The sequence below is a fragment of the Silurus meridionalis genome, chromosome 3 (assembly GCF_014805685.1).
Source record: "Silurus meridionalis isolate SWU-2019-XX chromosome 3, ASM1480568v1, whole genome shotgun sequence".
NCBI lineage: Eukaryota > Metazoa > Chordata > Actinopteri > Siluriformes > Siluridae > Silurus > Silurus meridionalis.
In genome coordinates, this window is record NC_060886.1 from 10,441,467 (window position 1) to 10,499,359 (window position 57,893).

A 57,893-nucleotide genomic window follows, 5' to 3' on the forward strand; every position below is an offset into this window, starting at 1 on the left:
TATTGTAAAGTTTCATAATAATCCAGTGATATTTTCATTTTGGTTATTTCAAGTTCTGGATAGATTTTAGACAATAAGCGACAAACCAATACATACTATCATACAACAGACTTCTGAAGCTGTGATGACAATTGACACTGTTCTCCTTAAATAATGTTCTCAGGCACCTGCTTCTAAATACTCCAGTTGTCAGGGCATTGTAGTAAAATGACAACGTTGTCAAAAGGGAGTGGTCACATAGAGAAACTTGAAAAAACACCCTCACTTTAATAAGAAAATAAACCAAGCGTAGTCACCGACTACCCAGTGGGTTGCCTTAATGAAATAAACTGAAATAATATTGGACTGCATTCAGAACCACCTCATTTCTTCATGTTAGAAACATTTCTTTCAGAGTCAGGTCCATGTTCACGTGCTTGCATTAGCCAGAAAAATGTGCATTTGCACTTCAATGCTTGCACATCTCCTGTTCGACCACATCTTGAAGGTGTTTACTGGATTCTAAACCCATGACTGGGAAGGCCACTGAAGAACACTGAACTCATTGTCATGTTCATGAAATCAGACACAAATTTGTTTTGTGACATGGTGCATCATCCTGCTTAATGCAGCCATTAGAAGAAAAAATGGATTGTTATTAACAGGCCCAAAGTAAGTTGACAGGAAATTGAACCTGATATAGACTTTTGCTGTTGCAGTTTATTTCCTTCAAGGTTCAACATGTGCATTCAGGGTTGCTTTTCTGCTGGAGCTGGAAAGATTCCACATCTCAGACCATGAAGTCCTGCTTATAATTTGCTGCTGTCCTGAAAATCAGATATTCACATACATTTACTTATTGTTCACTGGTACATGTTCTATATTTCTGCATTCATTTTTTTTATAAGATAGAAAATAAATGAGCTTATGACATCACTTCTTTCAAGGGTTGTGCGAAATTCATTTGGTAATGATCTGTGGTTGGTCGGTGGCAGTGCCACACAAATAGCCTTCTCCTGGTATTGGGATCTGTTGCAAAAATTGGACTATGGTACCAGATGAAAATTTAAAGGATTATTAACAACATTGTAGTCACATTGTTGGTTTTAGAATTTTAGAAAATATAGTTTGGGGAGTGTCTATCAAGAAATCGAGTGAAAATGGAGTATTGTTATACAATATTCATTTATAAAATAGAAGTCAATTCTAGACAGTCTGTTATTTTTCTCTGACTATTGATGTTCAACTATTACTATAAAATACCTGAGTTTATATATAGTAAAAAGTTATATACATGCATGCATAATCTGAATCTTCTAAACCAAAAAAACAAAAAATCAACCACTTTTTGGTTCAGATCTCACCAGGATACTGTAGACTTATACCTAAGCATGGCTGCTGTAATCATTAACAACACTGGTTGGTAGAACTTAATGGTTTATGATGGAAACACCATGGTGTTCACTTATTAGTACGCATTGTAGAGAAGTAATTTGCATATAATCACACAATCTGGTGTCACCCAAACGAGAGTAGTTTCTCTTTTGTGTCTGGTTCCTCTCAAGGTTTCCTTCTCATTTCGCCACTATCACCACTGGTTTGTTAATGAGCGATCTAAACGTACATCTGGATTTCTGTAAAGATTTCTGACGTCTGCTAAAATTATTGCATAAATAATTTTCAACTGAACCGAATAGTGAGCGGGTGGGGGCAGGTTGAGCAGTCGATTTTTCAGTTTTTGTTTCGTAGACTTGCCTCATCCACGCTGACTGGTTTAACTAATCAATTTCATCTGAGGTATTGATTAACTATTGACAAATAACAAAGTGATCAACTAACTAACTTTGCTAGTATCTAGTATTCTGAGTACTGAGGGGAAAAATCTGATGCAAATTTATACAAATTTTCCAACTGACTCTGTGGAGAGAAAAAGAGGACAGGAAGTAGTTGCTTTCCCAGAAAGAGAGAAGAAGCATGTAGAGAGGGAGAGGAAGAGCAAGTATTTAGAAGCAAGGCTTCTGTTATCTGTCAGCACTGAAAGGTTTAGTGCAATTTTGGTGTTTTTTCATTTTAAAATATTCCCTATACAATAAAACGGTTGTTGCTGTTATGCACAGATTTCGTTTATATAAAAGACATTCCTCCAGTGTAGGCCTCTGCTTTTGCTCCGTGGGCGACATACAAACAGTAAAGGAAAAAAGACTGTCATATAAGGCATCTCTTTTGCAGTTTGGTGAGGTATCAGAAGTTCTGCTTTATATTCATAAACACTCTCTCTCTTTCTCTCTCTCCGGTTTTCCAGCTGTGCTTAGCTTATTGGGTTAATGGCATGATAAAAAGGAAAGGGTGTTCAAGTTGTCAACTGCAAAGAAACTCCCTCTTATCCCCTCCCCCATTTTTGTAACGGGATCTTATTGGCTCATGAGTTAAAGGATTGAAGGGGTGTAGTGTATGTCAACAAAGGCTTCAGTGTGTGGAGAGCTGGCTTTTGCCTAGAAGGAGTGCTGGGAGGGATATGGGGTATGTCCTTGATTGTTATGGGCCATGTTCGGGACCTTGCTCCTGTTTTTTAGAGCCTCATCACACAATAGAGCTGTCACACTTCAGCACAAACAGCTGATCGCTCCCGAGGGAGTGGAGGACAATGTGATAATAAGAAGCAAATGAGTCCCTACGGAAGCACTTCAATCATCAAGCGGCACTCTGCGTTACCACGGTGATATACGCAAATTATTTGGTTTTTGATTTAACAATAAAGGGATTTAAGTACAGTTCTGTTTAGACTTGGATGGACAGTAAATTCAGTTCAGAAAAACCACCGCAAGACATTTGCTTAAGGCATCGAATAATTGAAAAATAAAAGGGCATTAAAACCCTGAATCGAATCAATAGTTAGATCACATTATTGCATTCAAACAGTGTCAGTACTTTTGAGTACATGGTCAATTTAATCATTCACTGGATACTTACTGGGTATATACTTACAACATGCTCAAAATATCTATTCTTTAATATAACATTTTTAACAACAATTAAAAAAGGCTTTTGTAAAGGACCTAGGGCTAAAAATGACCTACTACTTACAAGGTTAAAAGCTACTTACATGACTGAGTGGCTGCAGTATGTTTCCTTTTATTGTTTCATCATGAATAATTCAATTCTACGTGTTCTCTAGTTTGTCTATTGTTGCATTTTTTTTTTTTTATTTTTTAACAAGGCATTTCATCATTTTCAAAATGCAATCAGACCTGAGAAGGTACATAAAGTATTATTTTTAAATAGCATCTATACAAAAACTCTCAAAGACTCGCCGGACTTAATGTCTCAAATCTTGTAGCGAGTCTCTGCTCTGATAAACTGCCTATTAATATTACTAACTATTTCTAACTAACTATTTTTATGATGGCATGCGATCGCAACTGAGGATCTGTTACCAAAAAAACAAGCTTGTTTCTGGTTAGAAAATTACTGATCGCTGATCACTGTGCATGTCTTTCATATGTTTATCGGACCTTCTGAAAGACTATGCCTGGTCTACTATTGCACATGGATCTACAACCTACAAGCAATTTTTCCATGGACCGGTACATAACTAAACACAATCACATGCATATTGTATTACTATTATACAGATTCATTGTTTATTTTAGTTACTATTTATATAAAAAAAATGTAACTCAGCTTGCCCTGATGGCGGAAGCTAAATGTGTCGACGCTTAGAAAAAACTGCAAGGCAGAAGTGGTCAATTTTGTTGACCAAAAATGATCCATGGCCCAGTGTTTGGGAAATTCTTGCACTATTGGACCTGTTGTCCTTCAGGTGATAACAACTGATACAGAAAAATCTTTAAAACATTGAATGTTTTGAAAAGTCTTTAATAGTGGTGCAAATTGCTTAGGAATAAGGATGTTGTGTATGTGAGAAATATATCAATTATTGATCTATTCAGCCAATTCAATGCTGTCTCGTTGACAAAGAGCGGCTCAATCATTTTTGCCTGCCGACACCATATTTGGGGAAAAGCATTTGATAAATCTGCAGAGAACGGAAGTGATCTCACACACACACACACACACACACACACACACACACACACACACACCAAATGAGCCGTTATCTTCCGTGCAGAAATGAGCTGAATAAAATTTTTTCAACCTTCTACTCATCCACATGTTCATCTTAACACCTGGTATTATTCGAAGGCTGAAAACTGATGTTTACTGGTTAAGCAGTACAAAAGGATGTTGTGTGTAAGTGAATGGCAAAACATGTCTGCAGCGTAGTGTCCTGTTTGAGAACTGATTTTGAGAGAGCGTGAGTGAGAAGGCAACTAAAACCAGAGAAACCTTGGTCATTTACATCCTTTCGAGGGTTGTGTGTGTGAAAGAAGGAGTGGAAGCGAAAGACCGAGTGATGTCAGCGGGTTTGAGAGAACGAGAAAGAGCAACGCAGGCGTATTTGTGACTTTCTTCTCTGTCCAACACAAGGCCGCATTACCGCATTTTCCAAAGCAGGCGTTGGCAGTTTGCCTTGTCGGCTTGAGCGTGTGTGCATTTGAAATCTTTCTCTCTTTTTCTCCTTGTAGCGGAACCGAAAATTCTTTCTGAGCTTCCCCTCTGTCTTTTCTGAGAAGGTGGCAGCATGCAACAGGAAGTGTCTTTCTTTTCTTTCTGGCAGCTAAGAGACACAGACAGGAAGTGAATGTACATGCAGGTTTATTAATGCATTGCTGGAACTGGGCCGTTCAGTTGACTGAATATTTCCCCTTTTTTGTCAGAAGGAAGCACTCGTGTATGATTTTAAGCATGATAAAGCTGTCTTGCCGTCGTTGTAGTTTTAGCTGTGAGATTTTTTCTTTCACGTTTTACCTACAACCTGCAGGTGATGCAGACGCCGGGTGTACTATCATGGGGTCCCGAGTTTGTGTTTTTAGTGAAGATATCAGTTCCCATGAGGCATAGGGATGCAGTTTCACACAGGCTGATGTTTATCACCCTCATGCGGGTGTTCAGGCCGAATCGCAAGACAAATCCACGTCCTTTATGTCAGCAGTCATTTGTGATTTTATAGGGGCATCCAAATCCAACCAATTCTTTCCTACTCACAGGAAAATGCGTACAAGTAATTCCTATTATTAAACCATATAAATGCCTTTCTCACTGAAATGCATTTTGTTTGTCCGCAGCCGGCTCTTGTTCAAGCCATCTTCAATGGAGACCCCGAGGAGATCCGCATGCTCATCTACAAATCGGAGGACGTCAATGCACTGGTATGCAGCACTGCCCCTGCAACTTCATGACCCACATTCAGTTCTTTGTCTCCAACCTCTAGAAAATGAGCTGTAATCTATTTACCCAAGGGCATTCGAGACAGTATTTAGTCTGCTTTCCTTCATCCCGACTCTATTCAGATCGTCTTCGGTTGTTCCACGGTCCGCCCGACATATTTATCTACAACTATTGCTACACTCTGTTACAGGCCTCATCAGTGATAATACTGTAGATGAAAGCTGATGGTCTTATTTGAGCCCTCCTGGGAAATTTGTCATAGTGTGTTAACACAAGCCTGGGGATTATTATGCTTTTCAGCAAAGATTAGAGTTCAGATTGTATGCTAACTCGAAGTGATGTCTCAAACCTGGGGCTTTTTATAACCTCTTTAATAGTAAAGGAAATACATAGACGTCCTCATTACAGATTCAGATATAAAGATGAATAGTTGAAATTGATATTGATTTATTTCGAGATATGCATATAAAGAGTTATTAGGGATTACAATGTAATCTGCCCTCTTCTGCATACACAAACTCATAGACACACAGATCATGCCATCCCTTTCCTCCATTGACACTGGTTCATTTAGCTGTCTAGGGTCTCAGGCTTGGATGGCAGGGGCAGCAATAAAATTAGGGTTCCAAATAACAGCATGAATGTTGAGCCATAGAGCTTTTTAATTAGACTTAGACTTGGATATACTTTATTGATCCAGTGAGGGAAATTATTGCGTTAGAGCAGCAGCAGGTTTCACAAACAGAAGGAAAACAAAAGCGGAATGTAAATAAATAATTGTAACATAAATAATTAAGTAACTAATAATAATAAATTGTGAATAAATACAATATTGCAAGTGAGGTTACATAATAAAACAGCTTTACCAGTTTACCAGCTGCTCAGAGGAAGCGTCGTTTTTATAGTTACAATCGTGATATTTATTTATTTGATAACATATAATAAAACTATAGAATAATAATAATTGAGTTAGAAAATTGAGAATTGGTAGAACACAAGCTCCGCCCCTTTTATAAACACCGATCAGGCATAAAAGTATATTATAACATTATGACTAGTGAAGTGATTAACACTGATTATCTCTTCATCATGACACCTGTTAGTGGAGTAATATTATTAGGCAGCAAGTGAACTTTTTGTCCTCAAAGTTGACATGTTAGAAGCAGGAAAAATGGGCAAGCGTAAGGATTTGAGTGAGTTTGAAAAGGGCCAAATTTTGATGTCTGGACGACTGGGTCAGAGCATCTCCAAAACTGCAGCTCTTGTGGGATGTTCCTGGTCTGCAGTGGTCAGTATCTATCAAAAGTGCTCCAAGGCAGGAACAGTGGTGAACCGACGACAGAGTCATGGGCAGCCGAGGCTCGTTAATGCACGTGGGGAGCGAAGGCTCGACCGCATGGTCCGATCTAACAGACGAGCTCCTGTAGCTTAAATTGCTGATAAAGTTAATGCTGTTAATGCTGACAATTCAGGACAGTTTTGGCAGCAAAAGGGGGACAAACACAATATTAGGCAGGAGGTGGAAGATAGATGGCCAAAGAAGTCTGGTCGGTGTATTTCATGAAAGCCCACTCTGGCCTACTTGTATAACATTTGTGTTTGTACATTGGAAAATACAGATACCGTCTGCCATTTTTGCGCCATGGTTTAATGTAACACACAGGAGCAAAAGTAGAAGTGACGAGTCAAATGAGCTTATTTACACTACACTGAATATAAAGTAGTTCCTATTGCATGCAGAAATGCTGATTTTATATTGGATTCACCTCCAAACAATTGACAAAAACAGAACCAGCAACTAGAGTCAAGTCCTCTGTGGTTTTGTATGTTAGAGTTGAAATCACCTGACAATCAGGATCATTTCAAATCTATTTCCCTCTTTCAGATTAAAGTTGGAAAGCTCTATTTGTACACCTGTCTGGCTCTGGGGAGTGTTTATAAATGGCTTATTATAATGCTTCAAAGTGCATTCATTTTACAGTGGACAGTGATTTAGATAACAGCTGATTAATACAGTTAAGGCTGATTTCCATAATGAATCCTCTTGTTCTCCGATACGTTCTCTCAGGACACAGAGAAGCGTACACCCCTCCATGCAGCAGCGTTCCTCGGTGATGCAGAGATCATTGAGCTCCTCATCCTCTCCGGTAGTCTTCTTCTCTTTTCTTCTTTTCTTCATTGCTCCATCCTTCTTGAAAGCATACAGGATGATTTTAAACATGAGCTGGTCATCTTACTGTCTATTTTTTTCCACACCATTAGTGTTGTTTAAAACTTTCTTTCGGCTTCTCCCATTAGTGTTGTTAATAATAAAATAATAAGATGTAAAAATGCAGCGTTATGTCCTGTTCCTCTCTGTAGAATGGTCTCACTTCTCATTCTCGTTTTCAGGAGCCCGGGTCAATGCCAAAGACAACATGTGGCTCACCCCTCTTCACAGGGCCGTGGCATCACGGAGTGAGGTGGGTTTTCGAGCCGCTGGCAACCCACAAAACTGTGCTGGAAGTAACAGTCTGAAAGTGGGACAACAGGAACTGACTGACAAGAACACTCAGATAGCAAGATTTATTCTTCACCATAGCGACATAAGCAACACATATGAGCAAATAAAACACGAACACTCGCACATATGGGCGGTCATGAAAATGAAGGTCCATATGATATTGTGCATTTTTGATTGACGCTTGTAATCGAATCTGTTTTTAATTTTGGTTGTGTAATATTTTCGAAACGGTTGGTCTTTTTTTCTCTAGTAACACTGCTGATTTGCTACGGTGCTACAAAATCAGGCTTCAGGATCCTCATTTATAATGTATCATGACAAGTATTGCGATATCATGGTATAAAGAAATTGCTGACACGAAAGAAGGAAATTTATGGCAGAGTGTAAATGGTTTTCTTAACCTTGGTTAGAGCAACACGAGTTCCTTCCTGTTTCTCTTTCTTAACCTGCCGCATGATTACAAATATGCATCCCACAAGACAAGATACAAAACGATACAAGCTGAGATACAAAATGTATTTGTGCCTTTTAATTTTTTTTCCTTTTGCTCAAAAGAGATCAAGGCTGTAAAAGTGAAAATGTACTAAAAGCAATAAAACGTATTTAATAAATAAGAGACATTGCAAAAAAGATTAAAAACCCTACCATTCATTACAAACTTATTGCTTTGACTATAAACATGTTATATTGGTTTAATACATATAGTTAGTTTTTTTGACTTTATGAATGAGTGGTCACTGTGAGCATGCTCGACGTGATATAGATTCTGCTGAGTTCATTCTTCACACCGGCTTCTTTTGTTTCTAGGAGGCAGTGCGTGTGCTGATCCGTCACTCAGCCGACGTGAACGCACGTGACAAGAACTGGCAGACGCCTCTTCATGTGGCAGCCGCAAATAAGGCTCTGCGTTGTGCTGAGCTCATCATCCCACTGTTGAGCAGTGTAAATGTGTCAGATCGTGGTGGGAGAACTGCTCTGCACCACGCCGCCCTCAACGGACACACCCAGGTACACGAGATATTCCCTATATGTGTACGTATGATGATGCATTGGCGCAAATGTGTGCAGTAGGCAAGTAAATAGACAAAGCAGTACAATTTAGGAACGATCTCACAATTCCTCAATCCAACAGCCCGACCTCACTAATAGATTTTGTCCATTTTGTCCATACCAAGCACCTCATTAACACACAAGCGTGAGCTGAGACGTATTGGACTGCTTTCAAATCATTTCAAATGCTCCAGTAGTATCTTCCCACATACTCATTTTTATGCTCCCTCCTCAAACTGGCTTTAGGCTTTGGTTTTGGCAGAGCTGTCATCCTAAATGGTATTTAAAAAAGGATGTTATATAAAGTGAGACACACACCAACTGACGCACAACTGACTCACAGGGCTGTAACCCGATGTGACTGGCAGAGTCGTTCCTTTTTTTCCTTGCCATCTTTCCATCTTTCTAAATTTCTTTGTTTCTCATTTGCTGCTTAGATGGTCAATCTGCTGCTGGCCAAGGGGGCCAATATTAATGCCTTCGACAAGAAGGACAGCCGTGCTCTTCACTGGGCAGCTTACATGGGTGAGACAAGAATGCTGAGCAAGCAACTGGCAACATTTTACACACAGATAACACTGTAGTTTGGAAATATAGCAGCTGTTGTCGAAAGAAAGTAAATTTCTGCTGCAGATCAAATCATGACGTCTGATCTGGTGACATGAAAGAATAAAAATGCAGGAAGGAAACACATCGTTGACTAAAGCATGTGGGCGGATGCTCTGTTTTGCCCCCTGCAGGTCACTTGGAGGTGGTGTGTTTACTGGTGGAGCAGGGGGCTGAGGTCAGCTGTAAGGACAAGAGAGGATACACACCTTTTCATGCTGCCGCCTCCAGTGGACAGATTGCTGTGGTTGAACACCTGCTCAGCCTGTCGGTGGAGGTAATTACACTCGTTTGCATCCACTCTTACTGTGTAAGACAATTTCACTGCTCTGACTTGCACGTACATCCACAATGTAGACTACAACAATTTATTTTGGTGGTTCAATGTGGGGAAAAAAGTTTATCGTTTAGAATAAATTTCCCAAATAGTTGAAAAAATTAGTTTCTGCCACAAAATGAGGGTGAGTCAAAACCGTTGCAGTTTCAGGGTGCGGTGGCCTCGTCGTCACACTAGAACAAAGGAAAAAAATCACATTATCAGTCATGAAACTTGTCGTGAAAAATGTTGTAACGCCACATTAGATCCTCCTGGTACTAAAACATCTTAGTAACAGAGTTTTTCAGAAGGTTTTGCACATTTACATTAGATTTAAAACAAAACATATGGACAAATATTTCAAATATATGTTTTTTTTTATTTGGTCCAGATTTAAAGTGTCACAGTGTCAATGTCACTAAAGTGTTCATGTGCTGTATGTGTCAGTTGTGCAATTGTGCAAAAACTGTGCAAATGTAGATGGAGAGAGAGAAGTCCCGGTACTAGACGCTAGATGTTGTAATGATACACACTTATTTAAAAAACATCTTGTGGAATTAAATTATATGTAATATCTGTCATTTAAGTCTCTGTGTATGAGCTGTTACTATAGAATCTAGAATGAAGTAGAACGTTGAAGTGCATTAATCTCAGGTTAAGGAAAAAATGTTTTTGTAGTTCCTCATTCAAAGGCACTTCATTAGAAAATTCAAATAGTGCTGTGAGATGAAAAATAAGGTGCTTTATACCGTAATTTTTGGACTATTAAGCGCACCCAAATATAAACCGCACCCACTGAATTTTACAAAGATTTTTATTTTGAACATGAATAAGCCGCACCTGTCTATAAGCCGTATGTCTACATTGAAATGAATGAACTTTACACAGGCTTTAACGAAAGACAGTGTCTGTTACACGGCTGGTATCTAAACAGTAGCCTACCAAGAAAGTCATTGTTCACTGTCTTCCTCCTTCCTTTCACAACAATTTCTCTCTGGAGTTTTTCTTTTGGCATCTTTTGGCATTAGCCGCTTCATTGTTTAAGCCACGGGGTTCAAAGTGTGGGGAAAAAAGTAGCGGCTTATAGTCCGGAAAATACGGTACTTGTCACATGTACATTGCAGCACAGTAAAATTCTTTCTTTGCATATCTCAGCGATGTTAGGAAGCTGGGTTCAGAGCGCAGGGTCAGACATGATACAGCACCCCTGGAGCACAGATGCTTCGCTTAAGGGCCCGAGAGTGGCAGCTTACAACCCCCGACCATTAAGGAACCATTTCTGCCTGTTTAGATACATCCCTACACTGAAAAACAGATTTAAAGAAGTGGATAACTGAATAATCTTTTTGTCCCTCCTTTACCTCTAACAGATAGATGAAGCGAATGCGTTCGGGAACACGGCTCTGCACGTGGCATGCTTTAATGGTCAGGATGCTGTGGTGAGCGAGCTGATTGACCACGGTGCTAACGTGAGTCAGCCCAATAACAAAGGCTTCACCCCTCTCCACTTTGCTGCTGCGTCCACACACGGCGCCCTCTGCCTCGAGTTCCTGGTCAACAACGGAGCTGACGTGAACGTGCAGGTGAGCTCCTCTCTCTATTTCTATCGCCCGTATCTCGCTGAACCCACGTTTTTCGTCGTACTCTTTCTCAGACGCTTCTCAGACACTGTTCTGTTTCAGAGCCGAGATGGGAAGAGTCCTCTGCATATGATCTCAGTGCACGGTCGCTTTACTCGCTCACAGACTCTCATTCAGAACGGTGAGTGTTCCCAGTGGACCGAAATCCGAGCGTCAAGCAGTCAGCACAAAAAGTCTCTAAGAGTGTCTGTGTGTGTTCGTAATGACAGGCGGAGAGATCGACTGTGTGGATAAGGATGGAAATACTCCGTTACACATTGCCGCTCGTTACGGCCATGAACTCCTCATCAACACCTTGATCACAGGCGGGGCCGACTGCACCAGGTGTGTGAGTGTGTGTGATTTTAAAAGTCAAAAATCTGTACACTGTTTACATCACATAACACCTGAAATCTCTCTCCTTCTCTTTCTCTAGAAGAGGAATTTATGGAATGTTTCCCCTGCACCTCGCAGCTCTGAATGCTCATGCTGACTGCTGCCGGAAACTTGTCTCCTCAGGTACCTCTGCCTTTGGAGACTTAACACAATAAAAAAAAGCTTCACTCAGAGTGACTTTTTTTTTTTTGGGACATATAGAAATTGGCTAGACCAGTGGTCCCCAACCCCCGGGCTGCGGTCCGGCACCAGTATGTGCGTCAATTGGTACGGGGCCGCACAGAAAGAATACATAACTTACATTATTTCCCTTTTATTTATTATCTGATTTTGAACAATGTTTTAATTTGGAAAATTACCGGATTCCCTCCGCCACATCTGTCTATGACTCGCTCTTGATGCATGTCAAGATGCCTCATGTCTTACCTCCATCCGTTACCTTCTTAAAGGGGCTGCTCCCGCCGCTACCACATAATACATTACTGCTAAATTGAAACCCCCAAGCTAGCACAATGAACAAAAAATAACACAATAGATTCATGTTTATTATTATATTTAGAAAATACCAGTTTTTATGCTGGTGGTAACATGTTATTTTGTTGTATTTATCTGCCACTCCTTAATGGCCGGTCTGTGAAAATATTGTCCGACATTAAACACAAAAAAGGTTGGGGACCGCTGGGCTAGAATGTAATTTAAAGCACTCACATGACTAAATGTGGTGTTCTTTACAAAAAGCTTTGGAAACACTTGGATTGTTGATATTACAGTGGCAAAGACCTGCCTAATTTTCCTGCTAATTGTCCTGTTTCAGAATCTGCCCAATTGTTTTTTTTTTTATTTTACGTTTTCTGGACCAGAAATGAGCTCAGCTGCTTTCCTTTAAGTGCAATCCACGAGACTTATGTAGTTCAACCAGGTGTAGAAATGATTGTGGTGGGGTTGTTAGGATTCGAGAGTTAGGTATTAGGTTTGGCACATTTTGCTCTGAAGCAGTACAGAGTGACCAGAATTACAAGCTGTGCCTCAAAGGTACAGACAATATTAATATTCTCTGCACTGTAGGTGTACAATCGGCATAAATTATACCATTGGTTCTTAATTGATCTCCGTTCCTTCATGAAAGCATTTTGATCCACCGGAGCAGATCTGTAGCCCTCAGCAACCACTTAATGCTTATGATTCCCCCAATAAGCAGATGCATGGTTTTCACATGCAGCTTCTTGTGCATTAGCAGTAGTCTCACAGTGTGATCATTTCCTGTTCTGTTTTAAACTGCATGTCCTTGTGATTATGTTTAGCTCATTCTCGAGCTGCTTATCTTGATAGATTCAGGGTTTTGGAGGGTTTAAAGAGATGTGCATGCTTTATTTGCAGGCCAATTGCTCTAGTGGGTGTCTTTAGCAACTGTGTTCCTGTCCCTGCTCTTCGCATGCACTGGGTCTGTGTTTATTCTGCACTAACACTAATTTCTTTCTTTCTTTTTCTCACTTCTTTTCTTTTTATCTCCATCTATCCCTGTTTTCTGTTGCCTCTCCTGTGGCTGTCTGCGTGTTTTGTTGGGGGCTTCCTTTCATCTGTGCCCTTGCTTAGGACAGAGGTATAGCATAATCTGCACCCTCAGTAATGACTCGGTCCTGTGTGCAGGCTTCCAGATCGACACCCCGGACAACCTGGGCAGGACATGTCTTCACGCAGCTGCTGCTGGAGGGTGAGGGTCATTCTGTAGGATGTTTACCCTGAAAGAACATGGCAGTGACCTTCTAAACCAAGAGATAGACATAATATATATATATATATATATATATATATATATATATATATATATATATATATATATATATATATATATATATATATAATATATAATATATATATATATATATATAATATATAATATATAATATATATATATATATATATATATATATAATATATAATATATAATATATAATATATATATATATATATATATATATATATATATATATATATATAAAATATAATTCTGAGCAATTTACATTTATCTCATTCATACAACTGAGCAGCTATGGGAGTTAAGGAATGTGCATTGTGTAACACATCCTTCACTATTGTAATGACTACAAATCACCGGCTGCTCAGTTGACTTGGACATGACTGCAAGTTTGTTTTTTTGGATTGCTCTGTTCCATGTATAATCATACATCATTTACAATTTAAAATAGGATGTGATGTAACATCCCCCGATAATTCAACTCTAATTCTTCAATTCGGCTTCTTTTTCAGCAATGTGGAGTGTGTGAAGCTGTTGCTCAGCAGTGGAGCAGATCACAACCGCACGGACAAACATGGCAGGTCAGCATTCGGATCCATGTTTCTATTTATCAGTTTATCGGCGTGATAATCTCTGAAAGCACATTGAAATATCCCTTTGGCTGTGCTCCATGTGATTAAGTACGGTATATCTCAGGGATGAGTAGCATAGCTGGGTCTATTTGAAGTACTAAGCACAGACCTGTTAGTAACCTGACAGCAACTTAATCATCAGCATATGAGACACTCTATTTTTTTATCCCCCAAATACATATTTATTATTATTTTTTTTTAATAGGACTCCTCTCCACTACGCAGCTGCAAGTCGTCATTTTCAGTGCTTAGAGACTCTGGTGTCCTGTGGTACGTGTATTAATGCCACTGATCAATGGGGACGGTCCGCCCTGCATTACGCTGCTGCCTCAGACCTGGACAGGAGGTATACATTTATATCCTGTAATGTTTTTTTTCAATACTTGTTTCCCCAAACCAGGTCTGGCAAAGATTTTTGTTTGGAATAGTTTGCATTTCTATAGAAGCCCAAGGTTTGTTCAGTAGAGCACAGCAACGACGAACATCTAACTCTTTAAGATAAGTGTCAGAAATGTCAAATGGAGTATAGTCAGCATGCAGGGGGGGAACTACATCTTCCTTCATCACCAAGTGAAAATGTTTGGTACAGGATTTCCACTCTGTTCATTCCTCAGTAAACGACGCAGAGACGCTGTTGTGATGTCAAACCAGAGACGGTTGGAGTTGCAAATTTTTACAGGCTGATACAATATATTTGATATATCATACAATATTATATGGCATAAGATGTGTTTTTCTTGTCCTACTAAATAGTTACATGCTTGGGGTTTGAAGGTTCTGCTCAGTAGACCATGCAAATTAAAGAATAAAAAGCTCAATATGTTTGTGTGTGTTTTTTCTGAAGGCGGCGTGTCGCCCTGGAGCCAGAGAGTCCTGGAGTTCAGGCAGAGAAAGAGAAGGAAGCAGCTATGTGAGTGCACTTTAGTTTTTTTTTATATATACCCTAAAGTAAATATAAAATATTTAAATATAAGCCCTAGAGGCTGTTTTTCAAATTTGAAAGGTTCTGTGCAGCTGCCATTGTTTTCTGCTCACACCTTTTCATCTGCACTCACACACCCTGCTGTGTGTTGTAGCTTGATATATATATATATGTGTGTGTGTGTGTGTGTGTGTGTGTGTGTGTGTGTGTGTGTGTGTGTGTGTGTGTGTGTGTGTGTGTGTGTGTGTGTGTGTGTGTGTGTGTGTGTGTGTGTGTGTGTGTGTAGGTGCCTCGAGTTCTTGTTGAAAAGCAATGCAACTGCCTCACTGAAGGACAAGCAAGGTTATAATGCTGTTCACTACGCTGCTGCCTATGGTCATCGACGCTGCCTGGAGCTGGTAAGATGTGTGCCCACACACACACACACACACACACACACACACACACACACACACACACACACACACACACAAGCATGCATATAGGCACTATGTAATGTCTTGTATTCGCCAGCCTTAGTTGGATAATATGTTGAATGTCATCAACCATCAGTTAGTGATTATACAAACCACTCTATTTCTTTTAACTGTGTTTACTGAACACTGATGGACTAAAGGTTTTTTTGTTGTTGAAGCTCCTGGAGCAAGAGGACCGAAATCAGGATAAAGGAATGAACGGTAACGCCCGGAGTCCACTACATCTAGCCGTAAGTCATTGTATAAATAGCTTGTATGCATTGGGACAATATACACAATGAGTGCAGAGAATTAAATACACAGAACAGAGCAATAACTAGAGAAAACAAGGGTGGTTTAAATTATTTTGCTGCTGGTCTGGATCTTGGAATAATTTGCAAGTTGTAGCTCAGACATGTCATTAGAGAAAGCATAAACCGTGTCATTTTTTTCTTCACATTGAAATTCATACTTGACTTGGGAAACTTTGTGTAAAAAAAAAAAAAAAAAAGGTGCCAGACTAGATTCGGTGTAAAAGTAGCACTATTGCCATGGTCGAGTTGTAAACAGAGTATTTGAATGCATTCGGATTGTACTGTATTGGGGCAGTGGGGGTTCAGTGGGGTTTCAGTGGTTAAGGCTTGGGGTTACTGAAGGTTACATAAGGGTCAGGGTTCAAGCACTAGCACCGTCAAACTGCTGTTGAACCATTGTTCAAAAAACTTAACCCTATTTGCCCCAGGGGCGCTCTGACCCTGGCTTTTTGACTAGCTGGGATATATGAATTGGGAGGTGGTAACTCAATGGGGTACTGATCGAAAGGTCGGGGGTTCAAGCCCCGGTATTCCCAAGCTGCCAATATTGGGCCTGTGAGCATGTCCTTTAACCCTTTGTGCTCTTAGTGTATAATCTTTGTATTTTTGTGTGTATTGCAGGCATACCATGGTCATGCACAAGCTCTGGAGGTGCTTCTGCAGGGTCACTGCGATGTGGATCAGGGCGATGAGGTGGGCCGCACCGCTCTCGCCTTTGCCGCCCTCAGGGGTCACACTGACTGTGCTCTGACGCTACTGAACCACGGGGCTTCAGTGCGCTGCACAGACACGGGTCACAGACGCACGCCCATCCATCTAGCAGGTACTACACCGTGTGTGTGTGTGTGTGTGTGTGTGTGTGTGTGTGTGTGTGTGTGTGTGTGTGTGTGTGTGTGTGTGTGTGAGAAGAGTTGAAAGAGGATTACTGATTAATAATGTGTAACAGAGAATGGCATTTCATGTCCTCTTTGACGTGACTGTGTGTCTCTCAGTTATGAATGGCCATACATCGTGTGTGCGCCTCCTGCTGGAAGACTCGGACAGCGCAGACCTGGTGAATGCAGCTGATTCTCAGGGACAGTAAGTGACTGTTAACACAAACAAAATGATCAGTGACAGTAGAATAATGTTGAACTGATAATAATTAATAATTGTACATTCATATCAGTAGTATATATACACTACATAGATAAAGATTTTTCGATGGCTGACTATAAAATGTCAGGATCTGATGTAGGTGTGGTATGTACTTAGCACAAACATTTCGTGCTTCTCTTACCAGAAAAACACAACCCCTCATCTTTGCTGCACAAAACCTGAAGCAATGCTTGTACACCTAGTCTTATTTAAGCGATTTTTTGAATAAGGCAAAAAAGAAGGTTTTGGGCTCATGATAAATTATTAGATATCAGTGTTGAACTCATTAATAGTCTTGTGATAAAAATGATAATCGGAACATTTAAAGCTATAATAAATGATATTACTTGGATACTTAAGTAGATTTGAAGGCAAATACTTTAGTACTTTACTCAAGTGAAAGTTAACCTGCTGTATCTCTACTTTTACTCGAGTACCTGCTTTGGGTACTTCATCTACCCCTGTTTGTTCAATCATGATTTGAAAAGATATTTAATTTCTGATTTGTGTGTGTGTGTGTTTGTCAGGACCCCTCTGATGCTGGCAGTTCTGGGGGGTCATGTGGATGCGGTGTCTCTGCTGTTAGAGCGAGAGGCCAATGTAGATGCAGCAGATCATCGGGGACTGACTGCTCTTCACTTAGGGGTGAGTGTACTGACACTGAATTACTGCAATGGTACTATAACCTCCCTCCCGACACACACACACACACACACACACACACACACACACACACACACACACACACACACACACACACACACAGTCGCCATGGCTGCTCATCAGGGATAAATGCACACAACTCTGTAAAGCTGCTTTGAGACAATGTCTTTTGTGAAAAGCGCTATAGAAATCAACATGACTTGACACACACACACACACACACACACACACACACACACACACACACACACACATTTACTCCTATTCAGCCTGTGGTTATTTTTTTGTTCCATTTTCATACACCTGCCCAATTTTGCTTAAAGGTGTTGAATTTTTCCTCTCTCTCTCTCTCTCTCTCTCTCTCTCCTCTTTCAGTTGCTGTGTGGTCAGGAAGAGTCTGTACAGTGTCTCTTAGAGCAGGAGGCTTCGGTGTTGGTGGGTGATTACAGAGGGCGTTCAGCACTCCACATAGCTGCAGCTCGAGGTCACGCGTCCTGCCTCAGTGAGCTGCTGACTATGGCCTGTTCTGAGAGCCTGTTCCCTGCTCTGAGAGATCGCCATGGATACACACCCTTACACTGGGCCTGCTACAACGGTCAGTCTATTTTTAGTCTACAACTGAGACTAAAAATATACTTTAAAAAAAAAAAAAAAATATATATATATATATATATATATATATATATATATATATATATATTTTAAGTCTCAGTAAGGGTTAGGGTACCATCAGCCTAAAACCCTGTTGAGAGGAATTCTAGTGCAAATGTTTTCTCATGTAAATACACCAAAGTGTACATATTTTGGACTATCAAATGGTACAGCAGATTCAGGTTAAAGGGAAATATGTTAAATCAAATGTGTATGTGCACTCAATGTGTGTGTGTTTGGCAGGTCATGAGGGCTGTGTGGAGGTGCTGCTGGAACAGAAAGGCTGTCAATGCTTCGATGGGAACCCCTTCACCCCTCTGCACTGTGCTGTGTATGTCTTCAGATCTCGTTTTTTTTACTCCCGGGCTCTGCTCTAGCGCTGCAAAAACTATATCTGAAATATCTCAGATATCACAAATTTACCTAAAATGTTTCACTGAGGGGTTTATACAATCATTAGACCTATTTCTTTTTTATATTTAGAATAGTTCAAAGAAATTTTTAACATAAATTATCGTATTTTATTGTTAGATGATAACAATGTTGTTGGGAAAACAATAAACTTGTACTTGTTTATAATAATTTTCAAATTTAAAAGGATTTTTCACTTACAAAGGTTTTGTTCTTAACAACTGATGTGTGTGTGTGTGTGTGTGTGTGTGTGTGTGTTTTATTTGCGTGTGTGTGTGTGCAGAATAAATGACCAGGAGTCTTGTGCAACTCTTCTCCTGGAAGCATTGGGTAGTGAGATAGTAACCTGCAAGGACTCCAAAGACAGGTGTGTGAGTGTGTGATGTGTGAGTGTGAGTGTGTGAGTGTGTGAGTGTGTGAGTGTGAGTGTGTGAGTGTGTGAGTGTGTGTGTGAGTGTGTGAGTGTGTGAGTGTGTTGTACAGACCCAACAGTCATTTTAAATCAATCAGTGTTATGCACTTATGCTGTCAATCTAATCTACTATCGTTTAGGACTCCTCTTCATGCAGCTGCTTTTGCTGGCCATTTGGATTGTCTTCAGCTGCTGCTTGCCAACGATGCTTCTGTGGATGACGTGGACCAATCAGGGCGCAGTGCGCTCATGATGGCAGCTCAGAGGGGCGCAGTCGGAGCTGTAGGTATGAAGGAGATTTCTCTTTTAACAGCTTTCAGCCTTATCCTTCGCAGTTCTTTTGACATTTATAATGATGTGTTCGAACAGAGGCTCTTCTGACAAGTGGCAACGTAGACCTCACCTTGAAGGACCAAAATGGCAACACTGCCCTGCACCACGCTTGCAGCAGCGTGAGTGTTCACTTTTGACTTTTCTTTAATCGGTTACCAAAACCGGCTTAGATTTTTATTGTGAATACAGTACAACAAATGAGAGAAGGGATGCTGGATGTCTACAGTTGAGCACTGAATGATTACACTGTTTCGCTTAGTAACAGCATTTGTGTAACATAAAATGGCAAAAGAAGTCCCCAGTAAAATAATAAATTACCATCCAGATTATTTCTGGTGTACAACATTTCAGCCCAGAGCTCCTAATCAAGTTTTTTTTTTCTGTTTGGACTTGAGAGCGACACCAAACTGTGCTGAGGAAAACATTGAATCGGAATGGTTCAAGATGCTCGCGTTACTGTTTGCATTATTATCCAGAACACTCGCTTTGAATCATTTTGTCTTAAGAACATTTTCACATTTCCTTCGTGGTGAAACTTTTCCGTTAAAGGTTTACGTGGGACGGCTGAGTTTCAACCCGCTGTTTCCTGTGAATGTACGATTATTGCATCATACACATTTGATATGCTTCATTTTCTCCTCCTCAATTTAGTCAGTTCTCCTTCTCTCATTTGTTCCATTTACACCAACTTTAGAGAATCTCTTTCAATATCCGGAGGTTGCTCCTAATATATTTGAGTTTTTTTTAATGCGCAAAAAAGCTCATTGTCCTACTTTTTTTTCTTTTCGACAGGGCAATGAAGAATGTGCTTTGTTCATTTTGGAGAAACTTCCAGATGCTGCTTTGGTCAACGTCACGAACGGCGCACTCCAGACGTGAGTGTGTTTATCCGAGTACTTGGAAAGCAAAGTTGCACGTTGCAGTTGGACTGCATTTTAATTGTTTTGTTACTGTTTCCCGTCTGTCTCTCAGACCCCTCCACCTTGCAGCTCGCAGTGGGCTGAAGCAGACGGTGCAGAAGCTGATGTCTCTCGGTGCCAACGTGCAGCAGTTAGATGAGAATGGTGCGTCCCCCTGAACCCGTCTCTGTAGTGCATGCAGCCTGCGCGTTAATGAATTCCACAGCTGGCTGTCATTCCGCACTGTGTGTGTGTGTGTGTGTGTGTGTGTGTGTGTGTGTGTGTGTGTGGTCTGACTGCCCTCTATCAGTGCAATGTGTCCCCTCTCCCCAACCCTGTCTGATTGTCCGCCTGGCTGTGTATTAATGAGATGCCGCTCTCTCCTACCCACTTTCCCTGCCACTGTATTATGTCCCATCGCCTCCCTGTCCTTGTCTGTCCTCCTTTCTGGCTGTTTGTTCGTCTCCCTGTTTCTCTCCCTTCTTCAGGTCTCACTCCTGCTCTGGCTTGTGCTCCTAGCAAGGAGGTTGCTGAGTGCCTGGCACTCATTCTGGCTACCATGATGCCTTTTTGCTCCCCTTGCAGCTCCGACGCTCCCTCTCCAGGCACCCTGTTGAGATCTCTTCCTCGCCACGCCAAGGGCCCTCAGGCTCCACGCAGCCCCAACGATCCTTCTGGTCCGTCCAACGAGGGCACGACCACCGAGAACGACTCCGACTCTGAGACCTTTTGACCTCTGCCCCTTTCTGGAGTCCTTTTCCCTTCCACCTCTAGACTTCTTACAGCACTTGCAGACCTCCGAGGATTGTACGAAAAATCCTCCATTTCCATGCACTGAAGGCTGGTCTATGCTTCATGTAGCCACTCGAATTATGAAACGTGACGGAAAACACGTCTTATCCAAAGCTCCATTGATATCCTAGTGCTGACGAGCTCGTTGGCGTGAGAAGCATAAATCAGCCTTCACAAGAACATCGGTACATTTTGATTACACAGAGACTTTTTAAAAGCCGTTTTAGAATTCCTTTTTTTCTTATCTGATCCATGAAAAAAACAGATGGTGTAGATTGTTTTTCTTTTATAAATTTTAATTGTAATTAATGGACAAATCATCTGCCAAATATTGACTCAGCAAAACCACAGTTAGGGTACGCTGTATGTTTGTTTGCAAGCACAAACCCCAGACAAGTACAAAGACATGTTGTGTATGTTGTTACTAAACAGATGTTTACTAATAAGTCCTCGTTAACATCATTTTAGTTCAGATCGAGGACCAAGGACATTGTTTTTAGGCAAACAGGGGATTTGCAAACTACTGCCACAGACTGATTGGGATTTATATATATATTGTGTGTGTGTGTGTGTGTGTGTGTGTGTGTGTGTGTGTGTGTGTGTGTGTTTAAAACTTGGAGAAAGAATACGTTGTACTAGAAATGTGCAAGCACATCCGCACATTATTAGTGGTATAAATGTGTGTAAATGAAATGTTATTAGACCTGATAGATGGCGAAGACCAACCAGTCCTGAAGAGTCTATTACAATACAAAAAGCTTAAGAAGGTCTATATTTAAACCTAATGCTCTGGGAGTGTTTCTCTGCCACTTTTATAATCATTTACACCGACAGTATTAAAATACAATTAATTCCACAGGGCCAAGTGAGCACAGCTGCCACACACTCGTGTCTAAAGAGTGTTTATGCATAAAATGGTACAAATAATTTGTCTTAAATATCTGGACTTAGGCGTTGCTTAGTAGTTGAGCAAAGAACCATAAATCCAATGCTTTCTCTCTCTCTTTTTATTTTTCCCTTTTTTGCGTTTTGTTCTGCTTTTCTACAAATCCACTCAAAAACCAGCTACAAGCGAACAGTGCAGCTGGAGTCAGGTTTTCAGGAGGAACGTTACATTTGTTCCGATTGAATCTTTTTTTGTAGTTGTGGTAATTATTATTATTAATCTAAACCAATTGCTCGTACAGATGGTGCTAAATTTTTGACCTTCAATTGATTTATTGAAATTTGACCAAAAATACTAATTTAGATAAAGAAATAAGATAAATCCCCCCAACATCCTAATCATTTTTGTCCACAATCTGCCAGTTTCTGAAACTTGTCCAGTGCCTTGTTTTGTTTTGGAAAAATGTGAAAAGGGGGATTTTATGGGTTCTTACTGTTCTTAATGTCTTTTCATTATACAGATCTGTGTGTGTGTGTGTGTGTGTGTGTGTGTGTGTGTGTGTGTGTGTGTTACAAATGACGATGTTGGCTACATTCCTAACGCATACTGTATTTTAGCTCATGGGAATCGATACACAGGGCTTGCACACAAATCGTTGTCCATCACAAGCACATGACTAACTGCTTCCTCTCACACGGGCTCGGATCAGTAACGAGCCGAACGATGCACCGAAGTGAAAATCTTATCAGTATTATGCCAGACTGAGACTAAGCTTTGCCAATCATGACAATCCTATTGTGTGCCACATGTTCCTCATGCAGTATGAAATGCTGTTAGTCAGCGAAACATTCTTTTCTATAAATCGTATCCTTATAAAATGCTTGTGTGTTGTGTAATTTTCTTTCCAGCCTCATCTTCAAACAGGTAGCAGAGTAATTATAGATGTTTTATCACACACAGAGAGCTGCATGCATTTACTGACATACACAGACTTATTATTTAAATAGAACCTACAATGCTGGTCCACTGCCTTGCATAAGTATTTACCCCCTTTGTCATCCCTTAACCTTATTGCACATCAGTTATTTCAAAGTCAAAAGTAATGAATTAGTATTACGTATCATTAGTCTATACAGATAATCCAATAATATTGAAGCAGAATTTTTATATAAATCATGTGTGTAGTTCCTCTTGGTTGCTCCTCTGGTTTTGCCCATCTTACATTCCACTTTTTCTGTTTCCTTCTCTAAACAAATGATTCTTTGCTCCATGGCATATTCAAAGTTTTGGGATACCAGACCCTGATAAACACTTCTACAGAACTTTGTTTGGAACTTGTTCTGTTAGATGTTTGTACTTCACAACGCTGTTTGTTTAATTATTCTTTCTACTAAATTCTGAGGACCTTCTGAACTATTATTTAGATAATTTTATTGTACACAATTGGACTCTGGGTTTCACAAGACCTTATGTTTGAAAAATTGGGCAAACTTTAATTGATAGCTTTTGCATTACTACACACCTTATTGAAAAAGATCAGAAGAGAATGACCACCTAGGAAGTCTATAGTAACTCAGATATATATATTTTTATAAAAGCGTTGGGGCACCTGACTTTCCAGAGCATACGTGGTTCTTCTCCAAACTGTTACCATAAAGTTAGACAACTGTAAAGGATGACTTTGGCTAAATTATCTACCAATTCACTTGAACTATGAGACCCAAACCTGTTAAAGCATGACTGTGCCTCTGTGCACTAAGCCAGCTCAGTTAAGATATAGTTTACATGGTTCAGAGTGAAAGATTTTGAATGGCCTGCTAAAGAGCTGACAGCACCCCAGGACTCCTCACTTCACCTACATCAGTACCTGACTTTACTTACACCTTCTTGTTTCAAAATGAGCACAAATCTCCACAACCACACACTTAAATCTAGTGGCACCTTTTCCCCAGAAGAGTTGAGGTTAACAGCAAATGGGGACTAAATGTGGAATAGGATGTTCAAAAAGCACCTACAAACCTCACGGGCAGGTGTCCACAGACTTTTGTCCATAGAGTGTAAGCACAGGCCGGTTAGGAGTACGATAATGTGCATCAGATGCAGCAGCTTTGAATGCTGAATGCTGCTAATTCTATCAAAACACGTTTTCATCACCATCAGTTAAATAATACCAGGTCAGGAACGGACCATCTCCATTGATGTTTTGGGGGTAAAAGGAATAAATATACCTCCAAAATATACTAAGAAACTATATCTTTTTAAAGTTAACATGTTGACTTTGATCTTTCTTTTGAATATTTAAATTCAAACATAAACATAAATATATCTCTGCTTGTAAAATATTATTAAAATAAAGTGTAAGTATATAAAAGTTGTTGTGTTTATATTCTTTAATTACATTATCTCTGTACATTTATGAAAGTTTTACATTATCCATAGGTTTTAATAGATATTAATATACAAAGACATTAACAGCATTACAGGATAGGAGCTTGGTAATTGGTTTCAGTGCGACAGTCCTTGCGGGCCGCTTTTGAAACTCGGTGACCTTTTCTTTATTTCCAGCAAACTGAAATAAGTATTCAGTCATCCTGTGCACATGTATTCAGATGGAAGTCTCCATTCTAACCTACTTTCTAAAGTTCTCCATGTGCCTCCTGCCGTTCACCCAGGTAGAACTAGAAAAGGATTCCAGTCAGTGTGGATTGTCTACTGTAGCATCTAGTGCAGTTTTCAGCAATTCACGCCCAGGCCGGTCCAGTGGTCAGGAACCATAAGGAAGTACTTGTCCATGGCTTCACAGAAGCGGGCCCGATACAGTTCCGGGGAAACAACTGTGGGCATTTTTCCTGTGGGGTAGTAATGAAACACCACAGTAAATGTTAAGAATAGATACAGAGGTTTTTATACAATACGAAAGATAGGTGAGATTGAGACGGTTTGGACATGTGCAAAAGAGAGGGACAAGAGGTATATCGGTAAGAGAATGCTGAGGATGAAGCCACCAGAAAGGAGGAAAAAAGAGGAAGACCAAGAAAGAGGTCTATGAATGTGGTGAAGGAAGACATGCAGGTAGTTGGTTTGAGAGAGGCAGATGTAGAGGACAGAGGGTTATAGCAAGAATGATCCACTGTAGCAACCCCTAATGGAAGCAGCCAAAAGAAGATGATCTTTTGACAATATATACTGCATATAATAATAATAATAATAATAATAATAATAATAATATTAAAAAATGGAAAGATAATGCACTCATCATTACAAGATAATTCTTTATATTTATACTTTATATTATACACACTGATCAGGTATAACATTATGATCACCTGCCTAATATTGTGTTGGTCCCTTTTTTGCTGCTAAATCAGTTCTGACCCATCGAACATTAACATTAACCTCTTCAGCAATTAAAGCTACAAAAGCTCTTCTGTTGGATCGGACCACACAGTCCAGCCTTTGCTCCCCATGTGCATTAATGAGCCTCGGCTGCCCATGACCATGTCGCCGGTTCACCACTGTTCCTTCCTTGGAGCACTTTTGATAGATACTGACCACTGCAGACCAGGAACATCTCACAAGAACTGCAGTTTTGGAGATGCTCTGACTCAGTTGTCTAGCCTTCACAATTTGGATCTTGTCAAACTCACTCAAATCCTTACGCTTGCCCATTTTTCCTGCTTCTAACATCAACTTCTAGCACAAAATGTTCACTTGCTGCCGAATATATCACACCCACTAACAGGTGCCATGATGAAGAGATAATCAGAGTTTTTTACTCACCGGTCATTTACATTTAAATTTTATGATATTCGGCAAATGCCCTTATCCAGAGCGACTTAAACTGATCTTATTCATACATCTAAACTACTGGGTTAAGGGCTTTGCAAAGGAGCCCAGGAGTGGCAGCTTGGTGTGGCTGGGTTTTGAACTCACGACCTTCAGATCCAAAGTCAATGCCTTAACCACTAAACTATCACCTGCCCTGTTATAATTCCATAATGTTATGCCTGGTCGGTGTAATTACTTCATAATTCTTTATGAAAGTCTAATTGATTTTGTTTATTTAAAAAAAAACAACCCAAAAAACAAAAACATACCAAAATAAACCAAAAAGCTCCCAGCATAAAAATTAAAACTTGTCCATGTTATGATGGGTGGAAATGCTAAAATTCTTGAAATATCTGTACAGAGACATTTGGACATAGTGCATAGTGGTGGTCATATAAGTGAAGACGCAATAACTGCTCGTGACAATACTGCACAAACTTATATCCAGGCTGCAACAGTATTATCTGAACAACCCGAAAGAAAAAAAAAAGAAAAGAAATTGCCGGACTGGAATTTTCACAGGGGAAATATAGAAGAAAAAAAAATACCACAGAGAAGGACAAAACAAAAAAAACAACAAAAAAATGGCTTTCTAATATAAAACTAATGCCACTTAGTCAAGAAACATACATACAAGCTTTGCTGATAAATATAATTCAGGGATATTCAAAAAGAATGAACCGATTTCATTATGCAATATTTTAATAAGGAAAAGTAATACAAAACTCCAGCCAAGTCACAAGTATTATACTCACAATCAAATTTTATGTAAATGACTGATTATAAATAAACTCATTCCATGACGATGCTTGAGAACTGAAGCATGGTGTCATGATATCGGTTCGAAATTTTTGAAAAGCCCTGTATATACTAAGCAGCTCATAGAACTCTGACCTTGGCCGCCAAGAATTCCCGTAGACTTGACCACCATCTCGAGCTTTTTATCCCATGTGAATGTCCGGATGTAATCTAAAAAACAGAACGGGACATGGCAGGTATGAGCGTACATGATGAGCTTCTTAAGTTATGGTGTGTCACTCTGATGACGTACCTATGATCCCTACGACGAGCTGGTCAGAGGTGTCGTCACGGCCCACCAGCAGCGAGTAGTCGATGATGAGGTGGCTGGACAGGAAGTAGGCATCGCTGTGGATGGCTGCACGCAGAATAGCCTTGCAGTGCGATCGGATGTAGAGGGGATTATCGTGTACCAGCTTAAGCAGGTTCTCGTCCAGCAGCACCACCTCGCAGCTCTCCTTACCTTGGTCCGTCTTCACGTTTCGGTTCCTCAGAGAGCCTTTTAGGTCAAACACCTAGAAAAGTAGAAATGACAGCAATCTAGAGTCTTTAAAACATTATTTATTATTATTATAAGGTTTAAGCAACAACAATCATAATCAACTTCCACTGTATATGTATTTATTGTGCGTCAACACATTACAATATAACAACAACCCCAATTATGTGTCATTCTGGAGCCAAGCACTTAATCTGCGTACCGGCAGAAACACTCCATGGCCTCACGTACCTGCGCCATTTTGCGTCCATAAAAGAGATTCTCCATTACGAGCAGGTCTAGCTTCTTCTCCGTGTTGTTCTGGGAGTTCTTGTAGCCGATACGGTAAACTCCCAGAATCTTTGCAAGTGCTGTAGGCCGCTGAGAACAGGAAGTGGAAAAAGGGAAGAGGAAATAAGTATCTATTTTTAAGTAACAACAACACTGCAGAGAAACAGAGCTCATTTTAAAGTAAATATATGATTAAAATTGTAGTTTGTTTAAAAAAAAACAAAAAAAACACCCGCAATATTATTTGCCCTTTATAAACTACAGTAGTCTCATAAGATAGTGGTGCAGGGAACCATTTAGATAGTAGCCTTCAAATTTTTTATTGAATTTGAAGCTTGGCTACCTTCTGCTGAACCGCACCAGTGATGTAAGTGAAGTAGTGTGGGGCAAAATCGAGGAAGGACTGTACTTCCAGCCTGGGCATCTGCTTCAAAATAAACCGGTCGTCTGAGGAAAGAAGAAAATAAAATGTGAATTTTCCCAGTATTCCCCAGATAGACCAAGATAAAGTCGTCACCCAATGTGTCTAAGAACCCTGTTTTAGATTACATTTATTTTAGGCATCTGATTTATATTACAAACGATAAAACTGTAGCAACTCAGTGTCATCATCATATTAATCTTTTCGCAATCAGCCAATGAGAAGCTGAAGCCTTCAGCAATCCTTAGACAACTCGCAGCTCATTTTACATTTCTGAGATTCACCTTCAGTGGCATAGAAGACCGCTCCCGATTTGCCTCCTTGAGCCTGCCAGTTGACGCAGTGAGAGAGCGAGCGGACAAAATCTTCATCAGTGCTCTCCATCACCTCCTCTCTCATCTTATGGAACTCCTCGGCATAGTAGATGCGACAGTAGAACTTTGCGCTGGCGTCTGAGAACTCTGTAGAGAGATCAGTTACAGAGTTACAGAGGTCATAATCTGATATGATTCGAAAGGAAAAAAATCCAATAAGGAGAATCTTCGGGACAATGGGTCACAATGTAGACAACATAGAACAATTTCAGGTTTTCAATTCAATTTTTTTATTGTAAACAGTCTGTTCCTTATGAGGTCAAATCTGCAGGTAAAAGTTGGTAATTGTAATGAAAGCACAAATTACTATTTATTATAGTAACTACAGCTATTTATTTACATGAATATTCTCCCCCAATTAATAGGAAATGTGCTTATTGTTAAAGTTGTTCCAGTTGGCCTTTGTTAAATACTCTAAACAGATTGCGAGCATGTAAAATAAACTTGATTATCAAGTTAAGAGCTCAGTGAGATATGCAGGCCAGAGGAAACTAAAAAAGAGGTCAAAGTTGAATGTTAATATACTGTAAATATTTAACTGCATCAAATAATGTGATGGCACTGATGCCAAAGCTGTAGATGACAAAAAGTAATATATAAAATACCACCTAATAATCAGTAAGATTTGGCCTGTAGGACAAATACAGATGTGTATTAACATTAAAAAATATACCTTCATATGATCAAAGTTGAAAAGTACCGATTCCACAATAACCCCCCCAACACACACACACACACACAGACACACAGACACACAGACTTCCTTTATGGCAACCATAAAGGGAACTGAGTTCCTCCTAAATCCTATAATTAAATGACAAATTTGCCAGAAATGAATGAAAGACCATGTTTTGAGAAGCTAAATAAAGCAAAAAATAAAAAATAAGTAAATTGTATAAAATGGTGACAAAAACTGATCAAATTTAATATAAGATCAAATCCAGTTATGTATAACAGCAATCACGATGAAGCTAGTTAACTATAAGCTATGGTTGCTAAGCGACAAGATTTCAAATAGACAGAATGATGATCATGTCATTGTTTTATTGGCTTAAAACCCAATGTGCATCGTATCACAGTCGCGTGTGCTTATAATACAGCCGCTTCTGCCGCTTCTCAGTGGACCAGTCTGAAAATATCCATTTCAGAACATCTTTTAAATCTTTGTTTAATTAATACTTACGCAGTTCAATGTGTGGATTCGCCGTCTGCTTCTTTTGTTTGTCACCACCCTCGAGCTCCTCTGTAAAGCAAAGAAAAAATGAAGTTCTAAATGACGATGCTTCAAAGTGACTGAAAAAGTTGTGTTGCATGTACTCACTGAGTGGGTCCGTGTCTGCGCTGCTGCGGCCAAGCTGAGAGCTGCTGCCTTCAGTGAGCTTGGCAGGGCTGTTTTTTATCTTGTTTTCCCCAGAACTACGTATACCAGAGAAAAATGGATCGTTGCAGAATTAGTCCTCTACTATACGCAGCAACAATCCAACAGTATCATGAAAATTAAAGTTTCATATACATGTATACAAACCTGTTGGCCTGAGAAATCTCCTCTCCAGTAGATTTCAGTGAAGACTTTGAAAGATCTTCAAGAGCAGTTTTGTATTCTTTACAGCTTAAAGGAAAATCATGTAATTAACGCTTAAAGAACGAACCGTAACCATCAACGAGGGACAATTGTACCGGATAAACAGATGGATTACCTCAGAGCGAAGGCAATGATGGAGCTCGGTTCTCTCTCACACACAGCGATGGGGACACGCTCATGATCGTACATGAGGTAGTGTTTATCTGGGTCACTAATGCAAAGACATCAATATACGTAATTACAGAATTTAATAAAAATATACAGGTGAGGAATAAAACACTAGAACTTCATCCTGGTTATGTAACAGAACATCAGGCAGTGTTTATAGTTTAAGTGTTTTATACAACAGCAATTTTTTGAATGACATCATACTGTACTTGTATTTAAAGGTGTGAAGCATCAAGTTCCTGTGATCACTATAAAAGTGATAAGAAGTGCAGAAATATAAACCTTACAGTTTAGTGCTACTCTCCGACTTTCTGACCAATCAGAATCAAGTATTCAACAGGGATGTGGAATATACAATAGAAAACGAAAAATGTTTAGATACTTACAAAGGTAAAGGGATAGGACTATAACTGTTTCCTGGCAACAGGTTAGCCAGAATGGTTTTCATGGTGGTCTTCTCCTTCACCTGACTGTCATTGGAGCCTTGCAGGTGGCTATCAAACACCTCTGAGAAACATAAAGCAAACTAATGTTATGGACTGTTTCATTCTATAATAAATGTCCAACAGTATGTATTTAGAGGATACGATGGAGGTGTTTTAAAAAGAGTAATTGTTCAAATTAAGTCGTGTGAAATGTGGGGAGGAATTTATATATAAAATATGCATGTGGTGAGGAATCTATATGTATATGCATATTGCAATATACGCATTAAAAAGGAATAAACGGAAAAATGACAAAATAATTGTACAATTTTTTCGATTACCATATAATTAAAATAGAAAAGGAATGAAACGATCATGTCCACACTAAAAGCTAATTTTTCTCTCAGTTTTGGCCTTCCCTCAAACACTGAGACAACGATGACCATTTTTTATTCATTGCTGCGACGTTCCAAAGAGCTGGAAAGTAAATAAAAGTCAGGAGGAAAATGACGGATGTTGAAACGTGTGTTTGCTCATGCGCAGTGTAGAGACGGAAGTGTTTTCGAACGCTCATTGTTTCAGTGTGGATGTTCAACTCTTGGGAAAGGCTAAAAAAAAATAATAATAATGAAGAAAAGTGTTGACGTGGAGCGCTTTTAGATGAAAATGTTTTCAAATGTATCCAGATTATTGTAGATGTAGCCTTAGAATTACAATATGCACCACATGTGAATTATAAAATATATGTAACCGTGCGTTAAGTATATCTATTGATAAGTGCGTGTTTAATTGCTTAGATAAATGTAAATTTAATCTGAATTTCTTCTGCACACTATTTCACCAATTCCACTTACATTTCACACAGGCATGATATTTTCTTCAAACTGTTGCTGAATCAGTCATGACTCATTTCTTAGACTATTATTATTATTATCAGTTTGCATGGGTTTTATATATGTAAGCATTTTTTTATATCAGTTCTTGGGACCATGTCTGTAGTTGCACATGTGTTACCTCCTTCAGAGTCCTGATCATGGAAGGATGGCCCAGATGTGGGGATATCTAAGCTCTGCTCTGCTGGCGATGGCAGAGGAAAGGATAAGGATCCTGTGTTTAAGGGCAGGGTGCTGAGGTGACGATCCTCTAACGCTGAAAAATAGAGCTCTGTTATCTGTATATTCAAAATATGCTGAGATATTTTACATGCTATCAGCTAATGAACTTACCTTTCTCACCATTCTGTACAACAGGAGAGGGGTTGCGGGGAGACGACTCCAAGACACTTGTCTGTCAATCAAAAACCAGGACATTATGGTATGTAATGTTTAACAACAATCTCTTTGGACATCAAGTGTTTATATTAATTTATAGCAGGATAAAATATTACAGATTAAATGGCATGACAGGCACTTTTCAGGTCTGTAGAAACACAAAACTAAGCTACTTGGGATATTAAGGATATTCACCTTGCTCTCGTCGTTGGTGGCCTGTCTGTGTCTGCCGGGGCTGGGGGGAACAGACAAACGCTTCCTGCCCTTCTCCAATTGGAACAGGTCCTGCAGTCTGACACACATCCAGGGTTATGTCATTTATTAAAACAATTATATTCCAACAATGCAAACACCTAAATCTAACAATAATAAATAACATTTTTGCTTTTGTTTAAAATAACAGCAGTTTAGTGTTAGTTGGTCCTGACAGAGTTAAAAATCTGCTCTTTTGTGACCTCGCTTGTAAACTCAGCGTACACTTTATTGGGGACAACTGCACACCTGCATATTCATACAGTTAAGTAGCAGCAGTGCAGTGCAGTCATGACTTTCGGCTAGAAAGTCCAATGCCTCAACCACTAAGCTTTCTCGTCTCCTCATGTTCTTGACTAACAGAACTGGAACCTGATGTGATCTTCCGCTGTAGCACCACATTCAATCCAAGGCTTGTGTGCGCATACCGACATGCTTTACTGCTTTACACAGTTGTAAAGAGTGATAGTTCTTTGGGTTTTAGTTATAAGTAACAGATTGTCAATAACTCAATGATTATTCTTTTTTGCACCAATCTTTTGAGAATGTTGCATTTAAAAATCCCAGGAGTTCTATGTAAACATTACCAGAACCTATATCAGATTGATTTTTGTACTGCCACATGATTGACTGAATAGATAACTGAATGACTATGAAGACATGCAGGTGTTCCTAATAAAGTAGTTATTATTTATATTAATATATTATATTATTATTATTATGTGCAGTGATATAACTGAAGGTTATAATAATCAGGGTTAATTACTTGCTGTTCCAACATTGCAGTGTTTCACACAAGCTCTGCTTCTTCATCACCACAGACTCGAGAATGGCCTGCAGCTGTTGTGGCGTGTCTAAAGCCGAAGCCTGCAAACGCCCTTGGAGCTTCTCCATCCAGCTGCGCAGCTCACCTTCCTCCATCTAATAGCAGAAACAGAACCACAAAAACATTAACATTCCATTTGGCAGGCTCACAAAGCTGAAATAAATTTAGACCATCACAACTTAAAACTATTAGAAAACAAATAGCATTGTCAGTGTCGCAAACCTACATCCTTCTGTGCGAACAAGTCCTCCATTTTCTCCTCACGAGTTTTGCTGAACGTGTCTGTTTTAAGAGACGTGAGACGGTCATCTATTGCAGCATACACTTGGGTCACCCTGTTTGATAGAGGGAATCAAACCGGTCCGTTTAAAAAGAGATGAGACTGAAGTGGAAAATGGTTACAGTGTAGAATGTAAAGTAAGTGAATTTTACTTTAGTGCAAAATCTTTGAGGTCCTGTTGCAGAATGTTCTTACTGGGGCCCTGGTTCCTGATAATGATCTTAGGAGCAGGCAGGCAGATCTCCAATAGTCTTACTGGGATGTAGCTATAGAAAAGAAGCAGCAAAAAATTTATTTATAATTTAAATAAATAAAGCTGGTGTTAACACCAAAATGTAAAATGTCAATAAAAACAAAAAACTTGCAAGACTTATGAACCCATATTTTATTCATAATAGAACTTATGATAAAATATCAACCTGACAAAATTAACAACACTCTACACATCTGGGTACTGAAGAGATCAGCTGAGTTTTGGGAGGGAAAAATTGTCCCATATGTGTCTGATACCGGATTCTAGCTGCTCCACTGTCCTGGGTTTCTTTTGTCTTTTGGTTATGCCCATAATGTTTTGAAATGGTGAAAGGTCTTGACTACAGACAGGCCAGCACCTAGACTCTTATACTACAAGGCCATGCTGTTGTAATAGATATAGTATGTGGTTTAGCATTGTCTTACTGAAATATACAAAGCATTCCCTACAAAAGACATTGCCTGGATACAAGCATATGTTGCTATAAGGACTATACAAACATACCAGCATTGATAGTGCTGTTCCAGATGTGAAAATTGCCCATTCCATAAGCACTACTAACAATGGACGATCCCTTTCCTCTTTAGTCTAGAGGACAGGTGGCTATGGTTTCCAAAAAGAATTTCAAATGTTTATTAGTCTGACCACAGAACAGTTTCCCACTTTGCCTCAGTCAATTTTTAATGAGCTTTGGCCCAAAGAAGATAGAAGCATTTCTGAATCATGTTTAAATATGGTTTCTTGTCTGGCATCATAGAGCTTAAAAGATGCATTTGTGGATGGTTTGGCAAACTGTGTTCACAGACAATGATTTCCTGCGCATAAATCCTCCGCATCCAATATAGATTTTTGCCCTTGTTCCTTCTGCACAAAGATTATCTTTTGATATTATGTACTGTAGATGATAAGATATTCAGGGTCCCTGGTGGTCTAGTGGTTAGGATGCGGCGCTCTCACCGCTGCGGCGAGGGTTCGATCCCCGGTCAGGGAACCAACCCCAGCCATTCTTAGCGCCGGTCCCAAGCCCGGATAAATGAGGAGGGCTACGTTAGGAAGGGCATCCAGCGTAAAAACATGTGCCAAATCAAACATGCGGATGATCCACTGTGGCGACCCCTGACGGGAGAAGCCGAAAGAAAGATGATAAGATATTCAAGGTCTTTGCAATTCTAAGTGAAGGAACATTATTCGGAAATTGTTCCACAATTTGTAGAAACAGTTTTTACAGATTGGTAAACCTCTGCCTATCTTAAATTCTGAGAACTTTACCTCTCTATGATGCTCTTTATATACCCAATCATGTAACTGACCCATGACCAATTTACCTTTGGTTAGAATAATGATACTTCAGCTGTTTGTTTTTAATTAACACTTACTTTTACAGTTATTTGTTGCCCCTGTCCCAACTTTTTGAGACACATTGTGGTCATCGAATTCCAAATAATATATTATTTTTATTTATTTATTTTTAATTTTTTTTTACTTAGAATGCTACATTTGCTCAGTTTAAACATTGGGTATGTTTTCTATTTTCTGTTGTGAATAAAATACGGGTTTCTTTGCATTCTTTTTTTTAATTTACAATTTACATGGCGTCCAACTGGGAATTGGGGTTTTCCAACTTAGAATTCACCTGAAAGAGGCCACCATCTGGTTGTAGGAGAAGTACTGGTGATAGTCTTTGTGGATGGAGTGTCCGCATGGCTCGGCGTTGGCACGGCGAGTGTACTGGTGGCCATAGAAACGCAGCTCCAGATATTTCGCAAAGGACATGGACCAAGAATCATCAGACATTGGGACAACTGGAGTAACCTGTCACCATGGAAGAGCAAACACCATAAGGACACCAAATATCCAATTGAATCTTTACATAAGGAGTAATGTGTCAACGACACACTTCAGCCAAATACCTGTTTGCAGATCCTGCACCAGGAGTAGTTAAGGATAGTGTGTTGGTATCCGGGTACAGGTGAATCGAGCTCTTTAAGAACAATCTGGACACAACCATTGCCATGCACAAAGCGGCGAATGTGGTGTACCATGGGAGTTTCACAATACATGCTTGGGCATTGGTAGGACTGCCTGCATTGCAAAGGCAAACACAAGCCATAATATTATTAAGCTTTAAGAAATCACATCTAGTTAATTCGTAAATTTGGCATTTGAAATAGTTAATACCTGAAACAGTATCTTTCCAGAAATACTCCAAGAGTCAAGTCATTCTTCCCATAAAATTCCATGGTCACGATCCTAAAATAAATATAAATAATAAATGCTACATTAATCTGACGATTCTGCCTAATCTGTGCGAGATTTAAAATAAAGAATGATGAGCAGGGTTTACCAAGGGCTCACGCAGTGATTAGGGGCATTGTTGGACTGTGTCGAGGAGCTGCTGAACAACACGCACAGCCGTTGGTGGTTTATTGGATTCAGGCAGTCGAGCTGAATTGGAGGAAAATAGTACAAACACCTCTAATTACAAGTGTTTAGACACATTTCGCATTATAAATGCCACATGGTGACCGATTTACCTTGGTAGCCCAAGCCATTTCACTCTGCCCTGGCCCTTTCTCCTCCTCACTGTCTGCCTTGACTGGTGCCTTGGCATTTGGAGCATGCGAGGGATGAGCAAATGGGTCTGAGTCTCGCTGGATTCGTCCTCCTTGAGCACGATAGTCCGCCAGCATGCGGGCCAGATCCTGACTGCTGCTCAACTGCTGGGTCATGCGGGTAGTAGTGAGCTTATGGGAGGGCAACATTTGGACTGGGCGAAATTGTGGACCGAACCCATTGCTCAAAGAATTGCTAGATGCGTTCGAGTCCTTAAGTAGGAGCCTCTTGCGCCGGCTGTCAGTATCCTTTAGGTCCTTGTTCAGCAGCAGCGAGAAGTAGACCTGCTCAGGGAAATAGTCACGGCTCGGGCAGCGCAGGCCAGTTTTGGTTAACAGGAAGGGTTCACGAAAAGTCATGAAAGGCGAGATGCACAGGATAACATCCTTTAACTCCTGCCTAAAGCTGGCTGAAATGGACTTAAGCCGGTCGTCTGCTGAAGTCACCTGCTCAGCCACAAACAGGCCACTGTCATCCTGCAGCGGGTCTCTAAATAGCTGTGTTGGAGCAAGTGGCGTCTCTGAACTGGTGCTGTCCCCTCGTACGAGGGTGTCCTCATCCTCTTTATGTCTCAGTGCCTCGACTGATTGTTTCACCTCCTCCTCTCCGATTTCCTCCATAGATGAAAGATAAGGAGGAGACATATACAAGGGCTGGTGTGACTGACTGGACAAGGGAGTGGAAGTCTTAATCTCATCCCCTTCTATTACAATTGTAGATATGGGCGAGTCATTTCTGCTTATTTTAGGACTTTCTCCGTCCTTCAGTGAGGATTCAGATGCAGAATGCTGCCTACTGTGGCCTTTTATTATCTGCTGAAGCCCTGGCTCGAAGTCAAAGTCGCCTTCCGAGTTGAGTTCTGCATGATCCTCCTTTGTTTCAGCTTGGTTTCCCTGGCTCTCCCTGTCCACCTCCTTCTCCACTTCTTCAGCTGCACTTTCCAGGAGGCAGTGGAATGACGAGCTCTTAGACAGGCTTGGAGGCATTGCAAACTCATCCATTAGGAAGGAAATTTCTAACTGTGAGTGATAAGCTACACACACCATCACCATAATGATCTCCTTAACTCGGGCGAGCTCATACTCTGAGGCACCACGGAGCTTGATAGTGCAGCCAAGGTGAGGAGGACATCCATCAAAGAACATTAGTGTCTTCAGTTCATCTGGAAAAAAATTATTGGTGAAATAACAGGATCGTAAAAAATCTAAGCAAACTAAATCAATAGTTTTTTTTGAGTATGGAATGAAATGGACAATGAAATATATAATATACTTTAAAGGCATTTTTAAGTAAAGAAAATTGTGAAATGTGAATAAAAAAGTTACAATACACTACTTACTATTAGTGTTTAATTGGAAGGAGTGAAGATAGAATTTGTGGCAAGTTCCCAAGCGAGGTTTGGTCAAAAGCTGATCCATGGACATGACCAAATCTCCCTGAGTCATTCGACTCACTCGATCTAGTACTTGCTACAAAAACATAGAACTGACATTAGCAAATAAATGACTACAATGCAATATCATCAATGTCAAGTCAAGGCTTTGTGGTGAAGCTTTCTGTGGGAAAGTTATCCACACACACACACACACACACACACACACACACACACACACACACACACACACACACACACGACTATATTCTGTTGAGTTTAAATGTAAGTGTGAGTGTGTGTTAGTGTTTCATTGGTGGCTGTGGAATTAAACTGACAGGTTTGACGTTGATGACTAAGGTGATGCCGTGCTCAAGCAGCATATCCTGAGCGATGCGTGACACTGTCTTCTCTACCAGCACCAGGTTAGGACGCACATCCACTATCCGTTGCACATAGTTCTTCAGAAACTCTCGTTCCTACAGGTGATATTAGTTATGCTTTGTCAGTATTTGACTTTTAGTATCGCAGTACAATATTCGACTCATAGACGACACATCAGAACAGACAAATACCTGAAGCACAATTGGATCAATGCAGGTGAACTTTGTCTCTTCTCTGTAAAGATACTCAATGGAACACTTAAGCAGAAGGATCTTAGGGTTCTTGATGTAAGGGTTCATCTGGAAAACGAGACAACCTACGTTCAGTCATGTTAAAAAAACAAACAAAAAAAAACAAATACGTAAAATCCACGTATAAAATGCACACCCACCTTTTTGTGAGCAATGTTTTTTGTGCAAACAAAGCCGTTCACCAGGACGGAGTCGAACTTCTTTCCTCCTGGGATCTGAAAAAGAACAAATGCTCTTTTCCTCATCTAAGACCATAACATAAAAGAGATTCGCTCTTTTTTTTCATAAATGACCTGCTCAGATAAAAAATTGCGATTAGAATGTCAGCTCCAACCTTTTTAATGTGGACCAGCTGGCGAATGTCCATGTCATCGTCGCAGCTCCGAACATCTGGACGCACCGTTTGCACTATCTGTCGTACCACGGGAACGATGATGTCTCGCCAGGAGAGAGAAAGCGACTCGCTGTAGAGCAGCTGCTGCAGCAGGGCCATCATGTGGTTATGGTTGGCTGACCTGAAATGATGTATTAACCAAAAAAATCCTCTAAGTAATGAAGAATGTGTGGAAACCAAAATAGAACAAGAGGCTTTTTAAGTATCTAAAGTATCTTGGAAGCATTTCCCTTGACATATAGGCATTAAAAAGGTATTAGTCTGTGTGATTTTAATGCCTCACAGAAGTCTCTCCATAGCTTTCTTCTCGCCATTCTCCTCCCTCAGTTGGTCTAGGGAGCTGTGGTGCCAACCCAGTGGGGTGAATAGCATTTCTTTAGCCTTCTCTTCTACACGACGATTAAACAGAGACTCTGCCAATAAAAAAAAGGGTGGGGAAAAAACAATTAGATATAATAAGTAAATAAATAATCATTTAAATATGGACTCGGGGTGGGGACATACCTTTAATAAAGGCATCACTGATGGATAAGTGCTGACCACCGTCTTCTGTTACCAGGACCTCAGCTGCATGAGAAGCACAGAAAGAATGAGACTGAAACAATGCCAGAATAAGACCAATTAATTCTCTACGGTTGCTGTGAGTCAGTCAGTATCATGGCAGATATTTTTGAGGAACTGGTCAGTATAATTAAGGGAAGGACTGCAGGAGTCAGAGTATGTCATGCTTCTGAATATTGTAGGATGCAGTGTTTTAGGGGTTTTCATTTCAGAATTTTTGAGAGGTTATTATGCAATTAGTGTTGCAAAAGACTTATTTCACATCAGGGAATTTTTTTTTAGAAGGGGGAATGAACATGTGGGATGTCATGCCTCGGTCCAACAGGGTATTGAGTTAGTGGTGCTAAACGGGTTAATGCAGATGGTATGTCTCTAAGCCTCTCCTCACTTGGTGTGTGGAAGTCAGAGTCAGGGGCGAATGGGTCAGAGCGTGCCATACTTTTCTGTTCGGCTGGGTCAGGAGGCACGTGAGGGTACTTGGCCTGCTTCTTAATGCGGAAGTTGACGTTGTCCTGCTCCACGTTCAGGTTAATGGAAGCGGCCGAATCACTGTCCACTGCTGAATGAAAACTGCTGACCGATGTTCTTTTGCTGGGGCTTGCTGAGCCTGAACAACAAAAAAGTTAAGAAAAAAAAAAGATTTGGATAAGCACTTAAATATGCGATTTAAAAAAAAAAAAAAAAAAAAAAACGGTCCTATTCCTCTTACTTGTTGCTATTAAGTCATTTTCGTCAGCTAGCTGCTCTGTGTCACTGTCGTCAAACTTGATGTCTTTAAACCACGATGGCTCCGAGTGTCCTTCTAGAGAGGTCACACTGTCCGTATCTGGGGATGGAGTCTCTGAAAACTCTGTGCTCTACAAAAAAAAAAGAAGAAGAAAACTTTAGTATAGAACAATAGGAAACTAGTGACATCCGCACAGTTTTAATAAAATAAATCTCACCTGAAGTGGGCGATACAGTGCGTACTCATCACGGAAAATCTGATCGTGATGAGTAACACACTCAAGCCAGCGCCCGTCAACCAGAGCCTGACCAATAGCTATAGCCTGAGCTCTGTTTTGGGGGGACAAGGAATATGTTTAAGAAGGTTTAAAGTATATGGTAGAAATATAAATTGTTCATGACTAACATTTTCTAGGATCAGACTAATTTGAATATACAGTACAACTAATGCCAGAAAGCTTTATTTCTTCACTCAGAAGGACCTCTGCCATTAAACAAAGCAAAAGAATATCTCCAAAACACAAAAAGAATACATATCGCTAGCCTGTGGCAAAAACGATGACAGAAAGTGGCAGCGATTTCGTGCAGGCAAAGAAACAAAAATGTGAGAAAAATGTATAAATCTTCCCCGACACTGCGCTCAAAGCTTGCGGCAGAGACTAAACAAACGTGCGATCCGCCACTTAATATGCCCGTGAGCAGTGTTGGGCAACGTTACTTTTAAAAGTAATGCATTACAATATTGAGTTACTCCCCAAAATAGTAACTAATTACGTTACTTAGTTACTTTTTATGGAAAGTAATGCGTTATATTACTTTTGCGTTTCTTTTGCGTTACTTGTATCTCTTTCACGCCTTACAGGTGTAACAGGTGTAATATATCTAATTGCCATTAAGAAATAAGTTATATTAAGGCAAAAGACATGTCTGGGGTGCACACCGGTGATGTGAAGGGAGAACATACCTTTCGCTGTCATCTCATAAAACATCGTGCAATACCGTAAATATGACCTCGTCCACATCATTCTCTGCTTCATCATCAGCTTGAAACATTCTGAACGCTTTTACAAAGTTTGCGCTATTATCAGTGACCGTGGCAGTTTATCTTCCCACAAAGAGCAAATGAGCTGTGAATTTGCTCTCTATCTCCACTGTGATGGCATCGTACATGTGTCTCCCACAGAGAACTTTTATTCTGAGCAGTCAATAGAGCTGCAGTGGTGGAAAGTCGGCAAACGTTTTCTATATTTCTGTCTCCATTTCCATATATGCAACATTGCATAATGTTGCATATATTCAACATTATACACACACACACACACACACACACACACACACACACACACACACACACACATCTGTAGTGCTGTGCTTTGCATGCAGATGTTTTTTTTTTTTGAAGTGGTATTTTTTGCAGTTGACAAGAGCTTTTCACCAACACATAATCTACACTTAACCATTATTCCTTTCTCCTTTTCCTCGACTATTTTAAAATAATAAGAATACTTCCATCACAGTAATGTAATGCTCTGGTTTGCCATCTCCGCTTCTGACCAGCTTCTGTTCCCGCGGCTCGCACGTATGAGTGCGCGATTCTACGTGACTACGTTCATTTTAATTCAGTATTGATTTTTTTATGCAAAATAATTTAACTGAAAAGTAACTTGCATTACTTTTAAAAAAAAGTAACTCAGATATTAATGTGTAAATTGATAAAGTAACGTGCTACTTTACTCGTTACTCCAGAAAAGTAATATTATTACGTAACGCACGTTACTTGTAACGCATTACCACCAACACTGCTCGTATTCGATACGCATGTGCACCCGAAAGCCGTGAACCTGAATTGTTTGAATACGTGTACCATTACACCCCTAGCAAATACGCTGTATTTAATGTTGGGGAAACTGCTTGTTCCAGAATATTTTGTCATGTCAATGGTTGTGTATTCTAATATACTTACCTAGTAGAAATGGTGCCATTTCGCAAGAGCCAGTTTACTAGATCTTTACCCACAATGCAATTGGGGTAAGTACGCAGCCAATATCGGTGGTCCTGGAACTCCATCCCGGTATTGCTGTGACAGATTTTCTTCCATAAGTCTTTTAACTGAGACGAATCCTGCGAACGAAGTGAAAACGACATAGGTTAACAAAAACGGCGCAGGACAACACTACATAGCTGTGTTAGTGTGATGTGTACCAAGAGGATCTTGCGCTCCTCTTCGCTGTGGTCAGGTTTGGACACTGCTCGTGTGCTCTGAGGGCTTACAGAACTGTCGTATGATGGAACCATCGAGCCTGAACGATCCAGCGACAAGTTGGTCACACTGGCTGATCTACAGAGAGCAAGCAGGCAAAAATTGACCTTTCAGAAGCTCTACAGACTCTGTAACTGGGAGCTGTATGGCAAAAATTATCAATCCTAATACACATGCTAGATTTATATCGGTTTGAGATTAAGCAAAAGGAAGAAATTATACAAGCTGTCCAGTCAGTCATTTGTCAGCAATAAGACGAAATAGTGAGCAATAAGATCTAAATGAGTGAAAGGAATGAATATTATCTACTATTGACACATGCAAAGTTACATAACAACATAAACACACACACACACACACACACACACACACACACACAGCACGCACATGTACACTAACCTCTTTCGTGCTGGTGATTTGCCCAGATCTTCTTGAACTGCTGACAATCTAGAGTTAAGCCCACTATTCTGAGACTCTGGATGAATCAAACTGTATCAAACACACGCACACACACAGAAAACTAAATGATTAAGACGTCGGCTAAATCAATGCCTGCTACTACAGAGATTTGGTTAGTAAACCACATGCATGACAAATGTTGCATTCGCTACATCTAGAACAAAGGAAGCCTCAAAATGTCAACTAAAGGTGCAAACACCAGAGACTCACTTCTTCCTCATCCCAATGGGAGTTTTTCTATGCATGAAGAGAAAGGAGAAAAGACGTGCTTTGAAGAAAAGGTTGGGTGAATATGAGCAAAAAATAAATGAAGTAAAATGAAAAATAAAGTAACTGACTGCTTAGCAATGAGAACAAGTGGTACAAAAGCCCTCTTTCACACACACAACCCAAATTTAACTGCATTTAACCACTTCTGCTTTTCAGATAGTAAAATAAACAGAAGCAGAGATGAAAGTCAGGTGGGTGACAGACCATGAGAAATATTCCCTGAATAAGAAATAATATGGTAATAAGTTAAAAAAAAGGAATAGAAGTCTTATGCAGCCCTGTTTTTACCTTTGCCAGGCGAGGTCCTCCTCAAGAAAAATATTGCGGCTAGCTTTGCGTCCGCCGACGGGTGTGCGAGGCTCTGTGGGCTCCAGCACACACACAGAGCACGGAGAGTCCGACAGCGCAGTCAGATCCTCCCCAATACACGCTGAGTCAGCGGAGTGCGCGTAGCTCAGCGCAATCTTACGACAGTATGTGCATGCTCGCAAATCACCTACATCAAATATACAGAGAGAGAGAGAGAGAGAGAGAGAGAGAGAGAGAGAGAGACCAGGTTTGAAACTATTTAACAAATGTGTGATTATAAGCACTCTAGTGCAAAAGAACATTCTTGTGAATATGAGTTTCATGTTTGATATTTAAAGAGCTACTAATGCAGAGCATTAAAAACAAAAACAAACAAACAAAAAAAAACACAGCCTCCATGTACATTCATTTTTATTAAACCCAATCCGAATACAATTTCTGTTCAACTATATAAATATTACCCTTTATTCACTTTTAAATTTCAGAATTTTCTGTAAAATGCAAAAACCATTAAAACCGTTCCTAAGATATAAAAAGAAATTAAACAATTTAACAATAAAAAAAAACAACAACAATCAATCACAGAAAACAACACCTATTTGCCCCGATGCTTCGTTTAGTCCATTTAACTACACATGAATCGCCGTTTCCCCACGGACTATTATCACTGATGCACCGACCGCTAAACTCTGGATCGCTCTGGACAGGAAACAAAGAAGACACTGCAAATTGAAAAATGGAAGAACGGAGAGAAAATAGCGAGAGGCGAGGAGAAGATTCAGGCCAATGAAAACGACAGAAAGTTTCCAAAGTTTAGGATCATTTCAAACTAAAACATGAAGAAAACACCGTACAGTGCGTTTACTTTTTATAAAGTAATTTAAAATAGAATTCTTATTTATAAATCTGTGTTTGCATTTTGATGTAACAAGACAATTAACTACACTAAATGGGTTTAGTTTACACGGATTGCAATTTCAGCAATAAAAATGTGAATTTTTCTAAAATAGAAACTAATTAAAATTTTAAGAGGCCCGTCTTATTTTCTGTTGTATATTTAGTATTTCTCTTTAATAAAGAAAATGTACTCTTATCCGATTATTTGTTTAATTGATGGAATAATCGGTAGAATACTCTAAAATAATTGATAGCTGCAGCCCTAAATTTTACAGATAATTTGCAAAAGTCAATTCCTGGTAGGATGGTAGGATGGTTTCATACTTCTTAGAAACCATCTAGTCAGTAACAACAGGTGACATGTGGCTGCTGGCATACCCAAGATACCAGCTCCTCAGATCCGGGTATACAAGTGTACTACCCTGTTAGTGCGATTTCTATAACATAATATGCCAAGTAATAAAAGCGTGAATGTGAACGTGTGATACTGAGTGCACCGAGGTGCGCGTGAAATTTCTAACTTACCCGTGTAACCCATGAATTTTCCAGGAATCTCCTGGTTGCAGCAGCGGCTGCAGAATATCTGGCCACACAGACGGCAGTGGTGGCGTCGGCGGAATGTAGTGAACTTCTCGTTGCAGTCGTAGCACTCTTTACATTGGCTGTCTGGCATCCAATACTGCTTCAGATCGCTGTCCTGTTGGCAGCAGTTCACACAGAATTAAAAGAGAATATAGATTTATACTCACTGAGCACTTTATCCAATTAGCAAATTGTGCGGCAGCAGTGCAACTCAAAATCGTAAAGATACGGCCCAGCAGCTCACGTTCATCAGGTGTGGCCATGGTGATCAGTTTTGACTGCGGCACGATTGTTGGTGCCAGCTGGATTGATCATTTCTATAATTACTGACTTGGAATTTTCATATCCAACAGTTTCTACTGATTGGCAAATGGGTTCGAGCTGACACAGGGTTTCTGCAAGTCAAATTTAAGACTTTTTAAGATCTTTTTTGGACCATTAAGAATGAAATTTAAGACCTATATTGCGACATCAAAAACACACACAAATACGTTGTTAGCAACTGGCTTTAACAAAGCCCTCAATTATTTTTTTCCAAAGAAAGTATCGCTAAACTTGCACTTCCCTATAGCTGAAAAATAAAATCAGTTTTTCGTCTGTGGTACAATCCGAGAGATATTCGCTCCAATAACAGCAAGCTGATTGGCTGTTGCATGTTGTCTCATTTGTAATCTTAACACAGCAAATTATATTTTGACTAGTGAAAGAAAGAACTACAACAGCATTAGAGGTAGTGTTACATGGACATCGGTAAAAAAATTAATAACTACTAAAAAAAAAATAATTAAGACCCAGAAGAGTGAATTTAAGTCTTTTTAAGACCCTGTGGAAACCCTGTGACAGAAAGGCTACAGTAACTAAGATATCCATTCTGTACAAATGTGGTGGTAAGCAGAAAAACATCTCAAAATGTGCAACATGCCAGCACTGGGGCTGGAAGCGGTAAAAATAAAAAGCAGCAGATCTCATCAGGTTCTACTTCGATCAGCCAAGAACAGAAAGCTGAGTCCGCAGTGAGCACATGCTAGACATCTGATGACTGGGGAAAAAAATATGCCCAAATTCCTTGGTGTTCATCTGGTGGAGAACTTCACCTGGTCACTCAACACCAGGTCCATCACCAAGAAAGTCCAGCAGCGCCTCTACTTTCTGAGAAGGCTGAGGAAAGCCCATCTCCCTCCCCCCATTCTAACAATGTTCTACAGAGGGATCATCGAGAGTATCCTGAGCAGCTGCTTCACTGCGAGGGCAGCAGAGAAGATTCTCAGAGTCCCTCTCACCTCCATTACGGACATTGACATCCGCAAAGCCAACAGCATTGTGGACGACCCCACACACCCCTCACACACAATCTTCACTCTCCTACCATCCAGACTGTATAACAGTTTCTTCCCTAAAGCCATCTCCTCAATACACAGAACTGAACTGTACAAGAAAAAACTCACACACACTCACTGAACTGTGTGTTACTGAACTGTTACAACCTGAACTCAACACACACTCAATACTCATTTCACTTTACTTCGTACACATCCATTTCTTCAGCACCACCCATTTTATATTAATCATATTATACTGTTTACATGCTGTTTTGCACCTCTTGCCATTTTTGTACAACATTGTGTTTATGTTTACAAGTACACTCTTGTTTATAGTTTTCTCTTTTGCACATTGTACTGTATTATACAGTAGGTTTACTAGTCTGTCTTTGTCTTGCACTGTTTGCACTGGGTTGCACATGATGCGCTTTATGTGGTGAGGACACTTACTTTAGTCCTTAGCTCTGTGTCCTGTTATGTAGCTCTATATTGTGTGATGCAGCTCTATATTGTTTTAGGAAGCACCAGCGTTCTGGAGGAATGTTGTCTCATTTCACAGCGTCAACTATATATAGTTGGAATGACAATAAAAGTTTCTCAACCAAGTCGTCTCAAACTGGTTTCATGAACATCACAATGATTTCAGTGTTCTTCAGTGGCCTTTACAGTCATCGGATCAGAATCCAGTAGAACACCTAATGTGATGTGGTAGAATGGGAGGTTCACTGCATGAAAGTGAAGCTAAAAAACTGCAGGAATTACGAGAAGATGGACCATAATCTAAAAGGAATGTCTGAAATATTTTTTGGAATCCATGAATCCAAAAAACCTGATTTGAGAACAGAAGGAGGCCAAGTTTAGTGTTATTGTAGTCTTTCTTATAAAGTGCTCAGTGTATATATATATATATATATATATATATGTAGTTTATATACGAGTGTATGTAGTTTTTCTTATTGTGTATGTTACTTTGCTGTTCCTAATCATATTTTCCATCAAATCTCAATCTTACTGACAAGCATACTTGTTTCTAAATGCTAAAACCCACATATCCATACCTGACTCTTTCCCTCCATGATCTCTTTTAGCCTCTTTAGGGCAGTGCGAAGTTGAACTGCAGTTCGAGGGTCATGAGTCCCAAGAGGAGCCTCTGACTTTCGCCGTCCATCTGGAAACAGAAAGAAAGAATGAGTGACATGCAAAAGGTGGAAAAAAACATCAGTGAGCATGCATTTCAGGCAATATTCACACCGCTCATGCTAATTGTCATTTGTCTCATTCACCTCTTTCAAAAAAATGGTCACATACCAACTCATGGTCTGATGAAAGTCCTGAAGTAAAAAAATAATGACAGCTATTGTGAATTGTGTTTTGTGATCACAGGAAATCATCAACCGTGTTAAAAATGAAAGCAGATCAAAACTGCAGATATCGGGAAAGAGTTATAGTGCAGACGCTCAAAACGTGTTCAACCAACAACAGCTAGATGGTCATTAAAGGAAACACAAGCCTAATTATGTGTGACATGCTGTAGAACAGGGGTCTTCAACTTGTGGACCAGATGCAGTCCCAAAGTGAGTACTTTGGGGGGGGAAATACACTAACAAAGCGGATAAATGTGAACGTGTTTGTCTTCTGCAAATCCTTTATTGCAGTTTATCCAATCACATGCATTTATGTAGACTGTTGAAGCTCAGGGTATTTAGAACAGCTACATCAACACCAGAGATATAAGTTCTAAAAGAAAAATTTAATAAATTCTAAGATTCAGCATTTTTATTATCTCTCTGGTTCAGTGAACAGTTGATTCACAGGAGTAAAGAATCCACAAAGCAAACAAAATGTTTAAAGAGAAATGGCCGAGAAGTATGTTGACACTTTGCCTGCAACCAATTCAAAACAGATGTGTCTTATGAGAATAGTCTCAAGCAGTAATGTGAAGAGCAGATATGAAAAAAATATTAAATCACTACACATCATTTACAGCCATAAGCTATTTACTGAACTGATCATTAATAGGCATGTGAGTTGAATATCTGGTTCGATGTACTGTGAAATTCTTTTTTTTTTTTAACTGGACCTTAACAAATTGTAGCTGAACACCCCTGATATAGAAGGTTAAGTTCCAAACCACACACACACACACACACACACACACACACACACACACACACACACACACACGTTTTAATAATAATAAAAAAAAATTAAACAGTTGCATTCAGACATCAAATCATTTTAGAACCCCAGCACACAATCACACATTTTCATTCCTTTAAATAAAAATCTCACCTTCCCACTCCACTGTGAACAGAAGAGAAGATGAACAATTTTATATTTAGGCCTGATCTTCACTTGAAAAACAAAATACAGGCCCTAATCCTGACTAGAGTGCCTCTGTGTAGCATGCATACTTGCTAGAAAGCTTCTAATGCCAGTCAGAAACAGATAAATCACTGTACTGACTACCAAGTACAAGATTGAAGTGAAAATTCTGCATATACAGTAGAGTGAAAAGCTTAACACCACGTTAAAAATCCTGATTGTTTATTTTTGTATTTTAAACAGTAAATTGTTTAATATCTTAAATTTTTATATTAAAGTTTGAAGCCAAGGGACCCTATACGAAGTGTGATATTAACTATGTTAACTGAACAAAACGTCAGATTTTCCCCACAAAAAAAATCTCTTCTATTGAAGCATCTTTGATATGCCAAAATTCCAATTAATGTCAAACTTTGCACTCAGGATGTCAAAAATTCCTTGTAATAATTAGTTTAAACAATTTCTAGTATTGGATCACTACAGGATTCTGAAAAATATTCTTTCAAATAAATATTATTTTAGTACAAAAACGCATAATATAAGCATTTTTATTTAGTGCTCTTAGACTTTTGGACCCCATTTTTAATATCAAATATTTAAATAATACTCACATTTGGCTTCATTGGTGCAATACCAGACATTATTATATAACCCAGGTAGTTTTTCAATTGACACTTTACTGCCATCTACCGGGCAGGAACGGTAGTGTAACTCCCATCGTTACTTGTATACTGTAATTCAGTGATGGACAGTAACGAAGTAACTGTAATTTGTCTACCACTGCTATAATTCTGAGGATATATGTTATAAATAATGTTTGATTACACGCTTACTAATATAGTTAGTAAATAAACTAAATGTCATCACAACATGCGCCAGGCAAAACGGTAAACAGCATTTTCATTGCAGCACGAGTGAACACTTTAACCATATTGCAAGGAAGCCAGTAGCAAGTGGGTGCCATCTTCTTTGGGAGATTTCGTAGCTCTAAATTAACACACGGTCATATTAGCTGAGTTACAGCATCTCTGTGACACATTCCTTTTGTATGGTGCAGTTTCACAATAAAATCTAACAGTCTGAAAATCCTCTATGCTATATGTCTCCAAACCATGTTGAGTTTAGGCGTAGCCACAATGTGCTACTATGACTAAAGAAAAGCAGGCACAGAAAGACATTTAACAGAGAAATCTAGAAATTCTTGAAATGTTCAAAACAAGCATTGATAATAAAATGTATACATTTAAGACTGAATTCTTGTCCAAAATACTGATCTGAGAGATGAGCTGTATAGATAATAATAATAAATCCTGAGCTGAGATTGTATAAAAAGTGTTATATAGGTGTTTGGTCATATTTTATAACCTCTTAATTCAATTTAAGAAAGCTGAAACTACTTCTGCCCTTTACTGAAAGTCATGATACATTTAAAAAAAAAGTCATGATACATTTTTAAAAAATAGGCTGCGATGCCTATTTTTTTGGATTCTTCCAAGAAGAAGCTTGGCAAACTTGAAACATCATTATGTCATATAACTTTATTAGATATGAGCCGTTTTCTGTTTGTATTTAAAATCATTATCATGTATTTTTAACTTTAGCAGAGAAGTATATGACAGACTTTTTGTATTAAAATATTACAAGCCTAAAGAGCTTTAAAAAAACTAACAAAAAAACCACCAAAAAATAAATAAATAAATAACTTCATTGCATGTGACAAAAATCTTTGTTGGAGAAATGGATTTCGAGCCTTTGAAATGTAGCACAAGGAGCAAAAAAGTCAAAGTTCATAATGTCATAAGCGTTACCAAACTTCACGATACATAGATGTGGTTATTTTCTCAATACATAAATTATATAAGGTTTTTTGAGTGATTGCTTTATTTGAAAGATTTTCTTTGTGTGTAGTCTGATGTATAGTTAGCTTTGAGCGGTTTCGGTTCTTTACAGCATTCTTCTCTTCTGTGTCTTTTATATTTACAATGATCCATAAGAAAGAAATCTGGGTTCTTTGTATTTTTTAATGGTACTCAAACATTGCAAAACTTGCCTTGACACTGCACTAATATATAACTTTTAACAGTGATTTTAATCTAAATTTATACACCTCAATGTATTAGAACCTGAGTTATTGGTGTTTCTGATACAGTTGAACTCCTACTGTAGTAGTCTCTCACTTTATCTATAAGTGTCCCAGCTTTCCATGGAAAAATACCATTTTATTGCCATTACAAGTGGAAGACGAGCAATAAATCAGATAAGGCAGTAAGTCAGGTCACATTAGACACGAGTCAAACAGACTAAATATCCAGGTATTACTTCACTTCTGCTACAGTACATCCCGCTAAAATACCACTTTGCTTCACTAAAGCGTTATACTGCAACACAATTACTTAGTAATTGTATGACATGAGCACCATTAGGCCTAATTCCCTGTGGATTAACAGTGGCATGATTTACCTGAGGCTGTAGAGGTTCTCCTGACCAATTCAGAGTGTTTCCTGTGGGTCCCAGAGCTGTGTGTGGACAGTGAGGAAGAGGCCCAGCTCCGGCGCTCGCCCTGTGGTGATGGTGCAGCAGACTCTGGTTTATCAGCTGCTGAAGGAGGCCGAACATCCTCTGTGTGCACACCAGTAAAAAAGCAAGAAGACTGAAATTCAGCCCTGGCCAAAGCTACACATCACTAATGATGGGATGGTTTGCTGTTAGCTGTTTCAGTGGAATACTCCCACCCACCCACCAACCGGTGCCAATCTGCTTTTTCCCTGAATTGTGATGGTTTGTTATTGTTTTTCATTCCTTTCTGTGCTTATATTTTTTTTTTGTATAACAAGGGCCAGACTTACCAAGCTTTTTTGCTGGTGCAATGTTTGCACCTGACTTTTCTAAAAGGAATAAAAGGCAGAAATTAGATATTTAATCACTGTGTAATTACATTTCCTCCTGGTTTAATGCTTTTTTTTTTTTGCCCCCATTTAAAATGACTGTAAATGATCATCATATGTTGAATTTTACATACTTTACTCTATCCAGTCAACCATAGCTAATTTAATTATTCTTCATATCTTTTTTTTTTTGATCAAATCCTTTCTACTAGTGTTATTTAAACCCTCACCAAAAATTCACTTTCAGCAACCAGACCAGACAGGCCCAGAATTCCCGGCTCTGTTCTATTTTTAATTGCTGAAAGGACGAAAGAAAGTGAAGCTAGAGAACCACATGACTGGGTCCATTAAATTCTCAATGTGTTTATGGCACCGCTCCACCTATATCACATGACTCCAAACTCAATGCCACTGTTATTAACTGCGAAAAGTGCAAAGCTGAATGCATAATAAAGAAAAAATATCCATCCATCCATCCATCCATCCATCCATCCATCCATCCATCCATCCATCCATCCATCCATCCATCCATCCATCCATCCATCCATCCATCCATCCATCCATCCATCCATCCATCCATCCATCCATCCATCCATCCATCCATCCATCCATCCATCCATCCATCCATCCAAATATTCAGGTATAATTGTTAGTTCAGGACATGGTGCAGTTCTATTGGGCAAAGTTAGTAACTGAAACTATCCAGCTATTAGCAAAGGTTCCCAGAAAGGTTTTGTGAAACCCCTATCTGTCACCTCTGTTGAAGCGGAAGAGGCTGACTAAAGAACTGTAGGCCGAGCGCAGTGGAGGTTCATCATGATCTGGAGTGAGGGGTTTGAAGTGAGTCAGGTGGGAGGGGCTGGGGGGAGACAGGGGTGGCTCAGAGATCCAGTCCAGCGTGGACGAGGAAGACGTAGACTTGTCGTCAGCAGCCATATCATTCCCCCTGAAAAACATAAAATATGAGTCTGTTAGTCATGTGATGCTTGTGTCATGTTTTTTTTTTTTTTCATTTTCCTGGACCACATGTTCTCTTAAAAGAGGAACAGAGTGCCTGTTGTTTATTTTTTCGTCTCACGGAGACTTGTTCTCATTTATTTCTGTTTCTACTTAACTTGACATGCAACACAAACCCGTTACCCCAAAAAAGCCATTTTTGAAGTTAAATCCACAAACACTGTGCAGTCAATCAACCAATATAACAATCAGACCTGTACTAGTCTTAACACAGGCTGCTTTCTTTTAAATAGAAACGAACAAAATCACTAACCTATTTGATACATATGAAGGATGTTACATGACGTAACAAAAAAACCCAAATCATCAAGCTGAGAATGTCAGTAAGTACTACATGTCCTCATACTATACAACATCTAGGGTTCATAGGCCCACCTTAGAAACAGTCAGTGTGGCATAAACTCTGTTTCATTTGTTACCTTTTTAAAGAAGTGAATTTTCAAAACATGGCTATTTTTTTTTAAATCGCATACATTCTATACAAACCAAAAAAACCTAAAACTACCTGCTGTCTTCTTGCATTTAAATTCACGGGAACTGAGAAAAAAAAACTAAAAATCCTAGAACACAGTTTATTCTTCTGCAGAAGACCGTGCACAGAAAATCCCATGGGCATCAGCTACTGAAATTACACTTCAAAAAACAAAGGAGGAGAACAAACATGTTCAAAGTGTCTAAAGTGATATACGTAATGCATGCAACATTTGGCAACCAGAAAATAAATAAAAGTAAATAAATAAATAAAATCACAATTTCTGCATAAAATATTCAATTGTGCATTAAAAATTACAATCAAATATTAAGCAACTTAGGCGAATTTGTGAAATATTAGCTACTCATATCTCAGAATTCGAAGCAGTTGCATTGGGTATTAGTCAGAATCATTTTAATCAGAATCATTTTAAAACCAATCTCGTTTTGATCTCATTAACCGGCGCATAAATCACACCACCTAATAATAACAGGCCAAATAATATCGATATGAGTGGATTGATTTCTACTCCTTTATTAGAAACACAGGATTAAACTTTTAATAAATCTTTTAAAATTTTAATGGTTTCCATTACAAATACCATCAGCTGTAAAGCATGAAACCCATTACCCTACGGTTTTCTTTATGTGGTGTGCTTATAATGTGTACATCATTGAATCATCATTAAACCAAAGACTCTATTGTAGAAATCTACTGGAATGTGGATGTGTAATGGTGTCCTAATGGTCCCTAAAAGTATCCAGTAGAAACCAACAAGCTGCAAGCTGGTATTCACTGGACATTACATGCCACCAATAGATGGCAACAAATGACTAGTAGAGACCTACTGGGACTTTTAGTGCTTCCATTAAAACAATATACACACAACCCAGTCTACATCAACAGAACTGAAGTAAAGCGGGTCTCCATCTTTAAGTTCCTGGGAGTCCACATCTCTGATGATCTGTCCTGGCACCAGAACACTTGTGCTCTGGTTAAGAAGGTGCAACATCATCTTGAGGAAACTTGAACACTTTCACCACAGTAGATGATTACATAGAGCTCACAACATCATCAGGGACTCCTCACATCCCATTCACAAACTGTTAAAAGTCCTTGCATCCAGAAGAAGATACAGAAACATACGCACCAGAACCAGCAGGTTTAGGGCCAGCTTTTTTCCAGCAAACACCACCACCATCCAATTTCTGATCTCTACATTGACACTGATGTCTCAGTAATTTTATTGCCATTACTAATTATTATCCAGTTCAGCTTAAACTTGTAGATACTATATCATTTCTGTATAATAAAACTTCTATATAATTCTAACTTCATACCAGGTCCACATTATCTTCTATACATCTGTATGCACACTGTATATATTTTTATACGTTGTTCATACAATGTACATAAATCAATATTGTAAGTGTATTTCTCACATTTCTCTACATATATTGTTCCCTACACACATCTTGTACAAATTTTACATTCTATATTCTTTGATGGCTTCTCTAAAGCTGGAGAGGGAACACAGAGAGAACACAGAGCGGAGAGGAAACACAGAGAACACAGAGTGGAGGGAACACAGAGAACACAGAGTGGAGGGAACACAGAGAACACAGAGTGGAGGGAACACAGAGCGAAGAGGGAACACAGAGCGGAGAGGGAACACAGAACATAAAGCAGAGAGAACACAGAGAGGAGAGAACACAGAACATAAAGCAGAGAGAACACAGAGAGAACACAGAACACAGAGCGGAGGAACACAGAGCGGAGGGAACACAGAGCGGAGGAACACAGAGCGGAGAGAACACAGAGCGGAGAGAACACAGAGCGGAGAGAACACAGAGCACAGCGGAGGGAACACAGAACAAAGCGGAGGGAACACAGAACACAGATCGGAGGAACACAGAACAAAGCGGAGGAACACAGAACAAAGCGGAGGGAACACAGAACAAAGCGGAGGAACACAGAACAAAGCGGAGGGAACACAGAACACAGATCGGAGGGAACACAGAACACAGATCGGAGGGAACACAGAACACAGATCGGAGGGAACACAGATCGGAGGGAACACAGATCGGAGGGAACACAGATCGGAGGGAACACAGATCGGAGGGAACACAGAACACAGATCGGAGGGAACACAGAACGCACATCGGGAGAACACAGATCAGAGAGAACACAGAACACAGATCGGAGAGAACACAGCAGAGGAACACAGAGAACACAGAGAGGAGGAACACAGAGAGGAGGGAACACAGAGAGGAGGGAACACAGAGAGAGGAACACAGAGAACACAGAGAGGAGGAACACAGAGAGGAGGGAACACAGAACACAGAGAGGAGGGAACACAAAGTGGAGGCGGAGGAACACAGAATGAACACAGAGCGGAGGGAACACAACACAGAGCAGAGAACAGAGAACACAGAGTGGAGGGAACACAGAGCGGAGGAACAGAGAGCAGAGAGAACACAGAGCGGCGGGAACAAAAATCGGAGGGAACACAGAGGAACACAGAGCGGAGAGAACACAGAGCGGAGAGAACACAGAGCGGAGAGAACACAGAGCGGCGGGAACACAGACCGGCGGGAACACAGACCAGGGAACACAGACCAGGGAACACAGACCAAGGGAACACAGACCGGCGGGAACACAGACCAGGGAACACAGACCAGCGGGAACACAGACCAAGGGAACACAGAACACAGAGCGGGAACACAGACCGGCGGGAACACAGAGAGGAGGGAACACAGAGAGGAGGAACACAGAGAAAACACAGCCGAGGAACACAGAGAACACAGAGAGAAGGGAACACAGAGGAAACACAGCAGAGGAACACAGGGAGGAGAGAACACAGAGCGGAAGGAACACATAGTGAAGGGAACACGGAACACAGAGCGGAGGGAACACAGAGAACACAGAGCGGAGGAACACAGAGTGGAGGGAACACAGAGTGGAGGGAACACAGAGTGGAGGGAACACAGAGTGGAGGAACACAGAGAACACAGGCGGAGGAACACAGAACACAAAGCAGAGGAACACAGACCACAAAGCAGAGGAACACAGACAACACAGAGCGGAGAGAACACAGTAAGGGGAACACAGAACACAGAGCGGAGGGAACACAGAGCACAGAGTGGAGAGAACACAGAGTGGAGAGAACACAGAACACAGAGTGGAGAGAACACAGAACACAGAGTGGAGAGAACACAGAACACAGAGTGGAGAGAACACAGAGAGAGAACACAGAGCGGAGGGAACACAGAACACAGAGCGAACACAAAGTGAAGGGAACACAGAGCGGAGGAACACAGAGCGGAGGAACACAGAGCGGAGGGAACACAGAAAACAAAGCAGAGGAACACAGACCACAAAGCAGAGGAACACAGACAACACAGAGCGGAGAGAACACAGCAAGGGGAACACAGAACACAGAGCGGAGGGAACACAGAGAACACAGAGCAGAGAGAACACAGAGCAGAGAGAACACAGAGCAGAGAGAACACAGAGCACAGAGTGGAGAGAACACAGAGCAGAGGAACACAGAGCAGAGGAACACAGAACCGAGGGAACACAGAACCGAGGAACACAGAACACAGATCGGAGGAACACAGAACACAGAGCGGAGGGAACACAGAGCGGAGGGAACACAGAGCGGAGGGAAGACAGAGCGGAGGGAAGACAGAACACAGAGCGGAGGGAACACAGAGCGGAGGGAACACAGAGCGGAGGGAACACAGAGGAAACCCAGAGCACAGGTTTGTATACACACTTACACTGTATAATGCACACCAATGCGTTTCCTTTTAAACAGCTTCATGTTTTCCAAAACATGTTAAATTTGTGGACATTTCCTTCGCGGAAACGGACTCGTTTGAACTTCCGGTGTGGATTATTACATTTCACTGGTACCTTGAAATTGATTTGTATCTACCGAATCAGAAACCTGAGCTCCTATAACATTATTTGCCCTTTTTTTTTTTTTAACTTCACATGTCACCAAACCACATAAACTGCTCGCTTCCGGGTTCCCTGCTGCCAAAACGTCTAGAATAAAAGGCACAGACTGTAAAGAAACGCGTCGCGGCAACTGTCGTAAAATCTTACCGCTTAGTAAACGCTACAGCCCCAGTTCGAAGTAAACAGGTCATAATGCTGGATCAGTTTATAAAGTAATCCCTAAGAGAGAGTGTGTGTGTGTTTTGTCTCCTGGTCCAGATCAGCACTAAAGTACACAGAGAGATCATGTGACAGAGGGCCTGGACATCCAAACAGCATCCCATCTCTCATTCATACAACTCATCTGAGTCTATTCTCCAGCACATTGAGCAGATATTAGTTTCTACCCAGCATTTCTTCAGTCCTGGGTACATCTGAAACATCTCGCACTGCTAGCCGGCTAAATCAACTAGTTTTACCAACCTACTTTCAATAACTATCTACAAAAAATCTACATCCTGCATTGTTTTGCAATATAATATGCTGGAATTAGGACAAGACAGTGATTAGGGCATGATTCTGACTCTGACACTGGTTATAAACTGTCAAAAAACAACAACCAGACATGCTCCTAGACCCAGAGATGTCCAGGAGATGACCATCATTTCCATTCTGTACAGCTATCCAGATCCTTTCAACCTTTATCTAGAGATGTTAATGGTATCATTCAACTGGGTTTATTCTAAACACTTTATTCAGCTTAACACAACATTTAATTTGTTTAAAATAAATAATAATAATAATAATAACACCAGTGTATCCTTCCCCTGCAGGTCGCCTCCAAGCTTAAATCAGATCACCACCAATAATACTTTCCAACTATGATCCTGGAAGCTCCGCTTACCTGTTTTTTTCTTTTTTTCTCGTTGTTTTCTACAGCATAACTATAAGATCCGAGCCAAGAGAAAACACAAATCGACCCAATATGACATTTTCAATCCACTTCACATGATCTGTACGTGTGTTCGCCCCGCTAGCGAGCCCGGAAACCGGAGGATCATCTGTGTAGACAGAAGTAATCGATCCCACAGCGCTCGATCACTGGTTTTATCACGAGAGCAGACATTACTCATCTATCTGAGCAAACAAACTTGCGATCTACACAAAGCTAATCATTGTTGTTTAAAAAAAAATTATAAAACACACACACACACACACACACACACACACACACACACACACACACACACACACACACACACATATATATATATATATATATATATATATATATATATATATATATATATATGATGCCATCTTTATTATATTATAGTATATTATATTATAACGTAAAAAAAAGAGATCTAATTCGCAGTTGGGTCTTCCAGTATTTCTTCTTAAAATCAACTCGACATTTTCCCACAGATTTATACCAAAGGATAAACTAAAATAAGGCTTTTGTAAAAGTTCATTTAAATATATCATTAATAGAATTTTTTTTTATTCACATACAGTACTATTCAAAGGTCTGGACACACCTTCCGCTGTAGTTTTTCTACATTTGTATTATTTCCAACATTG

At 39.9% G+C, this 57,893-nt stretch overlaps 2 protein-coding genes across 16 annotated transcripts in view; one reads left to right on the forward strand and one right to left on the reverse strand.

Moving 5' to 3' along the window:
• Window positions 1-22,901, forward strand: part of ankrd44 (ankyrin repeat domain 44) — a 24,923-nt gene extending 2,022 nt beyond the window's left edge. Inside the window, exons 2-28 of one of the 2 annotated variants that reach the window (XM_046845958.1) lie at window positions 5,166-5,249; window positions 7,337-7,415; window positions 7,660-7,730; window positions 8,579-8,779; window positions 9,259-9,346; window positions 9,562-9,704; window positions 11,114-11,326; window positions 11,426-11,504; window positions 11,593-11,707; window positions 11,799-11,881; window positions 13,406-13,469; window positions 14,027-14,095; window positions 14,352-14,492; window positions 14,991-15,056; window positions 15,355-15,466; window positions 15,703-15,774; window positions 16,459-16,660; window positions 16,830-16,917; window positions 17,502-17,619; window positions 18,013-18,232; window positions 18,532-18,619; window positions 18,983-19,066; window positions 19,252-19,397; window positions 19,481-19,563; window positions 20,237-20,319; window positions 20,417-20,508; window positions 20,832-22,901. In XM_046845958.1, the coding sequence (XP_046701914.1) occupies window positions 5,166-5,249; window positions 7,337-7,415; window positions 7,660-7,730; window positions 8,579-8,779; window positions 9,259-9,346; window positions 9,562-9,704; window positions 11,114-11,326; window positions 11,426-11,504; window positions 11,593-11,707; window positions 11,799-11,881; window positions 13,406-13,469; window positions 14,027-14,095; window positions 14,352-14,492; window positions 14,991-15,056; window positions 15,355-15,466; window positions 15,703-15,774; window positions 16,459-16,660; window positions 16,830-16,917; window positions 17,502-17,619; window positions 18,013-18,232; window positions 18,532-18,619; window positions 18,983-19,066; window positions 19,252-19,397; window positions 19,481-19,563; window positions 20,237-20,319; window positions 20,417-20,508; window positions 20,832-21,076 (3,129 nt within the window). In that variant the 3' untranslated portion in view covers window positions 21,077-22,901. The remainder of the gene's footprint in view (window positions 1-5,165; window positions 5,250-7,336; window positions 7,416-7,659; window positions 7,731-8,578; window positions 8,780-9,258; window positions 9,347-9,561; window positions 9,705-11,113; window positions 11,327-11,425; window positions 11,505-11,592; window positions 11,708-11,798; window positions 11,882-13,405; window positions 13,470-14,026; window positions 14,096-14,351; window positions 14,493-14,990; window positions 15,057-15,354; window positions 15,467-15,702; window positions 15,775-16,458; window positions 16,661-16,829; window positions 16,918-17,501; window positions 17,620-18,012; window positions 18,233-18,531; window positions 18,620-18,982; window positions 19,067-19,251; window positions 19,398-19,480; window positions 19,564-20,236; window positions 20,320-20,416; window positions 20,509-20,831) is intronic. The other variant, XM_046845959.1, reaches the window with a different exon arrangement.
• A 1,495-nt stretch (window positions 22,902-24,396) lies between these two features.
• On the reverse strand, window positions 24,397-57,370 carry pikfyve (phosphoinositide kinase, FYVE finger containing). 14 transcript variants are annotated; one of them, XM_046845949.1, is made up of 44 exons: window positions 57,214-57,370; window positions 51,631-51,821; window positions 50,837-50,875; window positions 50,451-50,609; window positions 46,724-46,833; window positions 44,290-44,461; window positions 42,847-43,054; window positions 42,499-42,525; window positions 42,229-42,318; window positions 41,772-41,907; window positions 41,533-41,690; window positions 39,788-39,899; window positions 39,553-39,700; window positions 39,232-39,450; window positions 38,787-38,849; window positions 38,566-38,695; window positions 38,223-38,403; window positions 38,029-38,103; window positions 37,829-37,936; window positions 37,592-37,732; window positions 37,221-37,350; window positions 35,803-37,043; window positions 35,613-35,713; window positions 35,447-35,518; window positions 35,179-35,350; window positions 34,902-35,080; window positions 33,168-33,281; window positions 32,962-33,070; window positions 32,676-32,830; window positions 31,853-31,949; window positions 31,613-31,673; window positions 31,401-31,535; window positions 30,348-30,468; window positions 30,171-30,209; window positions 29,909-30,004; window positions 29,737-29,820; window positions 29,533-29,627; window positions 29,395-29,454; window positions 28,122-28,298; window positions 27,760-27,863; window positions 27,378-27,506; window positions 26,901-27,162; window positions 26,744-26,818; window positions 24,397-24,870 (listed from the first exon to the last, which is right to left on the reverse strand). In XM_046845949.1, exons 2-44 carry the CDS (start codon window positions 51,809-51,811, stop codon window positions 24,755-24,757), a joined length of 6,381 nt encoding a protein of 2,126 aa, XP_046701905.1. In that variant the 5' UTR covers window positions 51,812-51,821; window positions 57,214-57,370; the 3' UTR covers window positions 24,397-24,754. The 14 variants fall into 14 exon arrangements, with proteins under 14 accessions (XP_046701905.1, XP_046701904.1, XP_046701899.1 ...); XM_046845948.1 differs by lacking the exon at window positions 57,214-57,370 and adding an exon at window positions 56,478-56,645 and having other exon boundaries at window positions 39,283-39,450; XM_046845943.1 differs by lacking the exon at window positions 57,214-57,370 and adding an exon at window positions 56,478-56,645.
• Between the last annotated feature and the right edge of the window lie 523 nt (window positions 57,371-57,893).

Bases quoted from the DNA above. Each gene is read 5' to 3' on its own strand.
- pikfyve (XM_046845943.1), bottom strand. From the start codon at position 56,521: ATGACCTGTTTACTTCGAACTGGGGCTGTAGCGTTTACTAAGCG. The intron at 43,055-44,289 runs GTAAGTTAGAAA...TATTTGATGTAG, and splicing joins AAAATTCATGGGTTACACGG to GTGATTTGCGAGCATGCACA. The intron at 30,005-30,170 runs GTACAGTATGAT...TCTTTGCATTAG, and splicing joins CTTCACACCTTTAAATACAA to TGACCCAGATAAACACTACC.